Source organism: Onychomys torridus, chromosome 3 (genome assembly GCF_903995425.1).
Source record: "Onychomys torridus chromosome 3, mOncTor1.1, whole genome shotgun sequence".
NCBI lineage: Eukaryota > Metazoa > Chordata > Mammalia > Rodentia > Cricetidae > Onychomys > Onychomys torridus.
The window spans coordinates 97,326,464-97,398,552 of NC_050445.1; the positions used below are offsets into that span (position 1 = coordinate 97,326,464).

Sequence of the window (72,089 nt, forward strand, 5' to 3'; positions counted from 1 at the left end):
AGCTTTTGACTCAACTAAACCTGTAAGTATCACCACAAACCTATTAATGTTAGTTTTACTTTTTTTAAGTGCTTGCTATCTTCATTTAACCTTCTTCAAAACTAAGGGGTTTCTTGAGAGGTAAGATTCTTAGATCTAATATGGGGAGAGTTCTGAGAAAATTGAGATGTTCACACTCCTTACTTTCATGTAAAATAATTAGACTTAAATGCTAAAACTAATTTTAATAATACAAACTTTAATTAGTAACTTTTTGTATTAAAATGAATTCATAGACAGTTTTTAAAAAACAAAAGAACAAGGATTATGCATATGTAGTTAAAAACTCATTCAGTTGTCTAAATTTTTTAGACAAGCATCACTTCTGGCATGAAGGCTAATGATGATCACAAGAATGACATACTTTGAAGTTTCACATACATTATTTTAAAACTAGATTATTTGTCTAGAGATTGGGAGGAATAACATCCTGTTAATATTTCAATAAGGGAGGGAGGGAAGGAGAGAGGGAGGGAGAGATTTTTTTCAAGGTCTAAATATTGTGGTTTTTAAATGGCATATTCCTATTTTGTTCTCAAAATGCAGTGTTCTTTGACAGAATATTGAAATCTGGTCACCCTCTACAGTGCCATCTCTCTTTTCTCTGCACTTACCACATAGATCAATATAACTAGGCTAACTCCAAACATATTGTTCTTTCAAAGTCAAGTAAAGAAAACTCAAGGGGGACTAAAGGGAACCCTGGGGAGGTGGATAAGTGTCTCAGAATAGCCAGCTCTAATGCAGGAACAATTCCTTGCATTAACATGAAGACCCAGTTTTCATGGGAATGCCCATCCCTATGTATGTAATTCCATTCCACTTCAAAGACACCAGTCTTCATCAATGCCCTCCTAGCAGGAATGTCAAGATCAAATTCTTTTTGACCAACAAATAAATTTTGTCCTCAAGAACAAGACAGATTCACTGAAGACTCATTTGGAGATGTAGTGGAGGATTTAAGTCAGAAGCAAATTTAATTATGTTCTTGGTTTCCTGGTCTGCTTCACTCACCACTATGGCCAAAGGCTTTTGAGTGGCAGTGGGTAAAATATTTGCCATCCTTTGCGAAGTTACCAAATGACAGTTTGTAAAATGTGAAACAGTGAACAATTTAAAGGACCCATCAGATATTCAATAACTGGGTCACATTTCCAACTTTCATGATCACCATGCCTCATCTGTCTTCTGCTAGCCCTCAATAATTTTTCCCACCACACAGCAGTGACCATCTCCCAGTCACAAGCTCCTTCCACGACTTCTGACACACATCCTTCCTAATGTTCCCCCGACTAAAGCCAAATCAATGCCAGGATCAAGTAGAAGTAGGCTAGGTTTCCTTTCTTACATTTGCTTTGGGGAAGAGGGAAATCAGTTTCAATAAACAATATGCTGATTTTAAAAGAAATGAATTGAATCACAGGGAGTCAGGGACCATTTCTCTTGCTGGCTCTGCCAGTGCCTTTGAGGAGAAAGTTGTAAAATCACAATACCCCCTGTCTGACCTGATGTGTTGTTTTAATCTGCAAAACTTGGCAACATAACACCTAATGGTTATGTCTGTCCATGTTTACTATCCACCATGTAGTGCTCCAAGCATTTTGTCTGCTTACTTTCACTTAACCAGTACAGTCCCTTGGGATGGCTACTGTGATTAATCCCACTTTAGAGCCAAGGAAACTAACGCTTAAAGAGGTAAAGTGACTTTCCCACAGGGACGTGGATCTTAATTGCACTTCTGGGCTTTAAAACAGTGTTGGCCTGGTTTCAAAAATCATACCTTGGTGCCTGATTCATACCACTGTCTTCATGAAGTCTTTTCTAAAACCTAGATGCTGCTAGAGAAATTTGGAGTAACCTTTCACCATCAGCCATTAGATTAGCTGTATTCCTCAAGACCCACTTCTGGAGAACACCACATCGCAGGGTATAGCACCATCTCTCCCACTCCCAAAAAAGTACAGACGTTCCAAGTCGTCTTGAAAGACCACATATAAGTCCCCATTTCTACCAGTAACCATCTTCTTTTAAGCCCTATCTTACACGCAGTCTACACAAAAAGTGAAGAGACAAAAACAGATAATATAATCTATACTCAACATGCTTCTCTTTTCTCTGTCTAGCTATCTCTACTGTTCATTTGTTATCTATTCTGCAACCGAACATTGCCTTTCCCTAGAGCTTACTAATGTATACTGTGACCCACCAGTGGCTACAAAATAGTTAATAGTTTCAGAAGAATATGAAGTATAAGTAAACACTTCTCAGATATCTATGCAAGACACCGGAGACGGGGGAACCATAGGGATCAAAAATGTAAAATTATTGCTATCGAATCTCTTCCCTAGCATTAACGACTTCGAAAGTAAATTTTGTGATAATGTATTCTTCCAACTTCCCCAGAATTTCTTGGCTTGAATATCCTGAGTAAATACAATCACGCTCTCTATCTCAAAGTTGTTCAACATTGACAACTAATGATGCTCTCTGGCTTAAAGCTGATTCTCCCAATAACGTGTATCAAGGGATTCTCCTGGACCTCGTTTTGGGCTGACACTTTGAAGTTGAGATGCGGATTCCAGTGCAGTCTCCAGACTCCCCGTTCTACCTCTGCCTCCCACCCCTTGCTCTCAAGTACACACACCCCCATCCTGCAAACAGTCCGCATTTTCAATCCTCTGCTAATAGGAACACAACTTTCATACCTAAGCAAAAAGAAATTTGTAGTTTCAAAGTTTCATAATCTTTCCCAGAAAGCCTCCAGAATTTGACAGTGTCTTTGCCTTTCAGTTAAGGGTCCCAGTACTATCCCTATGGTGAACCAGTCCCAATGGAGGGTTTGTAAGGACCACGTATCACCACCTATCTCCAAAGGAAGGATCAGATCTCACACTGAAATACTCATAATTGAATTTTGTCTACTTATCGCCTGAACCCAAGTTCTACCTTGCTCAGAGATGCAGTCTCATTGAGTCTATGGCTTTCTTACAAGGGCTTTTCCCGGGTTTCTTGCCTCCCTCACCCAGTCGCAGCCTTTCGTCCTCATTTAAAAAAAAAAAAAAGGAAGAAGAAGAAGAAGAAAGAAAGAAAGAAAAGGAACAGCTAGCTGCTCCCTGCAGCGACGGTAGAGGCGCAGCGGTCTGGCAGGCCCCAGGTTGCGGGGCTGGGGTGCCCCTTTGTTGGGCGGGCTACAGATGGTGTCCCGGAGCGGGTCTGCGTCTAGGCGGGCGGGGGGGGGGGGCGGGGGGGCGGGGGGAAAACCGGGAAGGGGTCGGCGGGAGGGGAGGAGACGGCTGAGCAGCCAATCAGCGCGCAGCCCATCAGCTGACCGCTTTTGCTTACACCAGGTGCACGCCGGCTGCGGGGAGCACAAAGCGGGGCGCACGGAGGGCGCGGGCAGGGAGCTGCGGAACGAGGCGAGGCCCGTGCGCCCCGGTTTGCAGCGCTTGCCGGGCAGGGACCGGGGCCCACGGCGTCCTCCCAGGCAGCGGCATCTGTGCCACTGCCTCCCGAGGCGCCTAGAACGCCTTCCCTGAGACCTGATCGTTCACTGCCCCGCCCTCTGAACCCGGTTTCTTCTTCCCTCCTTCCCTATTCTGCCCGTCTCTACTCCGACCCCCAAGAACCGGATTTAGCTCAGCCCCGCGCAGCAGCTGTTGCTCCTGCGGCTGTCTCGCCTTGCGTCTTGGTGCTCTGCCCGGGGTCCCCCGAGGAGCCAGTGCGCTCTGCGGGCTGGGAGGAGGCGCTGCTCCTCTGGTCCACATCCTCAGGCTGCTGCTGCTGCTGCTGCTGCTGCTGCTGCTGCTGCTGCCACCGCCGCCCGCTCTGTGCGCACCCCGACACCCCCACCAGCCGGGCCTCAGGGTAAGTGCCTGGACCAACTGGGCTGCAGCGGGAGGTTTGGGAGGCAGCGAGGGGGGTGTGGAAGCAAACTTGGCAGCTTGGAGGACCCTACCGTGTTTAAGAAACCTCGGGATAAGATCGCAGGTCTAAGGGGAACAAGGGGGCGCGGTTTCTGGAGCTGGGCTTGAGGGGACGAAGTCGGGAAAGGAGAATCTAGTTATTGTCCTCTTGCTTTAAAAATGAAACAGGGAGAGTTGAGACGGCAGGCCAGACGAAAATGGGCAAAAGGCAATGACTGGAGCTGAGCCCCCAGGATTTCAGGGATCCGCCAGGGATGGTGTCCTGGGTGAGAAAGAGAAGGGAAGGCTTGGGGATGTGAACAGGGAAAGAAGCTGGAGCCTGGGAAGAGCGCAGACAGAAGACCCAGGGAGTTGGAATGGGGTCAAGAGGAGAGAAAGGAAGGTGGCAGGTTGTGGGGAAAGGAAGAGGTCTTGGCAATGACCTCACTGTTAAGAATAAAGAGCAAGGAGCATAATTAACAAAACATTGAGAGTACTGAAGTCAGAGCATTGGGGAGAACATACTCAACTATTATGTGGTACAAGAAGGAGAAAACTGTACGTTTTGGAACTAGAAGCAGTAGCCCCTTAAGGAGGCTTGTCATGGATGTGGATTTCAAGGAAGCCTTGGTCTCTTCCAGGCATTTTGCTCCAGGATCAGTAGCTAGGAAAGTTTGCCAGCGAGTGTCCTTTGTGCTGCATGGAGAGGGGGTGTGGGCTGCTGCCGCCTGGTTCGGTGCTTCCTCGGTTCCCGCAGTCACCGCTACCTGACGGGGAAGTCCATGGCTGGTTGGGTTTCCCCAGAAAAGCCAGGCAGGCAAGAGGCACCTCGTGCACTGGGCAGGTTGGAAAGTTCGTCCTGGGACTGTGGCCCAATAGCAGGCATGGATGCGCAGGCTGGAAGATTCCGTAGTAGAACTAGCTCTAGAGGGACCTCGCCTGCGGTATCCACAGCAGTAGCTTCAAAGCAAACTGTGCAGAGTGAGCAGAGTGTCAAAGCCTTTGAGTGACTGAACCATGTAAGCAAAGCTCCTAATTAGTACATTCATTCTCAGACCCAGATAACAAAACAAATATGGAATTCAGATTCGCTGAGGGAACACGTACTGCTGACTTGGACTTTTTTTCTGTAGGCTTTTCTGAGACAATACGTTATTTTGTTTTCCAGTTCGATTTACCACGGCCATCTAGACAATTAATATTATTGCTATATTGTCATGACTTCATTTTTAAAAGCTGGAACTTGAGAAGTGGAAACTTGAGGAAGACTTATACTTTGACCTGTATAAAGCTGGAGTCGAAGTGGTATTACTGGCTCCAGGGCCGTGTGTCATGAAGTCTCTAATTTGCATGCAAATGTGAGCGGATCCTGGCAGATGTCTGGCCTCATCCATTCACATGAAGGAATTTGAAAAGACAAGGAGTCTTCAGTTAACAATAGACCTTAAGAACATGGAATAAAGGCCCAGTGTGGGTTTCTCTGTTTGGGGATTCCATGGCTTGCTGACACATTTATTCAAGAGCCAAATTCTTAGTGTGGTATTATATGGAAAGCTCATACACTTGCTCTTACCTGGATGTATCTGTGCATACTGCATAGAGGGGATATTCCTATGCAGGCAGTAACTTTAATCACTTCTGGTGGCTTGAAATGATTTCTTCACTGACTGTTCAACTTTTAGAGTTCTTTCCTTTTTCTTTGAGTATTTTTTTTTTTCATTTTGGCCAACATTTGCTCCCTGCCCTGAGAGATAATATAGGAAAAGGTACTTGTCACTGATCAACTGGAAGGTCTCAGTAAAATGGTCCTTGTCCATTTAACCTCATTTGAGATCCTTAGGTGGCTAAGTTAAAAGGCTGCAGTTGATGAGAGCATCCCATTTCAGCAAAGGGAGTGGACGTGTGTGTGTGTGTGTGTGTGTGTGTGTGTGTGTGTGTGTGTGTCCTAGTACTAAACAGTGAACAGGGGAAGTAATTCAATGGACTCCCAAAGCAAGGACCTTTCTGTCTTGTATGAATATTATTAGCTGGTCAGCCATGTTATTCACCTCCTGACTTAGTAAGACTGATAGAACAAAAGCTGGACCACATGGGCCACATGTGAGGCTTGCAGCGATAACCCCTGACAAGCCAGACCCAGAAACTCTTTTGTCAGCCCTCAACACTGTTGGCGGGGAAAAGAAACCTATTCACCCAACAGGGTTTGAGGACCCTATCCATTTTCTATATACTCACCAAAAGAGACATTAAAATACAACAGAAAGACAATATTGCTTTGAGGGGCTTGACTGGGGAGAGGGGTGGACAACAGATGTTAGCATGCTGTTTCACATGTTTTCTGAAATTGTTGTTATTATGATTATCATATTCTGGTCCAGTGCCCTTTATATATAAAGCAGCTTACTCTAGTTAGGAAAAAAAAAAAAGAATCAAGTGCAATCTGATTGAGAAGTGTTAATGGCCAAGTTTGCGTTTTCTGTCTTGAAGCGATGCAGAGGTCAGAAAGCAGCATTTGTGTGCTGAGCTCTTCTGTTACTCACAAACCTGGCTTTCGGCCTCCCTGATGCATTTGAGGGATGATGATATAATAAAAATGGCATCTCCAAACTAAACCCACATACCCCTGTGATATAAAATTACTAGAGGGTAGCTGTGAAATCAAGGTAGGATGCCACCGCATCACATCTACGAACTGTCAACTGCTAGCCTCCCTAGGGGATAGGTTTAATACAGGAAGGCCTGAGTTTGCATTCTGGCAAATACAAGTAATAAGGTACTTAATTATTAGAAAAGATTGCTCTGTTAAATTTAAAAACAAACAAACAAACAAACTCAGACCAGATCCAACTGTAGATGTTAGTTCTGACAAAGTAGGCATAGGTAGCTCCTGTGAGATTCCGGAACTGTGAGATGAACAAGTAAGATAAACATGAGGAAGTGGAACCTTGGCCTCTGTGGAGAGTCTTATATTGCTGGGCTCTTGACCTGAACTTCTCCATCTATTACAAATAATCTCTCTCAGCGACATAGCCAGGGAGCATAAGTACTTAAAAATCAACTTCTAAGAAATACATTTACTATTACAGTTAATAGTTCGATTCCCCCCACCTGGCTGACTATAAATAACCATCAGTTATCTGCCACTTTAAATAAGCTATAGACTGTAGATAAAATATGATACATTACAGGCATAGGTGCTACTTTTATCAGACTTTCACAGTGCTCTCTTATACTTTCTTTTTCAGCTACAAATATTCTCTGATTCATTTCACCACTAATATAAGGCTGCTCAAATATTGTATTTAATTTTTTGTAATTATTATGCTGAACATCTATTTTGAGTTAAGCCAATCTGAAGATAAAGCAGCTTCCATTTTAAAACCATATTTTGTTTTCTGAGAACAATGGAAATATCTTTAACTCATGAATAGAGCTTTGATTAATATTTTATTCAGAATGAAATTTAAAATTATATAGATGAAGTCAGAAAAACATGTAGTCTTTCTTATTTGGGATCAAAGAACAGAATACAAACCAAGGCTAAACCCAGTAAAATGCAGTATTTTAGAGACCACAAGAGAGCCATTGGATCTTAAAGTTTTAAATGGAGTTCAATTTAAAACTCATTTTCTCTCTCTTTTAGCATATCAACATTCTGGGTATATTTCAGACTTTAGTTTCTATGTCTCAAAGAACAGATATAATAAATGGTTTATTGATCTTGCATTATTTTACCAGTTATTTGGTTGATAAGTAGACTATTACCTGTTATACCCAAGTGATCTGGTATGTCTTCCTTAACCTGCTAACGTTGAGATTCCTCAGTTGTAACATAGCATGGCTGGGCCAATAGGGCTGAAGGGACTAACTATCATAATTGATTAGATTGTCAAAAAGGATTGTAAAAGCTTTGCCTCCAGGACCACAACTACCATAAACATTTAACTTGAATGGAATCATCATATCTACTGACCTGAAAAATTGCCCCTAAGAAGCAGAGAAAATAGGTGTAGGCTTGCAATACACATCAAAGGTGCTGTTCATCCTAATTTCAGAGCACCTGCTAAAAAGACCAGTGCATTAGGTCAAGACACTTAGTTTTGAAAGCTGTGGAGTAGAGCTGCTTTTATAGTGGCTTCTTACCTTCCATTTACACTCTTTATAGCTCAGATGTTGTGAAGTTATTTGAAAGCTCTGATTACTGTAAATGAGTTGTAATCTTCTGACCCAGGCTGTCTTAGCTCACATCTATTATACTACGGGCAGACATGGACTCCACAGCTGTCACCTCATTTGTGTATGAAACAGACACATTGGTGGCATTTTTGGGGGGTTACCATAGTTACATTAACAATGTACATGTGACATGATGTGTTTCCATGTGAAAGGTTTTTGTGGTAGATATTTTGTAGACCTGGGACTAAAGTACAACTATTTAAAGTTTAAGGAACCCATAAATTAGTCTGCCATTGTTCTCTGGAGCCACTTTATCAATCACAGGAGGGTAGCCTCTCCATAGCCATGTCCAAGAAATGGCAATCAAGAAACTTTCCCTAATAGAGATTTCCAAGAGAGGCATTGCTGAACCTCTGCAAGGGGATACTGTGGAATATTCATTTCAAAATATTTGGTTTTCCTATTTAGTGCTGCCTTTTGTGAGCTAGCATATTAACATAGTTATTGTCAATTCAAAAGGGGAAACCTGGACATTACCAGCATCATTGCCTATCTCAGTAAAATCTGGAAAAGAACCACAAATCCATGTGTCTTTACTGGCAATAAGCACAATCCGAGGGTCTCCATTTTTGCAAAGAAAGAAAGATAGCTTAATTGGTTTCATGTCTGTAATTTCCCCCTCTTGGAATAAAGAATACCATTAACCCCCATTGTTATTTCACAATAGTAGTGAGTCTTCATTTGTATCTATGATAATCAGCATAATCAAGTACAGTACACAGTGAGGAAAGCTCAGAGCAGCATCCAGCTCTGAGAATAATGCCTGAATGTGTGACCTTCTGGGTGTCCTGCAACCATCCTGATGCTTTATATCCCTGTCACAGTGCTGCTGTAAGGAACCAGGAAAGCTGCTAGATGCTTCTAGGATTATCCCTGCAAAAAACTAGATTTCTGCTCCGATGCAGTGGTTTTCTGGATAGCTAATGGCTGAGGGAACAACTTCATCTTTCCTAAAAGGGGATTTTTCTAGTCCCTAGTCCTACAGCTAAAATGGTTTATGTTATTGTTTTCCTTTTAAAAAGAATTCCTGGGGCTGGAAAGATGTTCCAGAGGCTAAGATCACTGGTTGCTCATTCAGAAAACCAGGGTTAAGTCCTCAGAACCCACACGATGGCTTACAACCAACTGTAATTCCTGTTCTGGGGATCTGATACTTTTGATTTCCATGGGCATCAAGCACACAGGTAGTGCACATATATGCATGCAGGTAAAACACTCATACACAGAAAATAAAACAAACACATAAAACAACCCCCCAGTATTGACAGTGTCACAGTCCCTGGCCTGGTAGGCTCTGCTAGGGGAAAGAATTTATAGAGAGAAACAGGAAGTTGGTTATGGTCCCTAAACATCAGTTCACCTGATAAGTACATTCTGAACATTAGCTACATGCAAGATGTCACATAAGGCTCTGAACTCAAATGAAGTTAGCTTGATTTTTCTGCAGTTCATACTCTAAATCCAGCACAAGCATCCTGTGTCCATCAGTCCTTGTATTTTTCTACATTCTTCAGTGCACAGAATGAAAAAGCTACTTTAAGCAGAAGATTTCCAGTAGGGGCAACCCCCCCCCCCCTACACACACACGGTATTCAGAAAACTGACAAAAATTTATTTTAAAGACAATTGAAAACATCTATTGTGTAAAAGGCAAGGGTAGTAATAAGGACCCCAAAATGCTTAATATGGTCTCCTTCAACCAAGAATTACCTGATTCTGTATCATTAGAACCAGGAACAACTTTCAAGACTCAGCTTTGCATCTATGATCTCAGAGACCAAACTCCACCCAGAAACTTTAAGAACTGCTTCAACTTGTGGATGATAACCTGAAGAAATGGTCAGAGCCTTGGCAGCAGGCACCTTTATCTGCTGGGCCATCTTACTGACCCCAATAATGTAGCTTTCTGGATTTGATTGGATTTTTGTGGGGAGGGGAAGAGGTAGTTCAGCTTTCTTACCAGAAAATGACAACTGAGCTATGTGTGCATGCACACAGTGTGTGTGCATACATGTACATATGAACACACAGGAGGTAATAAATTCCATACTAAAAAGCTTATGCCTGTTTATTTCTTGTTAGTAAGACTGGTGCGTCAAAGTGAGTTTTGAAGAGAACTTTCTCTCAAGAGTCTAAAGGTGTATTGACCCTTCACTTCTCTTGGATAGTGTAATATTTTCTTGGGAGAAGAGAGAAAAGCTGTGTGGCCACGCAAAGCTTCATGCATTCTCAGTGATTCCATGATCCTAAGTAAGAGTTACATAGGATTTCTGTCACATCCTGAGCATTCCAAGGCAGTAAGGGAATCTCCATTAACTCATCAAACATGAGTTATGGAATCTGCATTCTCATTAACTCACCCGACTATCACAGAACAGCCAAGAACAATGAAATAGCCATTGCTGGATTTCTGTGGCTTGTTATTGCTGATTAGGCTTCTGGGCACTGACGATGACATGTGAGGCTCAATCCCCCAGAGAAGCAGTTAACTTTGCATTGCTCTGTGGGGACAGAGCTCACCTCCACATGTACTCACAAACTCATCATTTCTTACCCAGGAGGCTAGCTAAGACTGCAGAGATATTTGCAGGAAAGCACAAAATTCATGCACAGATCTCAGAAGTGGAGTATTTTTCTTTTCATGTATGAAGGATAGCACTGACAAAATGGGCCCCTAGTGAAGAAGTTTCCAAATGGCTTCGCTATCGCAACTGAGCAATGGAATGAGAGATTGGGTCTATGCAAATGAGATGCTTAGTGATTGGAAGGAAAATATTACATAGGGCTTCTAAATTATATCCCCAGAGTCAATCATTTCCCCTAACACACCAGAGTAGTAGGAGAATAATAAAAATCTCCAATATTAGTCCTTAGCTTCTGCAGTATACCAGGAGAAACCACAAACACTTTATATACATTAACTTACATACCTGTCACAAATATAACATTTCTGCTTTCTAGCCAAGGCATCTGAAGACCCTCCTCTGTGACTCACAGAGCTGGTGAGAGGCAGAGTCAAGATGTGAACTTAGGTCCATCTCACTCTAAATCTGCACTACTGAAGCACATAGCTGTGTCTCTCCCTCTTTAATTGAGGCTCTAGAACAAAAGGACTGGATTAGATGAATTCCAGTAGCCTACCCATATTCTACAAAATTCTCTAATTTCACGTGAAGTAATACTTAAATCAAATAAAGTATTTCATTGCTTTTAAATTTCAAATCTAATTTCATATTTTACTTACCTAATAACTATTGAACTGTCCTTTAAAATTATATTGGGATTACTAACCATATTTTTTAAGTTTATTTAAAATAATTTTGTAGGGATGAAAATGTACTTTTGAATATTATGTTCTTCTGATCTTTATCATCACAGTGTATATTATTATTTTATCATTGACTCAATTTTGGTTTCTAAAGATTGTCAACTTAAGAGTTAGTGAGATAGTTCAGTAGATAAAGTACTTTCTGTGTGAACATGAGAACCTGAATTTGGATCCTAAGCACCCATATTATAAGGCAGGCATGATGTTGGCATGTACCTGGAATCCCATAGCTGGCAAGGCTTAGTGAGACAGGAGCTTGTTGGCAAACCACTGTAGCTCAATCAGTAAGCTTCAGGTTCAGTGAAAGACAAGAAAGAAAGAAAGAAAGAAAGAAAGAAAGAAAGAAAGAAAGAAAGAAAGGAAGGAAGGAAGGAAGGAAGGAAGGAAGGAAGGAAGGAAGGAAGGAAGAAGAAGAAGAAGAAAGAAAGAAAGAAAGAAAGAAAGAAAGAAAGAAAGAAAGAAAGAAAGAAAGAAAGAAGGAAGGAAAGAAAGAAGGAAAGAAGAAAAAGGCAAGCAATAGAGTAAGGTATCCAGTATCCAATTCTGACTTTTGGCCTCCAAATGCGCATGAACACATGTGTGTGAATCCTCCCACACATGCATACCACCACCCACACAAGTGATAAGCACCATCCTGTTACACATAGAAAAGGCAAATGTAAAGTGTTTAACTTTGAAATGAATTACTGTCTTTAACATTTGCAGAGGTAAGTTGCTGAATCTTGGGGGAAAAGAGTTAAATGATTTTTTTTTTCCCAGAGCTTCAAGCTGCAATCAGTGTTTAAAACAACTACCTGAGCTGTTTCTAAAGAACATTCTCCTTTAATGTATCCTTCTGTCATGGAAGTGATTCATCAGAACAGCATGTCAGTCGGTGCCAGACTGTTTCATCCAAGGTCGGGGATGGGGGGTGATGATGAGGCAGTTCTTAGAATTGGGAAAATTAGTTTAAAACTGTCTCTGAGGTTTGAAAGTATCTCCCTGAGCCTTAGTATCCCTATCTGCAAAATGGGGATTGTGATGGTAAAACCTACCTTAGAGGAACATGAATACAAAGCCCTTTGAATAGGACACCACAAATGGTCCTTAGTATGTGGTAGCAGTGCATGGAAGAGGGGTTATACCAGCAACTGACCTTTCCAGCTGCTATATGTCTGCATTCTTACAAGAATTTAAGGGACAATGAGATTCAGACTAGATGTTCTATGAAGTCACCAGCTCACACAGTTGTCACTTTTGGTGGTAGAACTCAAGAGAACTTTCTATTTAAGGACTGGCAAATAGAGGAATGCATCTGAGCCTTCGCTGTTATTATTTCCAGATCATATCTTGTCCTCATCCATTTCCTGTCACTGTAACAAAGTACCTGGGGCAGTGTATTTTTTAAAGCCTATTTGACTCACCATGCTGGTAAGTAGAAAGTCCACATAGCATATTGTACTTATTAACCATGCTGTGGTCCCCTCACCATGTTACAACATGCAGGAAGAACCTCCATGTTGTAAGTAAATGAGGACATAAGAAAAGTGAGCCAGGAAAGGTGAGCTTGCTTCCTAACAACCATTCCCGAAGGAGGCTGGTTAGCTCCACTGCCTCTGCCTTGCTACAGCTAGCAGATTTTCATTTGCACTTGAAAGGGTGAGTCTAGAATGTCATCTTTGAAATCCCTGTGAGGTGGAAGCTAGGATCATTTACAAAGAACATTATGCACATTGTCTTGTTTATCTCATAAAAGTGCTCTGTTTGCACATGGCACCTTGCACAGCCTTGCTGCAGGGCGAGGGGCTTGGACCTGCCTCAACTGAATGTGCCAGGCTCTGCTGACTCCCCATGGGAGGCCTTCCCTTTTCAGAGGAGGGAATGGGTGTGGGTGGGTTGGGGGGAAGGCTGGGGCAGGCAGGAGGAGGAAAGAGAGGAGGATCTGTGATTGGGATGTAAAATGAATAAAAAATTTCTTAATTAAAAAAAAGTGCTGTTTGACAGTAGGTGAGTTTACTAGTCCCTGGTAAAATTCATACTCTTAGCTCTGTTCTTACTCCCAGATGCTCACCTAGCTACCTTGGGAAACTAACAAACATGATTTTCTAAGTGTGTTGAGAGGAGTGTGTAGCAACCCTGAGAGTTAAGTATTGTGGGTGTGTGTGGGAAAAGCCCTGAGACAGGAGCTTGCCCAGTATGTGTCAGTGAGTAAATATGGGAGAACACGAACCTTAACTGTGTTTCCCTCATGCTGCCCTTCCTTCCTTTTCTCAAGTCTCCTTCGTGTCCTCGCCTAAGTGCAGAACATCCTGTCTTAATTTGAGATTATTTATTTATATCACTGCAATGCCATCACAACCACACAGCTCCATAAGGAAAAAGTCTACAACTAAGTCTCTGGTCCCTGGCACCCATAAAAACACTTGGCATAGGGAAAATGCACTCAGCAAACATTCAGTGAGTAGGAGAAGAGATTTCCATATCGTGTCTGTTTCATTTTGCCAATAGTGCATCTTTGAAACAATGTTTAGCTGTCTCCTCTGTACTTGGGTAGAAGATGAGTCCTTCATATGCATGCATTATACTCAGATGTTAATGTCTCTCTCGGAGGGTTGTTATGAAACATAGAACTCAATGTGAGAAACCTTTCATGCTATTATTACTAAATAATGTTATTAATCCAAGTGTTCAGTACATGCACACAGCATATAAAGTTCTCTTAGAAGGGAGATGTGAGGGGTATATGAAATTACATGGCATTATTCCCTTTCAGACTTGGTGGAGAGAGATATAGTCAAGGGAAGCAAGGCAAAAAAAAAAAAAAAAAAAATCAGAGAAAGCAGAAGATGAGGCCAGATGCATTTAGCTTTGACTCTCCACTGTAAGACATACTGGCTGTGCAGACTTGGTTGGTTATAAAAGACTGCTTTTTTCTCCCCACCCTCTCTCATCTGCAGAGAGGAGTATATATGGGAAAGAACTTGGCACAGTTCTTAGAGCACGACAGTCTGCCGTTCAGTCATTTGGCAAACAGTGTCAGTACCGTTTGTGAGCAGATTCTTTTTCTCCCATAAGCTAGGAATACAGTGGTGAGCAAAGGGTTGCTACTGTCATCGGCCATCAGGCATGGAGCTTGTTGGCTGCTGGGAGAGAAAAGCAATAATCTGGTCATCACCCAAGTAAATATGAAATCATGGCTGTATTCCTAAATCCAGTGATCATGGGGCCCAAAGAATATGACCTGGAGATATGAAAGAGAAGACCTCTTCAAAGAGGCAACATCTCAACAAAAATCTGTAAGACAAGCAAGAGTTAGGCAGGCAAAGGGTGTGAGCAGGGTGAGATTTACAAGTGAAAGCCCAGGGGTGGCAAGGAGTGTGGTGGGCTTGAGGGACAGGAGAAATTCCAGTGTGACCTAAGAACAGAGAAGACAGAGCCAGTGTGAGAAGATGAATAAGAAGGGTTTGAGGTACTTTACAAGGAGGTGGGGCTCGGGAGGTGACTGCACAAGCCTGAGGACCTGAGTTCAGATCCCTAGAACCCATGTAAAAGCCAGGCATGTGACAGCTGTGCATACCTGTAACCCTTACACTGGGAGACAGAGATAGGTGTGTTCTGTGGCTTTCCCACTAGCTGAATTGATGAACTCCAGGTTCAGCCAGAGACCCTGTCGCAAAAGCAAAAAGGTAGAGAAAGAGAGGAGATACTTAACATCAGCCTCTGGTCTCCAGTGTGTGTGCATGAGTATGTACATCTGTGAACAGGTATACACATATGCATATGCCACATACAAAATTTAAAAAATAAATTAATTGTGTGTAGACAAAGCAGAAGGCTTCAATTGTTCACTAAGAGGATAGCATGGAGTCCTGGCTGGCTGTGTGGCATGTGTCTGATGTGTTTGATATGGCATATGCCCAGGTCCAAGAATAAAGATCACACCCAGAGGATCTTTCCTGTATTATGTGTCTCAATTAAGTTACTTGAATCTTGATTATCAGAAAACCAAGGAAAAGAAAGAATAGAAAGAAAAATGAGAGTCAAAATATCAGTGTCTTATAAGTTAGCTTTCTTCTTTTGAATTATTTTCATTGCCTTCTTGCCCCTTCTAATGCATTTTCCTTTTATTATAGCTTAGTGTCACAAGAGTTAACTGACAAGCCATCACCTATTTTGCCTATGGAGCACAATTTCTTAACACTAATTTGGAGATATCTCAAAATACTCTCATACACGTGGCTCACGGATGAGATATCATTGTTGTCCATGATATATAAATCACTCCACTTATGTAAATCACTCTTGGCTTCATCTTTCATTACCACGAGAATGGAGCCTGATGGTGAGTCTGCATGGTCCTCTGTGAGATTGCATGCCGAGTACCTTCTCCCAGAGCACTAATGACTGAAAAGTGTTCCTTAGTGATTTCTCCTCAGTGGCAAGATCTGCTCTCCTGTCTGATCTCTGTCACTGAGGTTCATAGTGCAACTGTGGTTCACTGTTGTTATCTACTTATAACTACAAACAGATAATGTCACCAGGTAGAGTTGTCGGAGGAGGTGTGTGTGTGTGTGAGTGTGTGTGTGTACATATTCATGAATATGTAGAAACAAGAATTAGGAAGAAGCTGTCTATGCACTTGAGTGTGCATGTGGGGATACATGCTGAGGCCACAGGACAACCTCAGCTGTTCTCTCTTAAGCTTGCCTACTTCAGTGTTTTAGATAGAACCTGCAACTCACCAGATTAGCTAGGTTGGTTGACCAGGAAGTCCCAGGGATCTACCTGTCCCTGCTTCCCCAGTGCTGGGATTACAAATAACCACCAACCATGCCTGGCTTTTCAAAAACAAAACTCGTTAATCTTGGTGAATCAAACTCTAGACCTTGTGCTTACAAGTCAAGCACTTTGCTGCCTGGGTTATCACCCCATCCTTCTCCTCCTCAGTTATTTTTCAGCCATATTCGGTTATCTTTCATTCTGTGGGAGCCTTTTGTCACTCATCCGCTTTTCCCTCTTTGCCCCTTGAGATCATAAGAAGGGTCTCACTAGATCTTGATGATGTCATCTTCCATATTTCATTCTCAACATAATGTCACTCCAAAATGCTGGTTGTCTACACTCAAATGTCTGCTGGTGAGAGGAAATAGCAGTGTCTAGTATCAGGAATTAACTACATCTATGTGACAAAGTTTACTTGCCACACAAGACTGAAGCCTCTGTGAGCTGGCCCAGCAGGGAGGGGCATGGAACAGAAGAAACCCAGACCACCAGTCCCCACATTCCCGAGGGGTTGCCCGAGGGGAAACCCATTTCACTTCCAGAGTGCTCTTGCCTGGCTCTCTGCTAGCCTGAGAACCACAGTCAGCACAGGTGAAGTCCACATTTAATAACTCCTTCCTTTTTCACATCTAGTCAGCTGTAGTGCCTAAGAGATGCCTCTGGAGTTGTCATCCACAAATGTCCCTTAAATGTGGTCCTTTTTTGACTATCACCACCACCCTCATGCCAGGTCTTCTTACATTTTCATGTAGCTTGTTATAGAGGCTTATTTACCACTTCCCAAGGATTTTCACTTGTTCTTCCTCCTTCCCTTCTACCTTGCACATAGCTGGTAGACTGATCCTTATCTGAAAAATAGTTCCACGGTCTCCCCAATAAGAAATAGGTTAAAATGCCTTAGCAAAATCATAAAAGTGCTGTACATACTTCCCTGTCTGGGTTTCCATCCCTCTCACGGAACAACCTAAAGCCCATTCAAAGGAAGTAGTTTCTGGTCCACACACTTGCTCCAGCTGTCTGCTTTAGACTTTAACCAGTAGAGTGTTATTCAGTGGTGAGCAGCTGACTCTCTTTTTAAAAGGCCCGATTTGTAGGCTATTAGGCCACTGATATGTCTGTGGACTAGATTTGGAAAGAAGCATTCGCGATTAGCTCCAAATACCACTCCTTTGCACACATCTCCCCTTCTGTGAAGAACACTGCCGCTCCCTCGTCTCCTCTGCCCCAGAAGCGTTGCTCAGTAAATTATTTTCATTCCTTTCTATTATGTCTGTGCATTTGGAATGTATGGAACACCTAATTACTAGCTCATGTTGGTGGTAATATTTATCAGCCCCAAATACTACGCTAACATGGGTGCTCTCTTTAGGTTTTTGAGACTTAAAAGACACAAAGCTATATATTTGCATTTTGGGGCCATCATGCTGGAACCTAATGCTGGTCACTTTCTTGGAGAAATGTTTTTCTGATTTTGTTTTAAAACCATGTTGGTTGTTGTTATCTAAATTTAAATACAATTTTAAGTAATAATAAATATTTCCTCAGTCAGGCTTGGTAATGAAGGCTTGTAATCCAGGCACTTAGGAAGCTAAGGCAAGAAGATTACAGGTTCAAGGCCAGCCTGGGTTACAGAATGAATTCAAGACAAGCTTAGGCAAATTATGTCTAAAAACATTAAAAAACAAACAAAAAAAAACCACCTTAGAATACATGTCAGTGGCAGAGCACTTATATATCACGTACAAGGTCTCACACTCAATCCCCAGTACCAGAGAGCATACACATATATGTATACATATACACATATACACATATACATGTGTGTATTCCTTCATTGTTATAGCCATTTGAATTATTAGAATATCCCATAGTTTAATTTGTCCTTAAATCTCAAATCCCACAGAAAACTTGTAAGGTGCACAGTTATCCTGCATTGTATCAGATAGATGACAATGCAGGTTGTTTGTTTATTTTAAAGAAAATGGCTTATGTTTTTAATTACTTAACTCATTTACTGGTGGAGTATAAACACAAAACAACAAAATTTTGTAGTTAAAACATGTCCCGATGTGGTGATGTTTTCAAAGGGGTACTGTTTAAAAGAAAGGAGCAAGGGAGGAAAAAAGGGGAGGAGAAGGGAGGGGGGAGGAAGGGAGAGGGAGGGAGGGGGAAGGAAGAGGGAGTGAAGAGGGAGGGAGGGGGGAAGGAGGGAGGGTGGGAGGAAGGGTGGGAGGGAAAGCAAACTTAGCATGAATGTGTGTGGTTTCATGCACAGGTCCTTACAAGCTCTTCGTGATTCTTCTCCAACGTCTCTTCTTGGAATTGTACCTGGTTTTATTACTGATTTCTGGTTTTACCCAAACCCACTGAGGAATAGGATGATTTTACTGTGTTTGTTTTCCAGCAACAGCAAGATCCTCCGAGTTTCTAGGAGATGACATGGTTGGTTCAGAAGAAGAGGGTCAAGTGCACATTGAGAATAACAGAGAGAAAGGGGATGGTCTGTCTGAGTCAGAATGGTGTCTTATTAAGAAAGTACCCTTTTATTTAAGAGATAAGTTTAGTTTTGCATCATTACAAAAATGACTTTTATTTTTATAGTTCAAAATTTTAACTGTAATTTCTATTAGAAAACTAGGGGCTAAGCATGTAATAAAGATGATCTTCTAATAACATTGGGTTATGTTATAGTTTAATGGCTATAAATTATACTGTGGATATTCAAGGATGATTATTCTTTTTACTTGCAACTTAATAAAACTCACGAATTGAGGAGAATGCATGGAAAGCATGATTTATAATGCCTGCAGGCATGTTAATGTTTTCAGCTGTTCCCTTGCACCATCTGATTAGATAAGACCTTAGCTGCATAATGAAGGATCAGCCACTAAAGTGCTCTGGTGGGTTTATGGTGCCCAGGTCATCCATGCTCTGAGCACTTTTGAGTACTGGACCATTAGTTTCAAATGCATATAAAGATAGGGGACACATCTGTATCAAGGAGATGCTATAATAAGAAAATATTTCAAATTCATGAAAGCAGTTTTCACCTAATTGTAATTGCCAAAAACAATTTAAAAACCTGATTAACAGAAATTCTAATTAACCAAATAACCCCTCCACACACACATACACCTAAGTCTACTTTTAGGAGGAAAAGGGAAATTTTTAAGAAAATAAGTTAATTACAAGGGTTCTAGTTTTAAAAAATATTCAATATCAATTCATCATCAGAGTTTTGAAGAAAATTATGTTAAAAATAAACTTATAAAAGGGAAAAATAAAAACTTAAAGTTTTATACTACAAACTTTTTAGGAAACCTTGAGCTAACCAGAAATTTAAATCTATAAATTTCCCAAGCCTATCATTTTTTCTAGATTGTATGCTACAAGTTAGTTTTCTTATAAGTAACTAAGAGAACACTGCAGGGTATCCCAGTGTACACTGGAATCCAATTAGACAGTTGAGGTTAGTGCTATCACTTAAAAAACCAATAATTCAAAAGCTAACAAATGGTGACTTTAAAATCAACCTTTGCACTATTCGTTATGGGAATTCAGACATTTGCACTAGTAAGAGTTCTCCAAAAACAAAACCCATAGGAAGACAGGCAGATATTTGCTAGGTAGGTATTTAAATGACAGATAGATAGATAGATAGATAGATAGATAGATAGATAGATAGCAGACATACATACATACATACATACATACATACATACATACATACATACATACATAGAAAGAAAGAATCAGGGCTCTGTAAAGAAACAGAACCAATAGAGTAGATGGGCAAATAGATGATAAGTAGTTAGACATATGACTAATTGATTGTTTGACTGATTGATTCATAGAGAAACAGATAGATAATAAACTTGAGATTATGGGAATTGTCTCAGGATTCTATAGGAGTCTGTATCTGACATATAGCAAGGTAAAAACTCCTGAAAGTTATTCAGTCCCAGTGTGGCAGGTGCATAACACCCCCCTTCCATCTTTTTGGCCCTGCCTTCTGGCTTTGGCCATTGGGAAACATTCTTCCTATAGGCATATTGTTTTCTTTATTCTCTCAAAGTGATATAGTCACACAGATCTTGACATCCTATTAGACCCGTTATATAAAAATAGCTTCGGAGAGGCGCTGGAAACCAAGTTTATTTTAAGAGTTTGGGGACAGCTGGCTTTGTTTTGCTGCTTTATCATGTTCAGCCCCATGTGCTCACTTCCTCTCAAGCCAAAGGACAACTGCTGACATTCACCTGAACACTGATGTATTAAACATTGAGCAGTGGGAAAGTTTAGGCCAGAGATGCATGTTCTTTCATACATTTGTCTTTGATTTATTCATCTGTTTATTGAGAAATAAGGTCTAACGTTTCACAGGCTGGCTTTGAGCTCATTTTGTAGCTGATGGCGAACTTCTCATTTTCCTGCCTTCACCTCCCTAGTGCTGGCATTACAGGTATGCATCAGCACACCTGGTTATGCAGTGCTGGTAATGGAGTCTGGGGATTCATAAGTGCAAAGCAAGAGATCTACAACAATACCAATATAAGCTACAGCCCCAGGCACTAACTTCAGATTTTTAAAGGAACACTTTCATGTGAAAGAGATACATCCTTGACATTTTCTTAAAATTTGGAAATTTTCAAATTTCAAGTAGCCAGACTCTTTAGAGAATGACATTACACTAGAACTATCAGCTTCCATCTTATTGCCATGTAATTTTTTTATAAAGTTAAAATTATAGGAGACAGAACAGAACACTAGTGAAGCAAAGGAAAATAAGTGCAATAAATGTCCAAAATAAATAGACTGTTTGGTATGTTTTGGTGAAAAGAGGGTTTTTACTATTAAAGGCAAATCTTTAATCCTGCCTTGGAGTGAAATCAAATCTGGTACAATAGAATGGAGGTGCTCAGCTTGGTGAACATTCAAAATCTGTAGCTTGGCATCAGCAGTCTACACATGGCGTTTTCTGAATCGACAGTGATAAATCTTGTATTTTCATAGGTGCTTCTGAATATAATGTTTGAAGCTATTGTAGCAACAAGCTCCATTGTCACATTTATTTAACACAGCAAAAACTGTGTCTGTGTCCAAATAAAACTACTAAGCAATATTCTGTGAGGTACTTAAAGTAACAAACCTGAATTAATGTTGCCAAACTAAAGGTGTAGTAGTTATTTAACATTTTCTCAGGCTACTAATTAGAAAGCAATTATTTTATGTAGACATATTACAAGAAGAGAATTAAAAATAATCTGTAAAAGATTAAAATTAATTGGTTTTATGATAGTTTATGTCACTGTTCTTGCTAAAAGCAGCAATAAAAATAGTTCCATTATTGGTTGCAGTTCTGTTCTGTTTAGTCCCCTGTCAGTTTCCCAATTCAATAATGTTAAATTATGTCTTTAATTTAAGATATGCAAATATCCTACTTTTTCAAAAGAGGGGGAGGGTATTAATTATACAAGTGATTTAGCCAGGAAGAACTAAAATATTCTTTTCTGGGTCCTGATTTAAGAGTTTCCCAAGCTATGTCTTGGATGTGGCTTCCAAAATGTTGGAAAAAAGTCATCTGGGCATAGAACTGAGATGGTTCATGAACAATTACAGGTGTAGGCTATGAGATCCTTGGAAATGAAAGGGCAGAGATCATTGAGTTTTCTGAAGTACTTATAATGAAGAACTGGGTTTCCTTATCTCTACCCATGAGGACTTGAGACATCACAGAACACAGATTCCTTTCCTAATCCATAGTGTGAATTGGGAGTGTGGTGGGGAGGAGGCATGACAGTCAGTGCCTTAAGTATTAATAAAATGAATATCATAGAAAAGTAAATTACGTGGCCCCAAAGTAATTATTATGTGTATTAAAACCACGCACATTGTTGGTTCCCTAAGGCTACTATATCAAAGTACCATAAACTGGATGGCTTAAAACAATAGAATTTATTATTTCACAGCTGTAGAGATGAGAGTCCAAGAAAAAGCTGTTCATGCATCAGCAGGCTCGTGCTAGCTTGCCCCTTCCCAGCTTGCAAATCCTCATTGTTAACATGGTACTGTCCCCGATGTTTCTCATCATTTTCTCCATCCCTTAAAACCACCATGGGCTCAGCAAGTAAATGTGCTTGCTATCAAACCTAACCAGTCTGCACTCAGTCACCAGGACTCACACAGTAGAAGGAGAGGATTGACTCCACAAGTTGTAGACCTATACTAATGTGTGTGTGTGTGTGTGTGTGTGTGTGTATCTGTGTGTGTATTCTCTCACATACATACACATACACTAAATGTAAAAACATTATTTTTAAAGACGTATTGGGTTTGTACGTCATTGATCCCATTTCAGTCCCAGCTTTCCTTAACTAATTACATCTGTAATCTGATTAGCACAAACCAGTCACCATCGAAGATCTTGAGATTCCTAATTCACCTCTTTCTTAGGAAGCACATAGGTTAGTCTAGACCAAGTCTAGACATGGTGCATGTTGGACCTGGACATTCTACACATGTGAACTCACTGCATCCTTTCACCACCCACTAGCAAAGGACACTGCTACCCATGCCCAAAGGGAGACTAAGGAAACAACACATGTACAGAGTTGGGTCTGGATCTCAATCTGTTCGTCCAAGTCTGTACTCAGTTTCATTCTGAAGAGCAGCCCTCTTGGGTATCATATTTTCCAGAAACTCCTTATTTTATTTTATTTTGCTATTGGGAAATAAAGAGATAATTTCTAGAGTTCCCCAAAGCAGTTTCTATCTTCCTCATCATAATATGAAGTGTGTGTGTGTGTGTGTGTGTGTGTGTGTGTGTGTGTCTGTGTGTGTACTTAGTACTATTCTGAGTGACTATTCTATGCACAGCCTTCTATTACCCTCTGCTGGAGACACCATCAGAAAAAAATTATGAATAGTTTCAAGAAGCCTTCCCTTTAGGAAATATGCTGACTCATGACATACAGTATGGGGCTCCTCAGGGTTTTTTTTTAGGGATATTCTATATTATTTTCAAATATACCAGCAGGAAGAACAATGGTGGCCACCAGTTCTTGACTTATTAACATCCAAGTTATAGTGAAGACTTAATGCTTTCCTCATCCCAAGAGACTGGCAAGGGAATTCTTTCCTTATGATTTTCAATTTCTCTCTAATTCAAATTGTGAACTTACTTTTTTAAGAATTTCATGCATCCATATAATGTATTTTGATCAAGTCTGCCCTGTTCCCTCCCTTAACTTCCCCTCCCTTCACTCCCCCACCACTACTCCTGCTCAGTTTCTTGTGTATTCTTTTAAAGCCCCTTGAGTCTCCTTGGTCCTGCCAGTGTGTGCATGGATACAGGGGCATCTGCTGGAGCACTGAGAGGCTCTCAAGACCCACATCTCTGAAGAAAACCGACTCCCACACCTGGCAGCCACCAACTGTCAACAGTTCCTCAGTGTAGAGGGAGACATGAGGAGCCTCTTCCACCTCCAGCTGGGTTTTTGTCTGGCTTGATCTCATGCAGGTCTTGTACATGTGTTTACAGCCACTGTGAGATCCTGTGTAGAGTTGCAGTGTTTTACTATTTCCTTGAAATCATCCACCACCTCTGGCTTTTACAATCTTCCAACCCTCATTTCCACAAATCATCCCTAAGGCTTGGGAGAAGAGGGTATGATACAGATGTTCCATTTAGGGCTGATAACTGCACAGTATCTCTCTGTACATTGATCAGTTGTGGTCTGTGTATTAGTCACCATTTCCTGAACAAAGGTCCCCAGATGAGGAGTGGCAAATCACTACTCTGTGAATGTAAGTATGAGTACCTCAAGGGTAATGTAATACTATTTCCACTTAGGAATGCCTTGGCTTTCCTGTTTATCTTCTATGTGCTTCCATTGACAATATACCTATCTCATTGAGCCTTTGTTCTCTGTGATGTAACAGAGGAAATTCTAACCAATGGAAGACTATCTAAATGTATTTTGTGACCCCCTTGTTTGTTTGGGCTCATATATATTGGACATTTGTAGGCTGGTCACTCTGTTGAGGACAGTGTGTACTGTGATTAATAAACATAACCTTGGACCTCTTAGTCATTGTATGCATATGGTTCTAGCTATGTCTTTGCAGACAGCAGGATCCAGCCAACAGCCTGTGAGACCCTCTGAGCCTATGAGTGGTGTCTGAACAGAGTCAAACCAAAACAGAAAAAGGTTGAAGTATCTAAACCTGGTCCACATGTCAGCCCTCTGTGGCACTTTTACAAATACATATGTATCTCCAGATCCCATCTGGATGCAGTTCATCAAACCTTCATGAGGCAAAAGAATTCAGTGATGAATTTAATGAACAGCTGGATTTGGAGAGTGATAGCCACACTGTCTGCATTGGTAGCTGCTGGTCACATCTGGTTATTTAAATCTAATTGAAATCAATCAAAAATAAAATAAAACATCAACATTCCATTTCTTGTTCCCACTGGACACACTTCAAGTATGTAATAGGCACTCAAGAGCTGCCATGCTGGGATATGTACAAAAACAATGTTTCTGTCATGGCAGAGAGTCATATTGGGTGGCATTGATGAAGCAGGGCAGTCACAAGCTGGCAAGGTAGTCTTCCTGGCCCTGTGACATCATGAACCATGAAAAAAAAATTTAACTTTTATTAGGTTAGTCAGATTTAGTCAGCACCATCATACTGGACTTACTGGATGGAAACTGATACCAGCTTTCTGCAGAGGCTGGAAGAAAAGTATGGACCTGAGGGTAAATTTCTCTCAATCACAAGTATGTGTGGATGGAGAGGGGAGGCAGATCTATACCAAATTGAAAGATGTTTGTGTTTGTTTGTTTTTGTTTGTTTTTTAAGAAAAAGCTTTTAAGAGTGTCTGTAAGGGGAAAAATGATTTGCTGCTTCAAAGGCATCCATACTGTCTTTTCACAAATTCACTTAGCTTAGTTTACTGCTTCCATTCAGAATAAATAAGAAGTGTGTAGGAGGTAGGGCAGATTTCCATCTCTGGCTTCTGTTGTTGGTTTTATGTTTTGTTTTTGCTTGGAAGATGAGTAGAGAATGAACATTGCTGAGGACATCACTTTTCATGACAACCAGAAATGGGAAGTGTTTGTCTGTTATCTATTCTCACCTTACAAATAAGAGGCATGTAAATGCATTTTAACATAATACATGCAAAAAAAAGATATTTTCCATTTAAGTATGAAGTTGAAGTTGAAATCCTAAATAACTAGAATGTGAAGATTTAATTAACATTATATGACTTGTTTAATATCTTCAAAATAATGGCACTTTTGCAAATGCATTCTGAAAGTGAATTGGGAAAGGGAGGATTGGGCTTTCAAGAGGCACTCTTGATTTGTGGGAAGATGCCAAGCTTCCTTTGACCTCTCCAGAAGACAGTAGCTTATACCTGTATTTTATAGTAAAGTGGATTTAAATTATGGGGACTGCCACATCCCCAGCTTGAGTTCAATGGAAACGGAACTGATTTTGCTCTACAATTTTAATATTCTAGAACTCTCTAGGAATAGAGAGTATCCCAGGCTTCCCTGTGGCTTATTGAGATGAAGTCATCTGGGAAGAACCTGCACTGTCTTCCACAACTTTGAGAAACCCCCCACCCCTTTCAAGAAACCAGTCTCTTGTTAGGATACTTCAGGATTTACCCACTCACCTGACTGGAAATTGGGGGAGGGGTCATTTGGGAGGATCAAATGGCTATGGAAGATGATTTAAGATTTTTTGTTTTGTTTTGTTTCTTCATGACAGGGTTAGTCTGTGTGACCTCCGCTGTCCTGAAACTAGCTCTAGTTCCAGGCTGGCCTTGAACTCACAGAGATCCACCAGCCTCTACTTCCTGAGTACTGGGATAAAAGTGTGCGCCACCATCTCCCGGCCCTCCACCACTTTCTGACTGTATCTTCCAAACAGATCACTTGGAAACCCATGAATCAGTCAGTTCTTGCAGTGTTCCTACTTTCCTAGAATATTGTAAGGGAAAAAATAATGTGCCAAACAAGTGTCAGGTAGAAAAAGAGGGAAGCTGTTCCAGATGATTTCCAGGAGACACATTAATATCCTTGTCGAAAGAGTAGACACTTGGGGTTACAGCACCTGACTCAGATTTTCTGGGATGGGAAACCCAAGGGAAATTATGCTGTGGAAGGCTCCTTTATCCCAGACACTGCTTAAGACATGTTCTTTCATTTAAATCTCACAAAATGCATATGAGGCATAACTACCCACGAGCTATAACTGTGTCCTGCTAACAGAGAAAGAAGCCAAGACTCAGGAAAGTGAAGTCATTTATCTTTTGTACAATTGGTAATGCTAGGATATAAACCTAGCTGTGCCCTCTTTTTGAGACTTCTTTATATTTTCTTGGAAAATAAAAATAAACAACTAAACTCAATTTTTCTTGAGAAGCCACGAGTCATGCCTCAGGTCATAAGGGGCTGCCCATATAGGTCAGAATCTGAAAGAAGCATTATTTACCTCAAGTCCTGGAGCAGAGGGATCCTTCTACATCATCTTGTTTCAGCTCAGCCTCAGCATGTGCTCAGAGGTGGAAGGTGACCAGAGGCAGGTGACCTGAGTTCAGACCCTGAGAACAGACTAACATCTATAGATTGTCTTTTGGTTTATACATGTGGCTTGGCATATCTCTCCCAGATCAATAAATGTAATTTAATTTTTTTAAAGAAACACTCAGAGAGAAGAATTATATAAAAGGCAGTGTGGTTGGAGATTTGGAATGAAGTCTGAGTTCCTATCCAAATATATAACCTGAAAATGAAAGGTCTGTTAAGATGTTCCTGAGCATCTCTGAAGCCTTCTTCCAACTTGGCTTCCCCAGAATTTGCAGGGAAGCAGCCTGCTTGCCTTTGATCATCTGGAGCCCAGTCACAGTCTGAGGCTACTGCTCTGTCCCCACAGCTCTTCTCAACCATGCCAAGCCACCCACTTGGATTGGATTTTTGCCAGCTGGCACTGGACTTTTGACTTCTCATTTTTCTTTTGTTTTGTTTTGTTTTGCTTTTTTTTCTTTCTTATAATTTTCTTTGGCAATTCTTTAGTTCACCCAGACTAGCTCTGCCTTGTTTACCATGCCTGGCCAACACTCCTGAAAGAACTAATGTGCTGGCCATGCCCAGCTCCTCTTAGGAGCTGAATGAATTGTGACCCCCAGCTTTTATGCTTAGCGTGGAGACCAGCTGCGCCTTTGAGCTTTTCCCAGAGACATTGGCCCAGGCTGCACCTGCAGGGTGATGAATTTGCCCTGGCCTGAAAGGAGGAGAGTAAGGGAGAATCAAAAGATCACTTGTGTTCATCCTCTTTGCACACGAGTGTATTTATGCCCCTCAAACACACCAGAGAATTTCCAAGTCTATTAAATAATAATTATAGCACAAGAAATGAAATGAAGGAAAGGAAAATCATATATTTCTTTGGGAACCAGAAAAACTACCACAGAAATTTTAAATGAGCTTAGGAAATGCTGAATTGAAGCATTTGGGATTTACTTTGTCTCTCTACCAATTAACTGGGTCATTTTGATCACCAAGGGAATATCTAAAGTAATATTTGCTTTTTTAAAATAGGAACTGCCCCCCCCCCAAAAAAGGTAAAAATAGGATGAAATTTTTTTTTTAAATCCTCTAATGAAGTTTTCTGCAGGGCAAAGATTCAAACCTTAATGCTCATGATTGAAGGTTTTAACACATGCAGTGTTTACCATGAATACCTAGGTATTTCTATCTAACCATTGAGCTATCAATTTTTTCCTATAACTGAGCAATATCAGTGATCATGTTAGTCAATAATTCAGATGTTATGATGTGGCCACAGGCTATAAAAGGCCTCAGAGAGCAGATAGGTTTTGTTCAGACTGCGCAGCTAAAATACGTTTGGATGGATTACACTTTCTTCAACTGCTTTCTACTGTGTTAGACCCAACTACCTTAACAATCCTGGCCCTGGAAAGCTGAGAAACCCCAAGCTTGAGAACCTTGGAATATTAAATTCCATCTCTAACAAAAAGGGAAGGGAGGACAGAGGGAGGGAGGAACAATTGCTTCTCTTAAAAACAGCTGGGAATGTAGTTTTCCAGAGCATCAGAGGATTGGGTAGATCCAACGAATCCTGAGCATCCATCTGTCCTGAGAAGCTATGAGAACTTCTGTTCTCCACCTACTTGGTTACATAACTTGTTCAAGGTCACCTTGAAAGTTTGAAGTGAAGACAAAATGAATTCTTTCTCTGGCAGGTATTTCACTGTGCTGTTTGGACCACTTAGGCATGCTGTTGATGAATAATGTGGGCTCTCTGGAAAGAGTTCTGTATTGAAAAGAGCCCATGCAAGCTCCTTGAGATGGGATATGCTGTATTGTTTCCTAATACATTATGGAGACCGTTAGATCACTTCCTCCAGTTCAGACTTCACATCTGTAATCACTATCACACAGGACAGGATGGTCTACCTTGGATAATGTATCAACCAGGAATATTACTTTGGGAAATGGCTAGCCAAAGAAATCTAAGAGTCAGAAAGGGTCAAAAACCAAATTAAAAAAATCTGAGAAATGAATATCTAGCCCATGCACATTAGCAGTTCAGATGCATTTCTCGACAGATCCTCTTTCCTTTTGAAGAGAAATAAAATGGATCTTCCATAAAGGATTCACTGCCGTCTCTGGCTTTGGTTCCACCTTCAGTATCTATCTACATTGGGTGCAGAACTTCAATGGGCACTCCTCTCTGCTGATTTCACTTACTCACTGCTTCCTTTTATCACCAATGTAAAAAAAAAAAAAAAGACTCAGATTCAATATGAGACATCAAACTTGTAAATAATAATAGCTAATATCTACTGGGCACTTGATCTGTGCCAGGCACACCATCAAAAGCTTTACATCTTCTAACTCAGTTCTCACCATTCTTGCAGAATAGATTTTATGATTTCCACTTTCAAAAAGAAAAGGAAACTGGGACTTAGGATGTTTCGGTAATTTATTCAAGGTCACAGGGCTGATTTTGAAACCAAGCGTTTCTCAAAGCCATGCTTCTAATTCTACAGCAACATTCCTGTTTTGTTGGAAAAGCTCATAGTCTACGTGAGTGTTAACATAAGCCCTCCCGTGTGCAGAAGTCAGCGTGGACTTCCGGTCCAGAAGGCATCCTTCTGTTAGGTCAGTCCACAAAGCTGACTTCATGTCATCAAGTTCCTACTACTCTCCCCGCCCTCCTAACCCCACACCATGTGAATGGCTAGTAGGAGAATTTGTATTGATACATAATAATCCTTTTTTAACCCTATATGGCCAGAGGAAACAGTACATTTAAACAAAATCCCACTTCTCCGTTACTGAAGTTATTCCCAAAAGAAAATACAGACATTTACATTGCAGTAGCCCAGATTTGCAGACTTGAGATAGCCAAAATGAGTAATAATTTCAGAGCATTTTCTAAGGTTTTAATTTTTTATGTGTATGAGCATTTCTCCTGCATGTATATATGTTCACTATGTCCATGCTCAGTGACTACAGAGTTCCTATTGCTGTGATGAAACACCATGACCAAAAGCAAGTTGGAAAGGAAAGGATTTTTTTTTGCTTATATTTCTATTGCAGAGGGAATTCATGGCAGGAACTCAAGCAGGGTAGGAACTTGGACATAGGAGCTGATGCAGAGGACATGGAGGGATGCTGCTTACTGCCTTACTCCTCCTGGCTTGCTGAGTTTGCTTTCTTATAGAACCCAGTACCACCAGCCCAGGGATGGCGCAACCCACAATGGGCTGGACCCTCCTACACCAATCACTAAGAAAATGCCCAGGGGCTGGAGAGATGGCTCAGCGGTTAAGAGCATTGGCTGTTCTTCCAGAGGTTCTGAGTTCAATCCCAAACAACCATCTGTAATGAGATCTGGTATCCTCTTCTGGCCATACAGAGAGAGCATTGTATACATTTAAGAAAGAAGAAGAAGAAGAAGAAGAAGAAGAAGAAGAAGAAGAAGAAGAAGAAGAAGAAGAAGAAGAAGAAGAAAGAGAAAGAAAGAAAGAAAGAAAGAAAGAAAGAAAGAAAGAAAGAAAGAAAGAAGAAATGTAGCATGAAGAGTCTTGTTAATAAAATCAAACCTGAGCCAGGTATCATGGTTAATGCTGGAAGATCAGAGAAGCAGAACAAGCCATAGCCACCTCACCTTGCTATTTTCTCAGCTGATCCTATTTCCTCAGACTGGAAACCTCTGTGTCCTCATCCGGAATGAATCTCAGCTAAACTGCTCTCAAAAGCCTGAAGCTTAACCACCTAAAAGCTTCTAGTTTCTCGTCTTCATGCCTTATATACCTTTCTGCTTTCTGTCATCACCCTGGGATGAAAGACTCACTTTCTGGGATTAAAGGCATGAGTCACCATGCTTGGCTGTATCCTTGAATACACAGAGATCCAGGTAGATCTCTGCCTCTGGAATGCTAGGATTAAAGGTGTATGCTACCACTGCCTAACTTCTGTGTTCAATATTGTAACTGTTCTGTTCTCTGACCCCAGATAAGTTTATTAGCGTGCACAATATTTTGGAGAACACAGTACCACAACAAAGAAATGTCTACAGGCTTGCCTACCTGTAGCCCAGTTATATGGAGGTGTTTTCTCAGTTGAGGTTCCCTCTTCTCAGATGACTCTAGCTGTGTCAAGTTGACATAAAACCAGCACAGGAGGCCAAAAGAGAGCATTAGATTCCCTGGAACTAGAGTTACAGGCCATTCTGAGCTGTCATGTTGGTGCTGGGAACCAAACCAGGATCCTCTGGAAGAGCAATAAGTGCTCTTAACCAATGAGTCATCTCTCCAGCCTGCCAGAACTTTTCTATATTGTAATAATCTGTCCATCAAATAAAGTATTTATATAAAAGCAGATGTCTTAAGTCACTTTATCTTCATGGAGGGATCAAATTTAGTCCTCTATTTTTGTAACAAGACTTCCCAGGGATGATAATAATTCCAAGTTGGAGACTCCAAAGGTTTTTTTTTTTTTTTTTTTTTTTTTTTTTTTTTTTTTTTTTTTTTTCAGTGCTGGGATCAAGCTTGTAGGTCCCATGTACACAAGGCAATCACTCTTCCTCCAAGTTACCTTCTCAGTTTGCAATTTGTACTTTGTCTACATGGGGCTTTTATTTAGTTCTGATGCAATATTTGGTCTGTAGATTTCTATCTATTAATTCCAGTTAACACTAGTTAAAAATATAATAGAAATGGTAAATTATTGTAGGGGTGCTCCTAGAGACTTTCCATGCCCCGGGGCCTTACAAGCTTTACTTATTCTTTACTTTCCACTCCTGCGCTGAGAATGGAATGAAATAACTCGGCAAAATTCCAGACATTCAAGCAAGTTTTAAGAGCCCACCATGGGTGGTACTGTTTCCTATACCTTAGCTTAAATACTTTCACATCGGTTACTTCATTTACTTAAAATAATTTTTGTGTAAGTAGAATATGTAACTAGCCTTAATTTTCAGTATGAACAGGGATTAAAAAAAAAAAAAACTTCAAGTAGTTTGCATCAGGCAATGCATCTACAAGATGGAAAAGTCAGAGTTTGGATATAGATCACTTACCCCTCTTCCTCAAAGAGACTTCTTTCTACAGTACCATAGCCTTTGTTGGCTTCTTATCTTTTCTTACAACAACAGGGATATATGTAATCATGACTCTGTGCCAAATATGTATTTCTTTTTGCCCAACTCCATATGAATTTAATGCATACACTCAGATTAAGTCTCATCAAATATTACCATTTTGTTTAACATCAAAACTAAAACAAATAAATGGGGAAGGTGAGAGTTGGGGTCCTTTCTATCAGGGTGATGGCCATGTATTCTATTTTCCTTGGGATTTTCTATTCAGAGCAGAGTGTCCCAAGCATAACTCACTGTGAGAAAAGAGCATCAATTGTAATTGTCTAATTGTCTTAAGGCCTTTCTTGAAATGTGTCACTTGCCAATTCTGAGCCTTTAAGGCTACAGTTTGTTCTTTAAGGGATTGTTTCCTAAAACTGCCAGGTTTTGTTTGTGGAACATTATTCTCATAATTAGCAGAACATTTTCTTCTCACATTTGACAGATATAACCAGCCAGTCCCAGAATAAAGCCGTTTTATTTTTTAAACTAATCTACATCAGCCATTTTTATTTTTATAGAATTGAAGATAGTTAATTTATCTGTGTGATAAAAGTTAGTGTAGATGTAATTCTAAACAGTTTTATTAAATAAGAAACACAGAACCAAATAAAGAGTTAAAAGCCCAGAGGTCAGAGCCTTTAGCTTACCAGTTGCTGCCATCCTTCCCCCGAGAAAGAGATCTCCTGTGTGACCCATCTTTTTATTGCCATTCTGTTCTGCCTTCTCATTGGTTCTAAACCCAACCATATGACTTCCTCATCACTGCCTGTCTATACAGAACTCCAGGTCTTCTATGGTTGGTACTGGGATTAAAGGTGTGTCTCTCCATGCTGGCTGTGTCCTTGAACACACAGAGACTTTGCCTGCCTTGTGATCGGATTAAGGGTGTGTGCTACCACTGCCAGACTTCTGCTACTTGGCTTGCTATTAGCTCTGACCCCCAGGCAACTTTATTTATTAACATACAAATAAAATCACATTTCAGCACAAATAAAATATCACCATAAGTTAGCCCAAATTATAATGCACATACTTTCATTTTTATAACATTAAATTTACTTTCCCCCATTTCCAAGTCCAGTTGTACTAAGTGTACTCAGACTCAAGCCAGTTCATCATTCACAACTGAAACTGAACCACTTACATGCTAGTTCCTTCACCTGGTTCTCAGCAGTTATCTTTCTACTTTCTAGTTCTGTGATTTTAACCACATTAGATACTTCTTAAGAATGGAATCATACAGTATTTATCTGTGACTGGTTTGCCGCATAATGTCTCCAGGAATCATCTATCTGTATTATACCATATGGCTGGCTTTATTGTGAGTGTTCTAGTTGGCTTTCTGTTTGTATGATAAAGACCATGACCAAAACAGTTCGGGAGGAAAGGGCATATTTGGCTTACATATCCTGATCACATTCTATTTTTGTTGTTGTTGTTGTTGTTGTTGTTGTTGTTGTTGTTTTTCTTGATCCAGCTGGGATCTCCAGTTCCCCTAAGCTCTCTTTCCCCCAACCCTTGCCCTTCCTTACCCCGTCATGTCCAGTTTGCTCATGTAGATCTCATCCATTTTTCTGTCATTGGGCGATCCTTGTGTCTTTTTTAGGGTCCTCTATACTAGGAGGAAACAACCTAGATGCCCTTCAACTGAAGAGTGGATAAATAAAATGTGGTACATATACACAATGGAGAAAAACAATACTCAGCAGAGAAAAACAATGACATCATGAAGTTTGCAGGTAAATGGATGGATCTAGAAAAAAACATCCTGAGTGAGATAACCCAGACTCAGAAAGACAAACATGGTATGTGGATACTAGATGTAAAGCAAAGGATGACTAGACTGCTACTCACATTCCATTCTTAAGAGAAGTCAAGGCAGCAGCTCAGGCAGGGCAGGAACTTGGAGGCAGGTACTGAAGCACAGACCTTGGGCGAGTATTGCTTTCTTTTTTGCTCCCCAGACTCACATTCAGCAATCTTTCTTATGTTCTCAGGACCACCAATCCAGGGTGGTACCGCTCACAGTGTGCCCTTCCATATCAACTATTAATGAAGAAAATACCTCTGCAGAATTGTCCACAGCCAAATCTGATGGAGACATCTTCTCAATTATGGGTTCTTCTTCCCAAATTACTCAATTTTGTGTCAAGTTAATAACAACAACCAAAAGATGATCAGTAACCTATTACATGTATATTCATCCACCATCCTTAGGAGAATGATTCAGAGGATACTAGCACCCCACATAGAAAGATATATGCATAAAATGTTTAATATAAAGGATGGCATATTTGCCTGTAATTTTTATACATGCCTTCCTGTGAGGAGTACTTTAAACCATCTCTGGATTACTTATAATACTTTCCATCCAAGGTTGATTGAGTCAGTGATGTGAAATCCATAGATACTGAAAGCCAGTTGTACTCTTGAGAATTTCACCCTGTGTTTATACTTTGTTGAGAACCTCCTACGTTGTTTTCTACAATGACCATCCTATTATACATCCTCACTGATGCATAAGGGTTTCAATTTCTCTACATTTAACACCGCTTCTTATTATCTACTTTTTGACAGAGATCATCCTAATGATGATAATGAGTTATCTCATATCTTATCAAAATGTATAACATATACTCTCAAAATGTATAACATATACTCTCAAATATAATCTATATGTATCTTATGATCAGTGATGTTAAGGTTTTTTTTTTCCCCATTGCTTGTTGGTTCTTTGGTAATTTTCTTTGAAGAATAATGCTTTAGTTAGGTTATGTTTTTGTTTTGTTTTGTTCTGTTTTTACTGCTGTAGTTCAGTTGTTGGACTTACTAATCCTTATTTTTAACCCTTTCCCCAATAGATGACTTCACAATGTGTTCTCCCATTCTTTAGGCTGCCTTTGTATTTTGTTGATTTCTTTCATACACAGAAGGCTGTATGTGTGAAATCATCCTACTTGTCTATTTTTGCTTTTGTACTAGACTTTTTGGTGTCAAATCCAAGGAATAACTGTGAAACCCAAAACTGAAACTTTCCCTCTTTGCTTTTTCCTTGGAATTCTATTATTTTGTGTGCTACACTTAGGCCTTCCTTGTAATTTGAGTTAATTTTTTGTAAACGATATAAGCTGAGGACACTGAAACATTCTCCCCATGTGGCTGTCTAGTTCTTCCAGTGTTATCTGTGCTTTCCCAGCTGTGTGGTCCTTGTCAGAAATGATTTCTGAGTTCAATGTTCCACTGGAATATATGTCTTACATTCATCCTTTGTATTCCAGAAGTTTCATTGATTGCTTCCAAAAGAGCCACATTCAGGGTTGGGAGACATATTTGATATGAAATCTGACCTTCTGTTTTCTGAGGTTCATGGTTAGTCAGTTGCTTGAGGCGATGTATATGCAAAGACAATTTTGAGGTCTTGAATATAATTATATCATCCTGTAATTTAAGATAAATGATGTATTTCTCATGACACCAGGGAGACTATAGACCAAATAAAGTTATCCTTTCAATAGTAATACACTGTTTGTGGAGTTTCTCAAGCACATTTAATGCATATTTTGCTTCCTAATATGTTTCTTTAAATTCAATCAAAACATAAAAGTTTACTCTAATACAATCCCAGAGTTCTGAAAGGTAGGTTTATACCCTTGGCTTTCTATTATGAACTAAGATTTAGGAATAAACTCTGGCAGAATTTTTTTTTTAGTTTGAATTCCCTTGAACTTGTTTTGAATTTGATCTAAACAGAAACAAACATAGGATAAACTTGTGAAGTTAATGATATTTGCAAAATATACATTCTGCATGTTTGCATGTTATAGAATTTACAGATAAACATCAAAATCAGGGAGTTTGATACTATTGAAAAGTTTTCAAACACATAATAAATGGCAAATTAACCAGGTTCAGTGGTGAGGGCAGAAACAATACCAAATGTGGTTTGTTTTTTCCCCCACAGATGAGCAAGCTTCTAGCATCAAAGCCACACAAATTCACTTCACCTCAGACTTGTCACGGTCTGAATGGTATGATTTTGTTTTGTGAGATTAGTAACAAGAGTTGCATACTTAGTAAAACAACAAAAAAGTTTTAGGGTTTTTAAAAAGTTTCTACTAAAATATGACTCAACTGTTTGTACTGGCTGTATTATCGTGGCTTTTGATCAAAGGCAAGCATATGACTTAGAAAGTAAAAATATAACTCAATGTACGGACCTGAAGTGGGAGCTTGCTTCGTTCTGAACATTGGAGTTATGTACACTGTTCTTAATGAATGTTTCTAGAAAACACCAGTCACTGAAGTTCTTCAATAATAAAATATGAAGTGCATTATGACAGGAAAATATAAGGAAATCTATAATTATGCTTAAGTATAATTATCAAGTGGCCAGTCTGTTCTTGGGAAAGCAAGATTAATGCCAGTTAGATATATAGTGGCTTTTTTTTAAAAGATTTATTTATTATTATTATGTACACAGAAAAGGGCACCAGATCTCATTACAGATGGTTGTGAGCCACCATGTGGTTGCTGGGAATTGAACTCAGGACCTCTGGAAGAGCATACGATGCTCTTAACCTCTGAGCCATCTCTCTAGCCCAATATATAATGGCTTTTTATACCTGGTTGGAATTCAGAACACTAGAACCAGTAACTACTGGTGTTAAATAAGCTAGCAATACATGTATGTTACCCTTTTATTCTATCTGGTATCTTGTTAAAACCAATACTTAAGTCAATAGCATCAGCTATGTGTCTTCTGAGAACTACTATTGAGCTAAGACCACAATATGTAGAAACACAATAACATGAAAATAGATGGCAAATACAACTTTTATGAGCATTTAATATGTGCCAAACACTGGACACAGAGTTTTATATAGATTCCTGTGTTTTATTTTTTTTAATGTAGAGTCAATTCTTCAATAATACTTTATGAGCAACCCTATTTTCTAACTTGAAGAAGTTGAGAGATGATACACCAGATCCATGGTCTGTGGCTGTTAAGTAGCTAGTGATATTCAAAGGAATGTAATAAAAACATAGATGTTAAGTATAGACACATCTTATTTTTTGGTGCTAGGATTAAAGTTAGAGTCTTGTGTATGTAGGGCAGTGTTCTACCACACACCTCTGTTTCTTGCCTGAGACATAATTCCATGTGTAGGTATTGAATATATTTGTGTTTTTAATGAAGATTTTTGGTGAGGCAGAGAAGTCATTACTTTATTCAGCAGTGATCATATGGCTATTAGAATATAGGAAAAGTTGCCATTTTCCTCCCATACTTTTATGAAATTGACTTCTTACATAAAAGCAATTGAGCTTGAAATACTCGGGCTGAAAATATCTACAGAATGTAGCATTTGGCAAAGAAAGAATCCTTGAAAACAAATGTGATATTAATGTAAATACCATAGATAATTTAGGATGTGCTGAGTCTTTCATGAACTACTGTCTATGTTTGACTTTTACTAAGAGTGACCGTTCATCTTTTTAGAAGCATAAATTTGTAGTTTCTAAAGTGAACTTTGTTTTTGAAGGAATGTCATCTTTAGGATTTTCTAGAGTATGCATTTGTGTTTAATGACTGTGCTGGACTATGTGCAGTTCTAATTATAAAACTAAAGGAGTTCTAAGTAGTATCAATGTAGTAAGTGGGTGATAATCAGAGTATCCTAAGACTACTTTCATACTCGTAATGCATTTTGAACACATTTTTTTCAGCTATGTGAGTGACTATGCCCATGTAGTAAACCAAAGAGAATCTACAGAAGAAGCATAATTTCTTTCCTGATTTAATTTTCAGACACATCTCCAGTCTTGGCTGAAGTACCTCCAACACGGACCTGTGCACATGCCTGGAATTGAGTGACATGGTTAAAGGATTTCAGATTGCTTCGTGCCTCTTGAGAAGTTGAGAAAACCACCCTTTCCAACTCTGGAATTCTGTTCAACTGAGACTCGCTTGAATGTTTACACTATCTGCTTGCTGTGCTACTCACCACTAAATAGTGTTCAGATCCTGATCAGGAACTGAGTGTGTTCAGCAAGCCACCATGGCCAGATTGAGCATTGGGATAGCAGTTTGCCGAATGGTGCTGGGCTTGCTGATGACTTCATTAACTGAGTCTTCCATACTGAATAGTGAGTGTCCACAGCTTTGCGTATGTGAAATTCGTCCTTGGTTTACCCCACAGTCCACATACAGAGAAGCCACCACTGTTGATTGTAATGACCTCCGTCTAACAAGGATCCCTGACAATCTTTCTAGTGACACACAAGTGCTTCTCCTACAGAGCAATAACATCGCCAAGACCGTAGATGAGCTTCAGCAGCTCTTCAACTTGACTGAGCTTGATTTCTCCCAGAACAACTTTACAAACATCAGAGAGGTAGGGCTGGCCAACTTGACCCAGCTCACGACCCTGCATCTAGAGGAAAATCAGATCTCGGAGATGACAGATTACTGTCTGCAAGACCTCAGCAACCTTCAAGAACTCTACATCAACCACAACCAGATCAGTACCATCTCGGCTAATGCTTTTTCGGGCTTAAAAAATCTCTTAAGGCTGCACCTGAATTCCAATAAATTGAAAGTGATTGACAGCCGTTGGTTTGATTCTACGCCCAACCTGGAAATTCTCATGATTGGGGAAAACCCTGTGATTGGAATCCTGGACATGAACTTCAGACCTCTCTCCAACTTGAGAAGCCTCGTTTTGGCAGGAATGTACCTCACTGATGTTCCTGGAAATGCCTTGGTAGGCTTGGACAGTCTTGAGAGCTTGTCTTTTTATGACAACAAACTGATCAAAGTCCCTCAGCTTGCTCTGCAGAAAGTTCCAAATTTGAAATTCTTAGACCTCAATAAAAATCCCATTCACAAAATCCAAGAAGGGGACTTTAAAAATATGCTTCGGTTGAAAGAACTGGGAATCAACAATATGGGAGAGCTGGTTTCGGTGGACCGCTACGCCCTGGATAACTTGCCTGAACTGACAAAGCTTGAAGCCACCAACAACCCCAAACTGTCATACATCCACCGCTTGGCTTTCCGAAGCGTCCCAGCTCTAGAAAGCCTGATGTTGAACAACAATGCCCTGAATGCCGTTTACCAAAAGACCGTCGAGTCTCTTCCCAATCTACGAGAGATCAGCATCCACAGCAATCCCCTGCGGTGTGACTGTGTCATCCACTGGATTAACTCCAACAAAACCAACATCCGCTTCATGGAGCCCCTCTCCATGTTCTGTGCCATGCCACCTGAATACAGAGGGCAGCAGGTGAAAGAGGTGTTAATCCAGGACTCCAGTGAACAGTGCCTCCCAATGATATCACACGAAACATTCCCAAATCATTTAAACATGGACATCGGCACCACAGTTTTCCTAGACTGTCGGGCCATGGCTGAGCCAGAACCAGAAATCTACTGGGTCACTCCCATTGGAAATAAGATAACCATTGAAACTCTTTCAGATAAATACAAGCTGAGTAATGAGGGCACCTTGGAAATAGCAAATATACAGACTGAAGACTCGGGAAGGTACACATGTGTTGCCCAGAATGTCCAAGGAGCTGACACTCGAGTAGCAGCAGTCGAGGTTAATGGAACCCTTCTAGATGGTGCCCAGGTGCTGAAAATATATGTCAAACAGACAGAATCTCATTCGATTTTAGTGTCCTGGAAAGTGAATTCCAATGTCATGACATCAAACCTAAAGTGGTCATCTGCCACTATGAAGATTGACAACCCCCACATCACATACACAGCCAGGGTTCCAGTGGATGTCCATGAATATAACCTAACACATCTTCAGCCTTCTACAGATTATGAAGTGTGTCTCACGGTGTCCAACATCCACCAGCAGACTCAAAAGTCATGTGTCAATGTCACAACCAAAAACGCTGCCTTCACCCTGGACATCTCAGACCACGAAACCAGCACAGCCCTTGCTGCAGTGATGGGGTCGATGTTTGCTGTCATCAGTCTTGCGTCCATTGCTGTGTACATTGCCAAAAGGTTTAAGAGGAAAAATTACCACCATTCGCTAAAAAAGTATATGCAAAAAACCTCTTCCATCCCACTGAACGAGCTGTACCCACCACTCATTAACCTCTGGGAAGGAGACAGTGAGAAGGAGAAAGATGGCTCAGCAGACACCAAGCCAACCCAGGTTGACACATCCAGAAGCTATTACATGTGGTAACTCAGTGGGTATTTTGCTTCTGGTAGTAAGGAGCACAAAGACATTTTTGCTTTATTCTGCAAAAATAACAAGGTGAAGAAGACTTTTGTACTTTTGACTTTGCTAGTTTGTGGCAGAGTGGAGAGGATGGGTGGATATTTCAAAGTTTTTTAGTATAGCGTATCGCAAGGGTTTCACACGGCTGGTAGTGGCTCTCAGCTGCCAGTTTGTGTTTGGTTTTTATCCTTATCATTATTATGATTATTATATTATTATATTATTATTACTTTATTTTAGTTGATGTGCTAAACTCAACAGTGCTGTCTTAACTTCAATGCTCAATAAAATGATTACTGACAGGTGGGGGTTCCTCTGGGCTTGACCCCTTCTTCTGAAGCCATCACTACAAAGAACCATGTCCTCTCAAAAGCTAACATATGGTTTGGAAGCAGCATTAAATCCTTCGTAGCAATCTGGTCTACAGACTTTGAACTCAAGCTAAGACGAAACTTGCTACTTTGTTGAATGATGTTAGTTGGCTGTACTGTAACGTTGTATCAACTGAACTGAATGTTTGCCTTTCAGCAACCTCTTTTTCTTTCCTTCCTCTTTCTTTTGTAATAGTTGAAGAGGCTTAGAACAAGCTAACAGGCAATAGAAATATGTATATCAGATTTTCTAATGTAATGAACTACATGTTAATTGTTACTATATTCTTTTTATCTTTAGTAGACACTTTTAAAAAAAGAAAAGATAATTTTGTTGTGTTTAACTCACCAACTTGGTGTATAATGAAGACAGAAGTACAATAAATTAGTTTGTTCTGATTTTTTAGAACACTTGCAATAATGTATCATTTATAGTTCTTGGTAGTTGCAGAGGCACTATCCTTCACACCAGTGCAGTGGACGACCAAATTATGTATGTACATGCTGTCTTTTATAGTCAAGCCCTAAAAGATTCTGAGTTCTTTTTGTAAAGAAAGAAGTATCCATTTCAACTAAGACACTTGGACCACTGAGATGGCTCAGTAAATAGGTGCTTGTTACCAAGCCTGATCTGAATTCCATCCCAGGCCCTACATAGTGGAAGGGAAGAACTGACTTTAAGTTGTCCTTTCACCTCAATACATGCAGTGTCACACACACACACACACACACACACACACACACACACACACACACACATACCCATACTCATATGTATGTAAAATAAACAAATGCATTGGAAGGAACAAATTAAAGGATACATTTTAATGAGAAGGACCTCCATATTTTCAATACCACTGACTAAAACCTGATGGGGGAGGTGTTCGTATAAAGAAAAAATACGCATACTATACTATAACCCTGGAGTAGTTACACATTGGATGCAACATTCTCTTTCTTTCATTTAGTTTACAGTATGCACATTCCTCATCAAAGTCCAAAACACAGAGCTATATAATGTTTCAAAACTTACTATAGTATCCCTTTTAACAGCTATCTATGTGCTTATAGGATGTATACAGTCATGGAGATGTCTGCTGAAATAGACAACTGACAGAAGGCAGAGTGATTTCTCAAGGTTGGCATTCATCATCCAAATAATTACACACAGTCTATCTCAATGAACTAGTTCAAGATTGCACAGGAACTATGTCTGTGACGTTCAGGACAGGAGGAGTTAGTCTGGCAGAGTTCTGTGAACATTATAGGGAGCAGACTAAGAAGTACAGGTAGATGACCAAAGGCCCATCTGAAATCCTCATTGAAAATGGAAAGGAAGGAAGGAAGGAAGGGAGGGAGGGAGGGAGGGAGGGAGGGAGAGAGGGAGGAGGAAAGCTGTTCCAGATGGCAGCTACACTGTGGGATGGTGGGATTGCAGAAAGGAACTAACAGGAAACAGGCACCAAATGAGAAGAAAGCAGGATAAGGGCACAGACAGAAAGTCCAGATAAGACAGTCAGGGCAAAAAAAGACAGTCAGGGCAAGGAATTTCATTGTCAAATGCTTCACTTTGTGAATCACCCTTCAGAAGACCAGCCTTTCCATCTCCAGTCTGAAGGGGAGTGGGGAGAGAATTCCAGATCCTGCAAGCAAACTGCAACTGAAATGTAGCCAGTACCAGAATGAGAAGCATTGCTCAGAGACTTCATTTGCTGATGAGAAAAGCACAGGGCACAGCAAGGGTGTGTGATTCTCAGGCAGTTTCCTCTGCCCTTCATCAATTCTCTAGGCCCAAGGGTCTTCTTACGGCTCTAGTCTTGTGTGCCCCTGCTTCAAACATGCTGAGTATCCTCAAATTCCCATCAACCTGGAATAAGGTTTAGAAGAAACGCAGGCCGGAGGAATAGCAAAGTATCTTGTATTGTTTTACAGCCAATTATACATGGGACAGAGTTAAAGGCACTCCCTCCGAAGCCATGGGCATTCTTGTCTTCAAACATCTTCTAAGAAGCAGATCACCTACCTATAAATTTGGAAGCCACAGACAGGTCAGCACCAAAGCAGAAGGCCTACGGCCACCTGTTATTACAAGAAGGCATCATTTACCCATAAAGCCATGCTTTGAGCTGGCACAAAACATGGGCTCGAAAAGAAGGCTCAGCCATTCCTCCATTCTGAACACAAGAACAGGCATAAGGGAACCCAAATGTTCATTTGAAGAATATTATTCCCCAGACCAGTTTAGGGTAATTATTTCTTGTACTGAAAAAATTACTGAAACTTATTTTACCCCATCCGTGTTACTGGGTTGGATTTTTCTTGGTGGAAAGCAAAATGGAAGAGTTCTTTTTTCTTAGTCAAATACTTACTCATCTCTACCTCGTTTGTTAAGTTAGGCAGCCAGTGAAATTAGACATTAAGCTAGATCCTCGTGGACAGGGGAGGTCCTCCCAGCCTTACCCATGAAGTGGCTGCCTCTGTAGGTTCTCATTCAAGTCTCATGTTTTCCCTTTTGCTTCCTGTTGTCCTTTGACCTGATTCTAAGGGGTTATTTTTGGAGCAGTATCTTAAAATGAACATTCCCTAATTTGCTCATTTAATTAATGACAAAGCAAACTGGAGCCATGAATATAAAAAGAGACATTGTGTTTGACATCACTGTTTCTAATTTGTCTTTGGATAGCACAAAGGAATCGTTGACCAGTCCCTTGGCAAACAGGACTCAAGTCCATTTTTCTCACAGTTGGTTTCTGAAGACATCACCGTTTTGGTATTTGCTTTCTATCTAAGCATCATTTTCCCAAGCATTTTCCTTTCTTCCTCACTGTTCTCACCACTGGGCAATAAAGCCCTTCGTGTTTCTGACACTGCGGGGAGTGTCATACTTTCTGCCTTTTTGTTCACTAAGAAGGAATTTAACTTCTGATACAGTCAAGGTACAACTGAAAAAGGCTTTCTGTCTCAACCTGTTTGCAAATTGACCTTTTCAAAATTCAAAAGGGATTAGTGGGGAGAAAAGTCTCTCTGTGTCTCTGTGTCTCCTGTGTGTGTGTGTGTGTGTGTGTGTGTGTGTGTGTGTGTGTGTGTGTGTGTGTGTTGTGTGTGTGCACTCACTCATGCATGCACTGCTGCCTGTGACGGCCAAAAGGGGACATTTGATTCCTCAGAGCTGAAATTAAAAGCAGTTGTTTACCCCACCCCCATGTCGATAATGGGAATTGAAAGTCCTTGCAAGAGCAGTGCAACTTGTCAGTGCTGAGCCGTCTCTCCAACCACCCTCCCCCAAGGTTCTGCTATATGCAAGTTTTAGTATCACCATTCAGAGATCTCAAATGACTTTAACCTGGAAACTGTAGGTAGTCTGAAAACTTTAATGTGTCCATATGATTCCCTTACAACTGGCAAGTGCCTCCAACACACACACACACACACACACACACACACACACACACACACACACACACACACACCAGCTCCTCTTCGTACTGGAAGTCAAGGTGTTAAGAAATAAGGAGATGGAAGGGGAACTAATGATGGTTTTATCATTGTGGTTACAGCACAGCTTCATAGATCTAAGTGAGTCTCTGGTCTCATAGAACTTCTCAGACTTGGCATTATTCATATAAAGTATACTGGAAGTGTCAGTGTATCTCAGGGACCTTCCTGAACCATGGATGCTGAGAACAGCCTCCTGAAAACAACCAGGTAAATTGCACATTATTCTTTCCAATTTATAGTCTGTGGCAAGACTTCTCTAGGTATACTTTAGATAGACAGAGGCTGACCATGTCAGGGCTCATTTGCAGTTTTCTCTCTCTGATCAGCACCCTTCTAGGGTGGGAAGAAGAGCATCTATTGACTGGCAGATGAAGTGTAGGGAAAGACAGAGTCAGTGCACAAGAGGAGCTGATCTGATTACATTGATAGAGTTCCATCCTAGGCCCTGACAGAACGATCAAACTCCTTATGAGCTGACATCTTAAAAGGGGGCATTTGAATGTGTGAGTGCATATTAGCACATCTTACTAACAGACACAAAGACATAATGAGCTCAGGGAAACAGAAGACCCTGCCATGGTGGACAGGATGTATAATTTATAGCAACAACTTAGGAAAGAAAACAGAATGATTTGTTTGCTATTTGGCCATCTGAAAGGAACTACACTAAATCATTTATTTAAATTCCGTATCCTCTAACATAAGCATTGGTGAATGCGCCTCAGAGAGTGGAGCAACTACCCTGAAACTAAAAAACTTGTAAGGAACAAAACTGGAAACTTGAACTGCATGACTAAAGTGTGTAGTTTTCAACTGCACAATGCTCTATGTGTTAATGCAAGCATGTGTGGTACTTGAAGCAGGAACAGAGGCCCTGATAAGAGCAAGACACCAGGGAGGCAGGTCTGGGGCCTGATTTAGGAACCTAACATGAGATGGAGACTTGACCTTCCAAATCCATTTATGCTACATCTGCAGCAAGCCTTGGATCGCAACTACAGGTTCAATGTCCCTTGTCTGATTAGCACCAGGTCACTAGAAGTGGTTCCAGTTTCAGTTTTTTTTTTTTTTATTTTCCACAATGATGATTGGCATAGACTACTGGATGATCATCCGTAGCCCAAAATGCACCAGTTAAAAGAGTCTGAGCATTCTTTCAGTACTCAAAGCACTTTCCAACTTTGACAGAAAATGCTCAAAGAGTTTTGCTCCACATTTTGGATGAGTAGGATCAACGTGGAATTTTTAAACGTTGCATATGCACTGAATACCTGAAGACTCAAGTACATGAGAGCCTGTACACTGGTTTATGCAAATACAGTGCCAGTTTATAGGGCAGGCAAATACCCACTCAGTTTGGTGTTTGCTAAGTCCCAGAAACAATTCCCTGAGGACACCAGGGATGACTGTAAGTCAAAGCAAGCCACTATGAAAAGATCAAGGGACACTCAAAGATTTGCGACACTAACTCCATTATAAGTGGGAGAAAGTGAGGCTGTAGGGTTGGGAGGAAGTAATAAAAAGAAGAGCAAAATGAGTGGGCACGGAAAGAAAAGTAAATTCTGTAGAGTGATCCCCTGACCTTTGGTGTCATGTAGAATCTTCCAGTAGTTATAAAAAATACTCATAACTACTTTTCACATGAAGAAACCCACTTAGCTCAACCTTCTTAAGTAACAAAGCCAAAAATTCCCACCTTGGCTGTGAGCCTCAAGGGTCCACAGCTGCCTACTTTCTAGCTAAAAGGCACCAGAGTCTGAGGGCAGGCATTTCATTTGCATAACTGATTCAGTTTGTAAAGTGAAAAGTGAGTTCAAGATCTTGAAAAGGATCTACCACAAAAGCTTCCTTAATGTGGTATCTCACGCCATGGGAAAATAAGGAAAGGTGAGATGACTACCTGGATAAAGATGGTTGCCATGCAAGCCCATCTACTTGAGTTCAGTCCCCAGAGCCTGTGTAAAGGAAGGAGAGAACTGACTCCTCAAAGTTAATCTCTGTCCTACACACACACTGTGGTACCTGCGCTCTCTCTCTCTCTCTCTCTCTCTCTCTCTCTCTCTCTCTCTCTCACACTCACACACACACACACACACACACACAAGTATATATAATTTTAAAACATTAAGAAGTTTTATAATATCACCCAGGCAGAGAGAGAACTGTTCTTCTGCCCTAAGTAGTCTTATCTTTTCTGGACAGCACTGGGTTGACAGGGTAAACTCCCTTGGGAACTTGGGGAACTGTAGGAAGAATTTTATGCCAACACAGTGGCTTGTGCCTGAACTCCCGGAACACAGTAAGACTGAGAGAACACAGTTTTGTGATCTTAGTGCACTGCATTTTTAAACTCTTACCACTCCTACTGCCTTTAGAGGCAAATTGCTTGTGCTATCTTCTACATTATTGATGAAACAAAGAGCAATATCCTACTAGAAATGCTTGTCCCACACACGCATACTTGATTTCACCTATTTTAGTGTAACTGTCTTAGGGTATTGGTCCCCACCATGAGATAAGTCTCTCTGCCATATTTAAATGTGGTATTGTCTTTCATGTATTTAAGCATGACTATGCATGGCACACAGGTGGAAGTCAGAAGACAACTTGAAGGAGTTGATTTTCTCCTTCCGGGATGTGAGTCCTGGGAATCAAAGTCATCATCAGGCTTGTAGACAAGCACCTTTACTCACTGAGCCATTTAGCTGGCCCCTATTCCTCATTATAACAATAGCATGATCACTGTAGAGAACATATTAATAATAACAGCATGTGCTTCCATGACTCAAAAAATGAGCATTTGGTATAATTCTCATTTTTTCTGTACATGTGTATATACATATATATGCATATATATGTGTATGTATACATATACATGTATATACATATACACATAGTTGTAAATATGCATTCATGTTAATATGAAATTTAAATCATGGCATGAAGTTGTATACTTTGTTCTAATATGCAAAAAACAATCTTCTTTCTATATTACTAAGTTCTCTTATAAAACATAAGAGTATTACTGACCATAGCCAGCTCATATATACATTATAACTCATATATGTTATATAACTGAACAATTCCTTCCCTGGGACATATTCTAGAGATGTTTCCTACATCAAGTACTAGGTTAATGAATATAGATCTATGCTTCCCATACCTTTTAATGACAGTCAGGGAGAAACATAGATGTCTACCTAAAGGAAGATGAAGCACCATACAAAACAAGAAATGCCCTGATAAAACTTCAGAGCAAACTACAGAAACTCAGAACTGAAACTTGTGGTAAAAATTCCCATAAGAAATGTTCAGGGGCAAGATTGGGAACACATGACCACGTGCATTATTCAGCTTCTGCCTTTGCAACAAACAGCTGGGATTATCAGTTTTAAAAGAGAAGACCGACTTAGGCTCACAATTAGTGATATTTCAGTCTATTCCCATGGCTACAGCTTTCCCGAGCTTGAAGAAGAACCTGGTGGGGGAGTGATGTGTTATGGAGGGAACTGCCCACTACCTGGCAGCAGCTGGACACTGAAGAAGAGAGATCATGGCGCCATTACCTCTTTAGAGGGAGCGGCATGAATGTAACTTAGTAGTTTCACTAAGTCCTGCCTCCCAAAGGTCCCACCATCACCCATAGTGACACAAACTAGGGACCAAGCATTCTGCATGAGGACCTTTGGAAGACATTTAAGGTTTAAACCCTAACTCTGCTCAAGAACATAAGGAGGACTTGGAGATTCTGTTGGCATTCTCAGAGGAAGAAGAGAGGGCTCAAGACTAGCATGGGAGATAAAGGAGAAATTATAACAAGCTTTTGTGCCAAGATGAAGAGAAGCTGGGACATAAAGACTCTGTGGTCCCAGATGAACCTCTACTTGCTTTCTTTTTTCCCATCCATCATAATCACCAGTGGCATTGCTTCCTAGTGAGATGAGAGATGTTTGTAAAAGCAGCTTGATTGACCTTTCTAAGCCCTGGAGCACTGGTGTAGAATCTGCACTGCAGTAATATGTAAGACACAATTAAGCAGATGTGAGCTTCTCTGTCTGTGTCTGTCCCATCCTGTGACATGCAGTTAGTACAGGTTTCCTTTAGTGTCTGCTCTAAAGAAATTAGTGTTTGTTTGGAAAATTGAAACAAATAATGTGGGGTAGGGTTGTTAAAGCAGGAATCAACTGTCTCCTTGACTTGTCTTGTCCATTCAGAATATTTCTAGTTCACTTGCTGGAACAAAATTCTGATTTGTGGATGGTGTAGTAACAAATAAGGTCTGGACTAGGAAACTAATAAAGAAGAGGGTCAGTGAGATGGCTCACCAGGTCAGGTCACTAGTTGCCAGCCTGACAACCTGAGTTCCAGAAAGAAAAACATGCTTGTGTATGCATATGTGCACACACACACACACACACACACACACCCCTGCATAATGGAAGGAGACAACAACTCTTACAAATTGTCCTTTGTCGTCCACACATGTGCATTATCAAAAGTGCTCCCGTGTGTGTGTGTGTGTGTGTGTGTGTGTGTGTGTGTGTGTGTGTGATTAAGGAAAACACAGGATGCCAACCTTTTGAGTCCATGGGCATGTGGATACAAGTGCATACACACACACACACACACACACACACACACACACACACACACACACACTTAAATAAGTGGTACAAGAACAAGCCATACTTAGATACTTGTACCCTCAAGCCCATATATTGCTTCCCTTTTATTTCAAAAAATAAGTAACATTGTAACATGGCCTACTACAAAAGATTTCTAAAACCAAACTCTAATACTAATACTATGGGATTCATTTAGTGGTGTGTGTGTGTGTGTGTGTGTGTGTGTGTGTGTGTGTGTGTGTGTTCGTGTGTGCACATGAATACACAAACATGTTTCTCTTTCTGTCTATCTGTCTCTGTGTGTGTTTCACTATCACCCTGTCTGTCCCTGTCTCTCTGGTTTTGTCTCTGTCTGTCTGTCTCTGTCTCTGTGTCTCTGTGTCTCTGTCTCTCTCTCTGTCTCTCTCCTCTCTCTCCTGTCTCTCTGTCTCTCTCTGTCTCTCTGTCTGTCTCTCTCTCTCTCTCTCTCTCTCTCTGTATGAGTGTGTATGCACTTGTATCCACATGCCCATGGACTCAAAAGGTTGGCATCTAGTATTTTCCTTAATCACACACATCCTTATTTTCAGATAGTGTCTTGGAATTGGGAGCTTGTCACTTCAGCTAGCCCCAGGGATGCTCCTGTGTCTGCCTCCTCAGTATTAGGATTACAGGCATACCTGCCTGTTTTATGTGGCTGGGGACTGACCTCTTTTGTCTTCCTGCGTACACAGCAAATACTGTACCAACTGAGCCATTGCCCCAGCCCTTTCCTCAGTGTTATTAGTTGGATTATGAAATTATAACAGCAGAGACTGACAGAAACATTCCATCTTCCAGTGCAACTCTTAACAAGTGTTTTGTCAGCCATAATACTAGATGATGTTTTTATCACAGGGAGAGGAGTACAAACCTTATTGCAGATTCTGTCAATTCATTCTCTGAATTACTAGTTTCTCTCTGGAGAAAGATTTAAATAAATATCTTAATTCCCATCCATTTCTCTTGTTGGAAAGATAAGTTATAATTAGCTTCCTATTTAATTACATAAGTTGAAACAAACCATTTGTACGTGTGCACGCGCACACACATACACACACACACACACACGCACACACACACGCACACACACACACACATTAGAGAATCTGAAAGTCAAGGGGTTTGTTAGATGGGTGAAGCCATTGAAAACTTTGGATTTTCAGTGAATAAAAAACTTAGCTGGAAGCAGACATATTTTTCTATTTCAATTTTGTGTCTGGTAATAAAACAATTGCAGAGAACATGCTGGCATTTGGTTGACTGGGGAAACATGCCACAGAGAGAGCTATCAGCCCTTCCATGTTGAGGACTTGGAAATTTTGCCTTAGCTATTCCCATATTGTGGTGATCACTCATCCAGAACACCATCATGGTCTGCAGAGGCTGCACTGCTTGTGGGGATCAGAAAATATGTAGAGTTGTGTTCAGAATCCCAAGATGCTATCCAAATGCACAGGAAAACAACATACTCTTTCTGAACATCCTGCAGGTCTCAATAAACTCTGTAGACATGAAGACTTCCCAAGTAGATAAGTCTGTGTTCCTTATGGCTCAGTGGGCTATGCTCACAATTCCCCAACCTCTTAAAGTCATATTGAAAGCAGTCAGCCATCTTTGTGATCCCAGCAGTTTTTGGACTTTAAAAAAATAACTAGCACAAGTTAACATGCAATCTCCTTGTAATGTAAAAATTCTGCAGCTATGGGTGGACAGATCACATGTGGAAGTGGAAGAGTTTGGGGAAGAATAATGACATCAGGGAAGAAAAATAAAGAAAGTCAACCAGTGTGGAACTTCCAAACAGTGGCATGGCAAACAGACAAAACACAAACAGAAATAGGGACAGAGTAGCAGGCATCTGGCTCCCTAAAATTTCCAGAATATGAGACAGTGACAACAGTGGATAAATTGAGTCAGGAGGAACTCCTGCAGTTCCACTGTCTTCCTCTTTGTCCCTTTTCTTCTTAGAAGGCCATTAGTAGTTACATCATTTAAACTTGATCATGTCTACAAAAAGAAGCACATTTTTAGGTATTGTGGGTCATGAGTTGGAGGAGGGCACAGTTAAGTCCATAACTACCCTGTTTTTGAAAGCTTACTATGCACTCTGGGTAGGGTGTACTATTTACCATTGCAATGTGAGTTCTGATTCTTCATTTACTGTGGGGAGTGATCTCATCAAGGCTTGTTAATAAGTGAAGAAAATCTTTACAAACCATTAAGTTTCACAGCTTTCTTTAACAGTAGATAGAGAAACTGAGGCTTAAAAGAAGAGAAAAAAATTGATCAAGTCCCCCTGACCACTGAGCAGAATAATTAAAACTACAACTAAGTTCTAGATCCCAGAAATAGGAACATGAGAGCTCCCCCACCAAATATACCCTGCCACTCATCAAGAAAGTTTCCTGAGCTTTGTTGTGGTTAGTCCTGGGGATGTATAAACTATGCTGAGATACAGTTTTGACTCTGAAAGTCTTACTCTGAGCTCTTATACCACATATGAGAAGTTCGTTTCCATTTTCACCGTATCCCTTTGCCTAGATCAGTTGTGTTGGGTAACCCCAAGCTGTATGACCTTCCCAGTGATACATCTTGATACACTTCTATATATCTTGATAACGAACATTTTTTCCTTCAAACTGTGGCAGACCTAATCTTTTTCCTGTCATCTTCTGAGGGAAGGTGATGGCAAGATAGAAGTAATTCCTCACTAGCTTTTCAAACCAAATCTCTGCTTCCTGTGCAATCTTCTTTTTTTTCAACCAGGAAATAGCCACAGGCAATTATTATAAAATATGTTTACATTGAGGAATGATTAAATCAAGCTGATTAGCATACACATTACCATGCAGTCATTTTTAACTTCTATGACAAGTAAGCGTGATAATGACCTGAAGGAAATAACTAGATCGATATCCTACATAGAGAATTCCCCAAAGTTACTTAAATTTTTGAATCATAAAATACATCTGACATGCAACTAATCTTTCCAAAGCCCCAAAGCTCACAGGCTTTTGAAGTCTTGCTTCTACATGTCTGGTGAAGTTCACTTTAGGATGAAGCCAGATTCTTGGGTTGCAATGCTGCATGTGGCAGCCCTTCAGTCATTGAGCATCTGCTGTGTGTGTAGCACATGCTCACAGGGTGGATCTGTATTGGTCAGTATGAGTAGCAGGGGGAAAAAGCTGGCTGACATTGCTCCATCACAGAGGTTCTAAGCAAACAAAGAAACATACCAAAGTTCTCCCTACTTGGGAGCCCAGGAAAGCATTTTTAGTTTAAGTGGCTGTCACATTAACCTCAGTAAAGGCTTTAAGGGAAAACAGAGAAAATATCATGTAGAACTATGAAGAGCAGAGAACAGGGTGAGGGTTGTTTATTTTAAGTTTTATAGAATGAACCATAGAGGAGGCAAGACGGTAGTAGGGACTTAAAAATTAAGAAAATTTTTACCTTGGGAAAGTGGAGAAAAAGTGGCAGACAGCATAAGGCGACAGAATTTTGAAGGAGAATAAAATGTATCAGGTACTCTACAGTACTTACACCTGGAACTAAGTTCCTGAGTCAGGAGACAGGTGGAAAAAAATAAATATTTAGAGCCTTGACAATGCACAATGGTGGATGCTTCATATGCAGAATTTCATTCTATCTTCCAAGTAGTCCCAGGAGACAGATTTCACCACCACCACCATTTTATAGGGAGAACATGGGAGGCTTAGCAAGCTAAGCCATTTTCTCAAGGTCATCCAAAATGCAGAAGGATTGTTTAACCCTGCAACCCATGCTGACAACCACTATAGGGTTAAAGACTTCAACGATGAAAACCAGCAACCAGAAGGAAAGCCCAGGCTTCATTCTGCATGCATACAGGAGCTTCAAAAGGGCTTTGAACAATGTCATTCTTCAGAAAGTCAGGAGACCAGTATCTTTTGAAAGTAAAACTGATGCAGTTCACTCAGTAATGAAACCTAACTAAATGTGAGTTGTTGACAAGAAAAATAGACACGCAGATTTCATTGTGAATATGAGAATTAACTTTATCTGTTTCTCTTCTGCCAGGCCACACTATGTGTTTCCTAAAGAAGTTGACATTCACATATGAGCTACCCTTTTATGAAGTAACACTTGCAAACTAATTTATTTGCTGTCCATGACTGGGATTTTAAAAGCCACATTCATGGGAAATCACCTATTTATCTATGGAAATACAAATGCTTGTGGGTAATCATGAGTAATTTGCAAGTGAGATCAGATTTGCCATGAATATCCAAGTTGTATCATGATTTCTGTTACGGTCTTTGACCCATTTGGGGTTGATTTTTGCCCAGGGTGAGAGGTTTTTCAGGGGTCTAGTTCCATTCTTCTGCATGTACATAAGCCGGCACTCAGAAACTGTCAGAGGAAAAAATAGGGAAAACACTTCAGGCTATAGATATAGGCAAGTCTTCCTACATGGGATTCCAGGGGCGTGGGAAATAATACCAAGTGACAAATGGGACTTCATAAAATGGGAGCTTCTGTGTAACAAAGGAAACAATTAGTGAAGAAACAGACTAGAGAATGCCAGATACATCTCCAATAGCTATACATCCGACAGAGATAGAATATACAAATAATTAAAAGCTCTAATTAATGAAAAATCAAATCTGTGCATAAACGGGCTAGTAGAACAAATAATTTTAAATAATGAGCTACAAGTGGCTGATGAATATATGAGAAAATGTTGAGCTTCACCAACCATCAGCAAAATGCACTACTTTGAGAGTCCATCTCATGGCTATCAGATTGGCAGTCATTTAGAAAACAAGTTGCAAAGATGGTATGGATGTGCACTGCTGATGGGCATGTAAACTGCTCCAGTCACTGTGAAAATCAGTCTGGAGGTTCCTCAAAAAACTATGAGTAAATGTACTATATGACCCAGCTATGTCATTCCTGACATTTATCCAAAAGTCTCTACATCAATTATTATAGAGACACTTGCACACCCATGTTTATTGTCTCACCATTCGTGGCAGCTAAATCATGGAACCAACGTAAATATTCACTAGCAGGGGGAGAGGTAAAAAAAAATGGGGTACACAGGAACAATGAATTTTTTCAGCCATAAAGAAAAATGGAGTTACATCATTTGCAGGAAAATGGATTCAACCAGATATGATAATGTTGAATGAAATAAATGACTCTCAGAAAGATAAATACCATCACTATTCTCTCATCTGTGGTGCCTAAATTTTATATAGATAGATAAAATAATGTATGTATATATGACATAAATGTAGACACTGGCCTGGCAAGGGAATAAAGGGGACTTATGGGAGGAGGAGGGAGAGGAAGAAACAGGGGTAATGGGAGAGTATGAACAAAATATATCATACACTTACATGAAAATCTCCTTAGATTACACAGTACTGCATTTGGTGGATATAAGCTAATGAAAACAGAAATGTGCTTTAGGTTTTTTCATAATAGATTGTGTTTAGTTTAGACCTTTTTGAGTGCCTACTGTTTGCCATGGGATACCAAGAATATGACACTGATACGGTCCCTGCCCAGTTTGTATTTGCATAATAAAAGGACAATTGGACTATAGGCAAGTAATTAGTTCATTTACAGTCTATAAAAATGGCTATGAAAAAAATAGAACTGAGATAAGACTGGCTAGTGTAGGAAAAAGAAGTAATCTATTCCATTCCCCCCAACACCCCGCACAGCTATCCACTGCATAGTCTAGATTGTGCTAATATGAAGCGCCTCAGTCTCACGGCTCTGGCCTTGTAGCAGTTGCTGACTGTAGGCTGATGAGGATGCTCTGTGACTTAAATACCTCTGTAGCAGAGGACTCCCAGCAGTTTGCAAATGCCATTTCCATTCATCACTGGAACACCTCTGAGAGGCTGGAGATTCAAGCCTCATTGCTTCTCTTTAAGGGAGAGGAAAGTCAGTGACTAGAGAAGCACCTTCAACCAAATGTTCAGGAGCTTAAGGCTTACGGTAAAGCCAAGCCTGGATCCTTTGTTCCTAACTTTCCCATTAAACCATATATTCCATCCTTCAGTGTAAGGTAGAGTCTAAAACACACCTGCAACTTTGGGAAATAAATCAGCTCTTTCCCAACTCACAAGAAAAAAAAAAAAAAACCGGTATGCAAAGAAAAATTTTCCTGTGATTATCAATATGATGTTTATGTACCTAAAAATTAAAAAATACTATGTGTGTATATGTGTGCCTTCAGGTGCACATATGTCACAGCACAAATGTGATGGTCAGAAGATAATTTGCAAGTCTTGGCTCTTTGTTTCCACCACATGCACCAAAGGGATCAACCTCGGGTCTTCAGGCTTGGCAGCAAGTAGCTTTACCTGATGAGCCATGACCCACTTTCCTCCTCTGAAAGAGTAAACAGTAAAAACCCTATGGTGGAATTTGTCTTGTGTGAATTCATGGTACCATGTGGAGGAAAATCTGTCATAAGCAGAGTCATCACAAACCATGTCCAGAATATTATAGTATTGCTGAAATGCCCAAAAGACCTTAGAAAACCAGAGATGAGTGTTCTGGAAGGATTGAAGATTGCTTATTACAAATCCTTAGTGTTATGGGTTGAGGTCAAGAAATGTGAAATGATGAAGCAACAGTTTCAGAAATAGGGTACAAGACTCAGGTTACAGTTTCTTGGTTGCAGAACTCAGTGCTCTGGGGACAGACATCCGTGACTTCCCAATGGGTAAATGGAGACAAAGAGAAAGGGGCGTAAGAGGCAAGGTCATTTGACTTATTTCATAATGACAAGGCAGCATGGGAGCAGTAAGTAGGGCAAAGATTCAAATGACTTACACTATTTACATTTTCACCCTATTGTAATTGAACACATACAAGAAAGTCCTAAGAACAGTAGAAAATTCTCTATAAATAATTCTCAGGTACATTACATATGTTCTCCACAGATTTTTTGAGGGGGGTCATCCTTCTGTCTGCCTTTTCTCTTGAAGAAATATTTATGGACACTGTGTTTCATATTTAAAAGGTTCCTGTGTATTTCACAAAACAAAGAATATTCTTTTATATGACCACAGCACAATTTATAATAATACCAAAACAATATGGATCCAATGCTGCCCAATCACAGGCTTTTATTTGAACTTTTCTGACTATCATGCAACATTTTTTATATGAAGAAGAAAAATCCAATATTACATGCTTTATTTATGCCTTTTATTCCCTCTTCTTTTTCTGGAACAGTCCTTGGTCACTTCCTTACATTTTATGACATTGACATTTTTGAAGACCAGGCTGGTTGGTGTATAGAATGCCTTTCAATTTGTGTTTTGTCAGTTTATTTTTTCCATGATTAGGTCCTGCACCATTTTGGCAGAAATACTATTACAGTGTCTCTGCTTTCAGAAAATCATTTCAGAAGGCATCTACTACAAATGTGTACCTATCTGGCTTCTCTGCATAATGTCACCCTTTGCTTTTGTAATTACCCTACTGGAGATTGCTTTGCGAGTAACCATCCTATTAGCTTTCTCCAACTTCTACAGGCTCACTGTAGCATCCGCCAATGACTCCTGCCTGAAACTTTTGTTATGTTTCCAACATAATGACTTGCTTTACACCAAATTAAATCACAAATTTAGCTACGTTACTTTCTTCTAATTATCCTATTCTTTGTATTTTTCGTTCACGCTTTCTTCCTTCCCTACCTCTCTCTTCAATCACAGTAGTATTGGGAGTGGAAAAATTAAGTTTTCAAGAAGAGAGTGAAAAAAATGTGTTATTTTGCAAAAAGGAAGAAGGTTGAGAGGGAAATAACTGTACTGATGTAAGAAAAAAATGGCCAACTTCTCTATGGCATATTTTCAGTAAATTCTGTTTTCATACTATTATCTGCAAAATGGGTATCTGAAAACAACAAATGCAGGTACTCATGACAAGAAGGCTATATCTAAACCTTCATTTTAACAGCTGAACTCTTGGGAGCATGAAATCTGGAATCAAACTGTCTAGAGTCACATATACAATGTTTCACTTACTTAAATAAGACCTTAACCTCTGTAAGTCTTTTCTCTCATCTATAAAAGAGATATAATAATAGTATTTATCCTCTCATGGGATACTAAAGATAATGCTTTTAAAGTAATAAACACAGAGGTCAATTGCCAACATACTTAACCAAGCAACATTTCTCAGGAATGAGTGTTCTACTTTCATGGTATTGCAGTAACGACTGGCCATTGAAAATAAAGTAAGATTAATCTTTTTCCATTAAGCATACATTACATAACAATGAAATACCTATATCCCCACTACAATATGACATTATGGTTAATATGAATATAACACTATATGATGACAGTGACTATGAAGTTGTTTTTTGTCAGTGCTTGGAATCGAATCTAGGCCTGATGCATGATAAGCATTTACCCTACTCGATCACTAAGCTATGCTCCAAGCCTAAGAGAACTACTTTTTGTTAAGCTAATGAGAAGCCTTCAAAATGGACATTATTTTATCCTTTTCTACATTAAAAAATGAATAAAATTCCAGTAGACATAATAATATATTTAAGGAAAAGGGGTAAAATATATCTAGAAATGTAAATGGCTTGGTATAATTAAAATACAGACCTAAATGTGGAATTGGTCTGTGGAGGTAATATTTCTCCAATTTAATGATAGAATAGTTGAATCAACAAATACTGATTGAACATTTACTGTGTCTTGAGCATGCAATAAAAACAAAACCAGAAATAAATGTGGCTTTTGGACTCATGGCACTCAGCTTCTATCTGGAAGTATTAGCTACAAGAGTACCATGAGAGGTTTCAGCTAATATCTATGTAAACCATTTATAGGAACACAAGGGCAAAACTGCATGAACCCACACTGCAAAGCTATTAATTTTGTCAGAGGTCAGAAATGAATACAGGTTAGTGTTAGTAACATCAAGGTCCTACATTTACATAAATATCACTTATAATGGAGCTCACATTTGTCATTTGATTCTACATACAATCCTGAATTAAGTAAGAAAGGTATAATTATCTTAATGTCTAGATACAGAAACTCAAGTTCAGAATATTAAATGGTGTGCTCAAGGTCACAAGCAAATTTTCCACACAGTTCACAAATACAGGGCAGATAATCTACTGTGGCACACTGTGGAGCAAGCCAATCAGGAAGATATAATGGGCTGTCCTTCCTTGCTGGCCCTTTCCTGACCTTCTAGTACAGTGCCTCAAAGAAACTAACCAGTTCCCAAGGTAAGGAATGATTTACTTTGCCAAGTTAAAAAAAAAAAGTGAATCCCACTGTCAACAGCAAAAACTTAGCAAATGCATCCTTACATTGAAGACCCCTTGCCACAATTTCATAAAGTAGATATTTTGTTTTTTAAGATTTATTTATTTTGTGTTTATGGGTATGGATATTTTGCCAGTATGTACAGATATGTGCATCACATGCATGCCTGGTGTGATGGATTCCCTGGAACTGGATCTAACTGGACAGTTGTGAGCTGTCATGTGGGTGCTGGGAATTGAACCCAGGCTTTCTAGAGGAGCAGCCAGAGTGCTCTTAACTACTGAGCCCTTTTTCCAACATGCTCCCCCCACCACTAATAAAGTATATCTTACTAACAGTGACATAGATAAGAACTTTAAGGGGAAGATAGGGTTAGTTATTTATCTAGTGTCAGATAATAAATGGTAAAAGGAGACTTGTATATGAGGCCATATTGCTTATAGAATTTCTGGGGCTAGAGATGCAGCTTGGCAGTAAAGCATTTCCCTTTAGCACCTCTGTATTATCATGTGTCTATTCACTCTTGAGACCAAGGAATACTGTAGTCACATAGCACCAAGTCATGAGAATGCCTCTATGCTCCTAGAAGGTAGATTTAAGTGTTTTCTAACCTTTGTTTATAGTAGATAGGTGAGGATAAAGGCATTTAGGGAAATAATAGAATCTGAAATGGTTAAATGTTTCATTCTACTTATAGACCTTTCTTCACTCTGCCATAAAACATCTTGATATCTGGATATACAACTGGTTAATAGTTCCCTTTCATTCAGGTTTCTATATAGCTGCATGCTACTTCTCATTATCCTGGAGAACTCAGTTCTTGATTTTCAGTTACTTTCTCTAATATACTTACGTCATAATTCCTGATGAATTCGATATCCATGTAGATAATCTTTCTGATTGGCATTGTCTTGGCCTTCATGTCTATTAGTCCTGCCCATTCACAACCTCAGTCACTCACACCATCGTACTCATCAGTCCAGACTCTCAATTTCAAATGCCCAAGGAAAGTAGACCCATCCATCACCTACCATTATTCACACTCACTCCTGTCATCTATACCAACCCAGAGCAAGGAATCCAGTAGTGCTAAAGCTCTGTTCTTATCCTGAACATCCCCCATGTCCTTTCATCTTCCCTGTTTAAAAGTAAATGTGTGTTGAGGCTTGTGTGCAGTGATGTGTGAGTGCTGTATGTATGCATAATATAGAGATGTCATCTTCTATCACTCTCTACCATGTAACCTTGAGACAGGGATTCTCACTGAACTGAAAGTTCTCTATTACAACTAGACTTGACATCCTGCAAGTTCCAGGCCCTCAATGGTAGGGTTACAGACATGCAGCCACACTCAGCATTTTACGTGGATCCTGGAAATATGAACTCATGTATTTATGCTTGTACAGCAAGCACTCTTACTGTTGAGCTATCTCTGCAGACCCACTCACATCTTTCTTACTTGGCTAACATTGCTGTTGCATCATTACATGTGGTGACATCGCTCTCACTTCCGGGCCCCAGTTATTTTCCTTTGTTCTAACTTATTCCTACCCTAGTCAAACTCAACCCTCTATGCACCTTGAATTTATACTTGTATAAATGTCTGGGAATAAAACTGTAACTATTATAAGGCCCCACAATGCTAAAGTTCTAACACAACAATAAATTCCAACACACAAGAGAAGGTTCAACACAAAAGGTTCCCTGTCCTAAGAACTACTTCCTGTGACTTCCTCCAGTTGTCTGCCTCCTCCCATCCCCCACTCTGGACTGAAGAAGGGCTTCACTTCTTCTTCCAATGGGAAATGGAAGGCATCAGAAGGAACATCCATCTGTTCTCAAGCCACTTCTAGACATCCACTGCATCTTGTGTTTAGTGCTCTGCCTTCCCTCAGTTACTCTGTTTCATGACCAGCTGCTCTCACTTAAGTTCGTTCCCTCCAGGTGTACAATACATCCCATTCCTCTCTCGCCTACTTCAGGATAGTCCCTAGCATTCCTTGCTTCTCTTTTATGCGTAATTAAATCTTCCCTCTATCAAATGATCCATGTCAACATTCAAATGTGCTATGATCTCTCCCATTTCCACAAAACACCACAATCTTGACCTAGTTCTCCCTGTGGCTATAACCTCACTTCTCAACTGTTCTTTAAAGCAAAATCACTTTCCCTAATCTCTCTTCTGAACCTATTTCCATGAAAGTGGTCTTGACAAATACATCAATGGCCGCATGCTGTTAAACTGGGTGAGTGATTTGAAATCATCTTACTTGAGTGGTGAGCAGGGATAAGGAACAGGACAGGACTGGATGAGACATCTGATCACCCCTCTACCCTTTTATGTTTTCCTCCTACCTCATAGAGCAGGTCTTGGTTTTCTTTTCTGGTTCTCTGTCTCTCTCTCTGTCTCTCTCTCTCTGTCTCTCTGTCTCTGTCTCTTAGTCTCTGTCTCTGTCTCTCTCTCCTACTCCTTAAAGGGGAGTTCTTCTTGTTCTGTTTATAGTTTATACATTGCCCCTTCATTCACACATTTACATGCACTCCAGTTGCTGGGTTCTAATTGCCATAAGTGTATTCCAATCTTCAGCCCATTACTGCCCGATTTTCCTCTCTATCCTGATATCAAATAACCATTTAAAAGTTCACGTAGGTTCAAAGTTCAAGCCCAAACATGTGTCTCCTCAAATCTTCCTTTTATCAATTAAGAGCAAGTGAATCCACCCTTCATGGCTCTAGGGCTCTGATCTTTAATTCATTCAGATTTGGAATTGGAAGACAAGAGGACACAGAAGCAGTTTGCAGTGACGGGCGTTCATATTAGGTCTTGAAGGAATCAGAAGCGCGTGAGATTCCACTGTGCAATGAGAAACCATTGGAAGGTTTTAAACTAAGGAACTGTAGGCTCGATACTGTACTCAAGTTTACTGTCCCAACTACTGTGTCATTGGAAGAAGCAACTCTTCCTCGCACACCATTCATATCTATGTTCTGTTGGCAAATACCATTGGCTCTACCTTATGTGTAAAATCAGACTCCAGCTCTCTCTATGCAACTAAATCCAGTCATCATCATTTGAAGTTAGTGGTGAATTCTAATTGGTCTATCTTAAAGATAGCTCAAATTTGATTTTTTCTAACTTGGATTCAATCACTGTTCTCTAATATCTGGGTAGCTGTAAAAGTCTTCCTGCTTCTGCCTTTGGCCTCTACATGCTATTCTCGACACAGTAATTAGGACAGTTTTCTCAAGTACAGTATTTAGCTTACAGTACCTTAGCTCAAAACTTTCAAATGGTTCCTCATCTCACAGCAGAATTTCATGTGCTTTACTTCCTTCAAGACTTAATATGAGCCCCCATCACTGCATACTGCTTCTGAGTCCTCACTCCTCCCAATTCTCCCACTCAGTCTTCAGGTCTTGCCCTGACCATTTTCCTGCCAATCTTCAAATGCTGCTTATCTCCTTTCATCTAGGGTTATTTCATACAGGGCACTCCCTGCTTCTCATAATTAGAAACTTATATAAAAACAGAAATTCTTTATATCTGCACTCTCCAAACAGTCACCACTAGACATGGGTGACTATGGAACAGTTGGCATACAGTAAAAACAACTAAGGAAGTAATTTTAAATGTAATGTAAACATGGATGCCAGATATAGTGGCTACCATATTCGACAGACAACTCTATTATGTTCATCCTTGGAATATCCATACTCCATTCAGGCACCTGCTTAGGTCTCCCCATATCATGGAGGGCCTCCCTAATTATACTACTTACAGTCCTATCCCCATTGCTTGGTTTGCTTTTCTTATTTCCCCAAGGTAATTAGAAATACAAGGCACATGACATCATTTACTCCTTTATCTGTTGTCTTTATGTTCAAGTTAAGATTAGAGGAAGTCTAAATAAAGCCAGGGTTTTTGACAGCTTTGTTTTCAGTGCCCAGAACTTGACCTAATGGTATAGACTGGTAGGTCAATAATTAACCACTGATTCAGTCAAGAGTCTGCCTTCTTAAGTGGTCTTGAATAAATACAGTCCACCTCCAGACCTGACTCTTCTCTTCTTTTCATTATCCTCTGATATTCAGAACTTTTGTTTTTCTTAGTACTTAGACTTAATAAAGCTGCTGTTGGTCTGTGTACTTGATTCCTGTCTGTCCACTCACTAGATTATAAACTCCATGGGGCATAGATTGTGTCCATTTTGTGAAGATAACATTGTCCACAGCCCAAAGCTGTTACTCCTTAAAGAGCCTGTCTTTCTAGTTATGAGGCACTAAAATCTGCCACCCAATAGGATGCCATAAGGATTCACTGAAAAAAAATTATTTAATCTTGCAAATGAAGGGTTTCAGTTGAATGGATAAGCCTTCTAACCCATGCTGCATCATGCAGTTCTTAAAGAAGTGCTCAAACGGGGGTTAGCACAACCACACAGCATCAGAAAGACTTGGACTAGGACTTTGGTCTTGTAGGATTGCTGACTCTGAATCCATGAGAGATGTGAGAATACTGAAGGAGAGCCAGCGTTGTTGTAATCATCTATCTGCTGTCTAGCCCTTCATTCTCTCCCTGACCTGAAGGAGTTTGCTGTGGAAGTTGCTCTTTCGTTATAGTGCTTTTGTGAAAAGGCTCTGGGGGGAATTCTTAGGTAGTTAACCTGACCATCTTCATGACACCTGTCACTTGTGTAAAATGACTATCCCTGCTCAATTTCTTGCTCTCTTTCCACCTCATCCATGGCTCCAAGAGTGCAGTTCCCATTAATAGGTCCTTCCTTCCTTTACTACATGACGTTTTAGAAAGCTGCAGAGATGGCGCACTGAGCCAGCAGTAAACTTGCCTACTCACCTTTAACATTTCTAGCCCATAAAATACACTTTACTACCAGAGAGTAGGGAGTTCTTGAGCATTAATGTTTTCTAAAGGACATCCCCTCAGCTCCAAACAGATACCCATAAAATAGAACTGGGAGCCAAGATTAGCCCCTTCATTACAACATCTGCTTTATCAAGATAAGTGTTAGCATCAACTTAGTCATTATCACTTGCTTACTAATTTAAGAAAAAGGTAAAATTGTTTCTCACCCATCTTACTAATCACACCAGGCCTTATTTAGATTCCTACCAAACTTATTTCTCCTCATTGTAATGAAAAATACCATTAACAGTCATCAACAATAGAGCAGATGCTCATTATTTCATTTCAGGGTTAAAATTTTAGTTTGCTCCATAAATTGGTAACACATTTCTAATTCTGATCTGTGACTCTTATTTTAAGCCCTTGTGTCAGTCAATAAAAAGCTCAGTCTTGAGGCTGGACACTTTTATGCGTGGTACTATGCTAATGGACTATAGTGCATGGGCATCATTTATCCAAGTCTATTTTCAAAGGGTAATTTTTTTCTGCCAACTCTCTTAACTTTCAGAGGCTGAACAGTGACCTTGTCCTCCATGAACCAACCTCAGGAGCAGCTGTTGACACTCCGGTTATTTAGTGTCCCTGGAGACAAAGCCATCTTTAAAATTAGAATCCTACAAAGCAGCTGAGTTTCTGAACCTCCTCTTGGCCCTCCTGATTCTTCTCCGATTTCTTGTTCTATGAAATTACTGATAGTAATGGACTCATTATGCTTTTAGGAAATGAAAAAAGAATCATGATGAATTAATCTAAGATAAAATTGCTACAATTTGGTTAATTGCTTAGTGGTTTTCGTCCATAATGGACACAGTGACCTCTAAAATAAATTTAATATTCTCTCTCATTGGTTGTAAACCTTACAGAGCTGGAATGTTGGTACATGGAGTGAATCTGAAGTAGAGAAATAAACAAGCTTACAGACTACAGTAGATAAGTGTATCATCTCATCATGGGGAGCTAATGGCACAAACTGGGGTTCTAACGATATTGTCAAACAGAGGTATAAAGCATATCTGCTATAACAAGAGGCAGGCAGAACTGGGAGATGGAAAGAGGGTGATTACTAAGTACAGACGTGTACCTGTATCAGAAGAACAACTGCACATGGTCAGTACCACACTACAGTCACTACAGTAGCAATGGGTGACTTAATGAACTGAATGTTTCAAAATAGCGAGTAGAGAAAACTTTGAATACACCCAATACAAATACATGATAAATGTTTGAGATAATGTATGTGCCGATTATTCTGATCCGATCATTAAACTGGTCATAGAACATCATTATTCTGAATGTAAAAGTATATACAAATATTATGTGTCAATTAAAAACTACTATAATGGGAACTCAAGAATCATCTATAATTAGAAATCAAGTTTTCTTAAGTCATACAACAACTTATTTTTTCAGTCACCAAAGGTTTATCACAAATTCTTTTACCACCTAGAAACAAATGACACAGCTTTGACTGTTCTTTAACTACTAGGGAAGTTTCTGGCCTCGATGGCCATCCAGGAGGCATTTATTCCCCTTCAGCCCATCTCAAAAGACTAGAGGCAGCAGGAAGAAGAAGAGGAGAAATTACAAGCAAGATAAACTCTCTCTGGCTGAGTTTCACTCACTTCCCATGTCTCTCGGGCTCATCTAGTTTACAGTCACATGATGTATACGTTCATTCAGGGCCAGGAGAGTGGGGGTAGTGTAGTAAAAATTATCCTTATGTGGCAGGAACAGACCTTGAATCTGGCTCCTGACAGCCTGCAACTACCATGTGACTCATACCAATGTCTTTCTGCCACCCCCTTGTCTACTAAATGAGGGGGCTGGGAAAACTATTCTCCAAAGGCATCTTCGACTTACAAATCCTACAAGTCAATGAGATATAATGACTTACATGGAGATAATTCAATCAAGTCATAGTGCCTCAACCTCAATGGTTTTGTAGGTTTCAAAGTTCAAATGTAATTACAAAGAAATGAAGGGAAAGGCAATGAGTTTCCTATTAATGTTCACAGGCATTCGAGGCAGCAGTTCACTGTCTTGAAAGGCACATGGACAATTAGCAATTAACATCTTCTGGAGAGCAGCAAATGATCAGAAAGCCTTTGGCAGGAAGGAATCATAAAGTTTCATCCGACTACTTAACCAATATTTTATCACATGATAACTTAGGTACCTTTCCATCCATTGTAATAACATACACCATGCAATAATTAGAAATGATTCAAGGCCTGGCATACTTTGGCCAGGCCAGGTCCTAAGGAAATTGCTTACTTTGTCAGAATTTGGTTGGTTTGTACCAAAAAGTAAAAGATCTATAATTACTTTCTGGTGGCCATTATTAAAATAAAAATCCCTTCCCCACCCCCCAAATTTAAGCATTAGATCAATAGAGTCTAGCCTTAGACCTTGTTCAGGAAATACTAGATTCAAGAGATAATATAGTACCACTTGGACCCAGGCTTACCCACTTTCACCCCATCTACTCTACATTGGTTTATTACCAAGTACCCACATGAATCTCTACAATCAACATTTACCTCTGGGATCATGACTAAGAACATACATCAATTGCTTTCTGGGTCTGGGTTACCTCATTCAGTATAATTTTTTTTCTGAGTTCCATTCATTTACCAAAGTTTTCAATGTTTCAGTTTTCTTTACAGCTGAATAAAATTCCATTATATATAGGCACCACATTCTCATTGTCTGTTCATCAGTTGATGGCATCTACTGATCTAGGCTATATCATCCAGGCTGCTTCTATGTCCTAGCTATTTTAAACACAGCAACAAGGAACATGGATGAGAATGTGTCTCTGTGGTAAGAAATAGAGACCTTGGTGCATCTGTCTAAGAGTGGTATAGCTGGATCATGTGCTCCACCAATTTCTAGCATTGGAAAGAACTTCCACACTGATTTCATAGTGGCAACTCCAGTTTGCACTCCCACTAACATTAGATGAAGATTCCCCTACCCCACATTCTCACCAGCATTTGTTGATTTATTGTCATTTTTTCTTGATGTTATTTCTTTCTGACCAGGGTAAGATGAAAACTCAAAGGAATTTTAGTTTGCATTTCTCTAACGGTTAAGGATGTTGAAATTTTTTTTTTCAAACATTTCTTAGCTTTTGCATTTCTTCTTTTGAGAGCTCTCTGTTCAGTCCCAGTCAGCCTGTTTTAAAATGGGCTAGCTTTCTTGGTGTTTAGTTTTACAAGTTCTTTGTATATTTTAGACATTAATCCTCTGTACAGCTGGAAAAGATTCTTTCTCTTACTGTATCAGCTGCTTGTCAGTCAATTAACAGTTTCAGCTTTTACATTTCGGGAGGCCCACTTATTGACTATTGGAGGGATTTTCCTTGTGACCATGGCAACAATGTAGCTGACTGCTTCCAGCTATGGGCATTTGTCTTCCTGTATTCAAATAAAAAAGAGAGTACATTTTTTCCCTCCAAAAATCAAGACAAAAATCCTGAGCATTAATTAAATCACATGATCAAGTCTGAACCCAAAACAACGGTGCTTGGTTACAATCTGCTGACGAGCTCCATAATAGATCATATGTCTAACCTTAAAATTGTGGAACTAGCAGAGATCAGCCACCCCGCCCCCTCTGGTGGAATAGAAACAGGACAAGAGATGTTCCTGGGGGAATTGGAGTAATGTTAGCTAGAACTGGGTGATGGGAGCGTTACATATCTCCTTCATAGCTGAAGTAGTGCGAAGTCTCAGGAGTATATTTGCAAACCTGGACAGCTTCCTACAAATACTGTGACAAGTCTATTTAAAGCTCAGACTTCAATGTGTTTAAAAAGGAAGCAGCAAAGCACAGTGGTTATGCTCAGAGACTTTGAAATCTTGCAACTTTGGCTTTGAGCTCTGGTTCTGTCACTTATTAGTTCTTCGACTCTAAACGAGCCACTTAAATTTTACTTATTTGAAAATATGGCAAGTCATAGACTCACCTCACAGGATTATGAGAGAATTAAATTAGAAAAATGAATATATAGCTCTTAGCAAAATACCTAGCATTTAGTCAACTAAATGGCAATCATTATTAACAGAGGGAGGGAAAGGCTTGCCCAAATCCACACAGCTAATTAATAGTAAAACTGCAACTAAAATTGAGCCTTCTCACTACTAGCTCAGAGCTAAAAGTGAATCAAGCTGAAATTTTATACCATACAAATCAATTATATCCAAAAGATCATTTTAAAAAGTCAATCTTTCTTCCAATATTGCTACCTGGAGCCTCATGGATCATATTTCAGGGAGTCATATAATCTTAAATCACCAAGCCCTGTTAAGAAGGGATCAAGAGAGGCTAGTCACATTTTACTTCACTGAACTATGTCCAGGTAGATGAGAGAAAAAATAAGATTGACCTGAGCTGTCTCTAAGATTCCTGGGAGGGTACCGGGGTCAACAGCCAAGTGTTTATGAGTGCTCTCTCTATGTTTAGGAAAATATAGGAACTGAGAATGTTGGTGGAGTCCTTGCTTAAAATGCATGAAGCCCCAGATTCTGTCCTCAACACCACATGAACTACACAAGGAGTTTCACACAATCACCCCTCAAGTAAACTTTTCACTCAATTCCATTTCCCAGGGCTTGTTTCCAGGGAAACCAAATTAAGACATTCATCTGGGAGCATAGTTTCTCCTGATGGGTTGCAAGACTAAGGTTTGTGAGGTAAAATAATTGAGAAGTCTATGTAATTTTCATTTTCAGGTTTTGAAACAAAAGGGGCCAGAAACTGCTATCTGCTAGAGAGTAGCCATTTGAGATGCTGCAGCATGTGTGTGTGTGTGTGTGTGTGTGTGTGTGTGTGTGTGTGTGTGTGTATACGTATGTGTGTGTGCACATATATATTGCATTTCTCTGATTTTTCTATTATTGACAACAAAAATACTCTGCTACTTGCTTCTTTGCTCCAATTACCGTTTAAGAGAATTTCAGAAATTCTGAGGTTGAACTAGGACTCCCGTGCACACTAAGCATTCTCAGCATATCAAATTCTAATATGAAATCAAGGATCCTGATGGAGGTCAAGGACTATTAATGAAAATAAAAATAAAAAGGGCTCAATTTGATAAAGAGGTGGCCAGGGAACTAGAGGTGAAAGCACACATTCATAAATGCATGCAGAGCAACTCACAGGGCCACATGATAACTAATGGATTTCCTTCCAATGACACGTTTTTCAGTCCAAAGAATTATATGATTCCAGTGGTGGCTTCATTACACTATTTATATTACATTTATAATCCTGCCCTTTCCTTAGAGGGAAAAACTGGGACAGACATATTTAGTCCAGTGACAGAACTGGCTGATCCCTCAATGGTTGATGTCTCAATGGTTGGTTTGTAAGCAGTTTTTGAGGTTGCTAAAGAGAATATAACTCAAAATCTTCACTTGATTTTTTTGTTGATGAATAAGGATGTACTTTTATATCTGAGATGGTGCTACATGGGTAGAAATACTTCATTTTATATATTTTTAAAAAACAACTATCCAGGTAAACTCTCCCTCTAAATTGGAGGTAAGGAACTAGCTAGGGGATTATGGTTAAGATGTAGAAGATGACAGTGTCCATTTTAGAGACAGGAAAGGACTGGCAGAGAACAGACAGTTGTATGGCCCTGGTCTTGAAGGTAAGCCAGTGCCAGAACTGAGACAAACCTTAGTGTCTTCAGAATCACAGGGTAGCTTGGCATTGGAAAGAAGGAACACAGGGCTCTAAAGTCTGTATTAAGACACTGAATGCTACTTCAGTTCTTGGAGATGTGTGCTCAGATGATTATTTTAGCATACTATGGCTTAAATTATTCTTGGGATGTCCATAATGGGTGGTGAACTATTAGCAAAACACACTGCTTCCAGTGTCTTTAAAATGAGGCAAAGAGAAGAAGGACTTCAGCAAACTTTGATCATCTGATGTAGAAATGGGAATTGGAGGAAGGGTGGAAGAGTCATGAAGAACTTTTTCATTGCTGACATTCCATGGCACCACAACCAAAAAAATGTAATTACAATAGAAGTAGAAACATTTTGACACAAAAATCTAGAATTTTTCCCTTTGTTGCATACTTGAGCGATCAAAAAAAACAAAAAACAAAAAAAAACTAAAGAAAGTTTAACCTCCTTAAATGAAGGGCTTGGTGGATCCAGTTGGTGTTCTGCTATGCTAAAATGAGGTCTGTCTATGATAGGCTTTGTAAGCAGGCTTGCTCAACATGGTCAGAGCAAAGCTTGTGCTCTGGAAGTGTTGATGTGCTCACAAATATATCTGGTAATTTCTCTTATTTTATTAGCCTAATCTGGCCAGTTTAAATAAAGATGACCAGAGACCTTTCTGAGTTCAAGAAGGACACTTGTTTTTCTCCATATTCTGCAGAGACCTGGGAGACAGGAGTCAGTGCTTAGCATTGGTTCATTTCCTCAGCCCAGTGACAAAATACCTGGCAAACCAGCCTCAGGAAAGATGTTTCTTTCTGCTCACAGTTTGGGTGACACAGCCAACACAGCAAGGACAGCTCAGGAGGAGTTGAGAAGGAGACGTCAAATTGTGTTCACACAGTCAGGAAGCAGAGAGAAATGAATGCTGTTATGGCTTAGTTTTTCCTTTTTCATTAAGTCCACAACCCCAGCCTATATGACAATGCTGTCTGTATTCAGGAAGTGCCTTCCCTTCTTGGTTAATCCCCCCTCATGAAGCACCTACACAAACATCCCCAGAAAAGCATCTCTAAGTGATTCTAAATACAGCCAAGTTGATAACTGTTGTAGGATATTTGATCATACTGTAAACCCTGAGATTGTGTTATTTACTGGAAAAACTGCTCCTAGTTGTAGTGTGGCTCAGCCCTAGCACACTCCGTTAAACCAAAAGCTTTCTGCTTGAATATTGTAAACAGAATTACATAAAATGAACCTTCGGCCAAGAGGCACAACAGGCAACCAGGTGACATAAAACAACCATACAGAGAAATAGAAAGTCAGGAAAATGGAGAGAGAGACACACAAAGGAAGTAGAAAGGAGAGACAGCCAGTGGAGTAGTTTTTATATCAGACAGAAAGTGCTTTTTCTGGGATGAAAGTGGAGAAGAAAGAAGCTGAGTGCTTTCTTTGTCTCTCTGAGCTAGCAGGTTTTCACTCCAGCATCTGGCTTCCAAGTCTTTATCAATAAAATAGAATAATAGAGATTTAGATTAAAAGCAACAATGAAAGTTTGTTATTGTTGTTGTTTTTTAATATGTATGAGTGTTTTGCTTTCATATGTGTATGTGTACCATGTGTGTGCCTGGTGCCCATGGAAGTCAGAAGAGGGCTCTGGATCTTCTGGAACTGGAGTTACAGATGTTTATGAGCCACTATGTGGGTGCTGGGACCCAAATCCAGGGCTTCTGTAAGAGCAGCCAGTGCTCTTGACCACTGAGCTGTCTTGTCTTGGCAGCCCCAATAATAAAGGTTAACCATCATACACAACTAAAAGCTCCTCTCCTTGAAAAGAAATGCCAACAAAGCTCAGATAATTCACTTCATACCAAAATGGTTTTCTCAGTCTTCTTAGTTTTCCAGCTTATGTTTATCTTACGGATTAAGCTGGTTAGCTGGACTAATTCCATTTAAGAAATGACAAGGTCAAAGTTCATACTCATTAATGGATACTAGGCAACTCATCTGGTTTAATAACACTAGTGACACAGAAAATACCATTCACTGTACCGGAAAAACAAAAACATTGCTTTAATGGTGCCAACAATATTTCAACCTACAAGTCCATAAAAGAGTCTAACTGATTCTGGCATTTCTGTCCTCATCGGCTGTGGTGCTAAGTTTTCCCATCATTGATTTCTTCATCTATTTTCAAAGGTGGACTCATAATTACCCTAGTAACTGCCAAAGTAATTCCTCTATTATTGCTTTGCTCTTTGGGTGTCCTTTTCTTCAGCTAAAGGTTACTGCACCCACTAATCAGAGATGAGGAAAAAGTCCTTGAAGGTCATTTATGAAGCCTTGTCCTAAAGAGAAACCTTTTGAGACTTAGGACCTTTTGCTTTAGAATTTTCTACAGGGTGTTCTCACATGCAAAAAAAAAAAAGTTTTCAATATTGAGTGAAAGCATTTGAGGTGTGGAGTAAAATTGGACTGCCATTAGGAGACCAGGTGCTGTGGACTGAAACTGTCCAGGATAGTTCATGTGCTGGAAACACAATCGCCAATGCTCTTGCGCTGAGAGGGACGGGACTGAGGCTTCCATTACCAGCTGTAGTAATTGACAATCTGACTGGGTGGTCGGTGCTTCGTTACCCCTGAAAACACTAAAAGGCAGGAGTAGACACAAGGGCGTTGCTGTCAGGCATAGTCTATTGTCATTGTATAAGGCCCCATATTGGCTTTTCTTCTTTTTATTTGTTTATCTGCCTGCCTTTCTGCCTTTGCTATGCAAGAATACAATGTCCACCCTTTCCAAAGGACACAGTATTAAAGCTGCCATCCTGACAGCAGGAAGCAGCCTCTCCAGCTATAGATAGCTTGATCTTGGGCTTTTCAGTCTCTAGAACCGTGAGAATTTTCTGCATAAATGGTCTGCATAAACCGTTCTTCCTGTGGCATTTTCTTATAGCAGTACCAAAGATCCTCATCTTCCTTCTGCTGTTAATAGATTATATGTTGTTGGGCTAATCATTTAATAAGTCAAATGAAAACATCTCTGATTTGTAAACTAAAAGACTGGATGGAATCTTTTAGGTTATTAGAGAAAGAAATGGAATCCTTTAAAACATTGAGATCATTGCCTGGTTTGGGGTCTATAAAGCCGTTTTACAAGAAGCTGTTTCTCCCGCAGTGAATGAGGACAGAGGTAGAAAATACCTGAAGTCAGATGAGAGGAAAATTTACATTTCCCACCTTGGTTACTAACCCTTCCATTAGTGGGCAGAGACAGTGAAGCTCCATCATCTCCAGCATAGAACTTGGAGGCAGGATACCCATAATCTAGCCCTTCATCAAAGTCAGATATCACATTTTCCTATCAATGTTCAGAAGGGACAATAATGGAGTTGTCACAGAAAGCAGGAGTTTTATAAAGCAACAAACCCAAATGAGGTATCATAAGAGCTTGTAAGAGAA

At 40.0% G+C, this 72,089-nt stretch overlaps 1 protein-coding gene across 1 annotated transcript; it reads left to right on the plus strand.

Moving 5' to 3' along the window:
* Positions 1–3,366: 3,366 nt before the first annotated feature.
* On the plus strand, positions 3,367–40,987 carry Lrrn1 (leucine rich repeat neuronal 1). Its single transcript, XM_036182312.1, has 2 exons — positions 3,367–3,903; positions 37,769–40,987. The coding sequence occupies exon 2, from the start codon at positions 38,019–38,021 to the stop codon at positions 40,167–40,169; it is 2,151 nt and encodes a 716-aa protein (XP_036038205.1). The 5' UTR covers positions 3,367–3,903; positions 37,769–38,018; the 3' UTR covers positions 40,170–40,987.
* Positions 40,988–72,089: the final 31,102 nt, after the last annotated feature.

Excerpts from the sequence above, each read along its gene's own strand:
- Lrrn1 (XM_036182312.1), top strand. The coding sequence starts at position 38,019 with ATGGCCAGATTGAGCATTGGGATAGCAGTTTGCCGAATGGTGCTGGGC.